The sequence below is a fragment of the Scomber japonicus genome, chromosome 11 (assembly GCF_027409825.1).
Source record: "Scomber japonicus isolate fScoJap1 chromosome 11, fScoJap1.pri, whole genome shotgun sequence".
Taxonomy (NCBI): domain Eukaryota; kingdom Metazoa; phylum Chordata; class Actinopteri; order Scombriformes; family Scombridae; genus Scomber; species Scomber japonicus.
The window spans coordinates 5529693-5590640 of record NC_070588.1 but is presented as its reverse complement, the minus strand read 5'-3'; the positions used below and the strand labels follow the sequence as shown (position 1 = coordinate 5590640).

General features: G+C 39.0%; 1 protein-coding gene across 1 annotated transcript; it reads right to left on the bottom strand.

Annotated features, from left to right (window-relative positions):
• Positions 1-4445: 4445 nt before the first annotated feature.
• Positions 4446-44762, bottom strand: mlphb (melanophilin b). Its single transcript, XM_053329104.1, has 15 exons — positions 44638-44762; positions 33546-33767; positions 30509-30648; positions 25323-25381; positions 23024-23110; positions 20869-20962; positions 20779-20811; positions 20155-20396; positions 15811-15894; positions 12354-12628; positions 11212-11332; positions 11030-11098; positions 8789-8837; positions 7684-7778; positions 4446-4472 (listed from the first exon to the last, which is right to left on the bottom strand). Exons 1-15 carry the CDS (start codon positions 44760-44762, stop codon positions 4446-4448), a joined length of 1722 nt encoding a protein of 573 aa, XP_053185079.1.
• Positions 44763-60948: the final 16186 nt, after the last annotated feature.

Genomic DNA, 60948 nt, shown 5'->3' with positions numbered 1-60948 from the left:
GATGAACCCTGTCTTTTCCCTGAGACATGACACAGAGAAGGGTAACAGATTTTGGAAGAGATGGAGATGGTACTTGGATCTGAGATGATTGGATTACAGTATGTTTGCTTTGGTTGGAGAATTTTATCTTTTATTTTGTATTTTTCCAAACTGGACTGGGAGTTTTAAAGTAGGGACACTCCCTCCGATTGAGGGTCTCTCAAAGGACAGATGTGGACGAATCCAATCTATTCCCCATCTACATCATCCATTTCTTTCCCATTTTCTTCATGCATGGTATCTACTCTATTTCACACTGCAGTAGACGGCCATGACCCTGCCTGTTGGTTTCGGTGAAAAATTATTGCCAGAACCATAAAAACCAAAGTTGGAAAAAGAAACATTAAAAGTGGATCAAGGAGCTGATTTCACATTTTGAGGGTGCGGTCAGATCCTATGACAAAATAAATCCTTAAGTAGGTCATCCGAAAGATGCTAATTATTAAGCTAACATCTCTATATTAACCTTCCTGTCGTCCTCCCGGGTCAAGTCGACCCCGTCTGTTTTAACCGATCCTTCTTTCCTTCCTTCCTTCCTCTTTTCCTTTGTCCTTCCCCCCTTCCCTCCCTCCATCCCCTTTTCTTCCTTCCTTCTGTCCTTCTCTCCTCCCTCCTTCTTTCCTTCCCTCCTTTCTCCCTTCCTTATTTCCTGTCCTTCCTCCCTCCCTCCTTCTCTTTTTTTCCTCCCTCCCTCCCATTTTCTTCCTTCCTCCTGTCCTTCTCTCCTCTCTTCCTCCCTACTTTCCTTCCTTCTTTCCTCCCTCCCTCCTTCCTTCTTTCCTCTGTCCTTCCTCCCTTCTTTCCTCTGTTCTTCATCCCTTCTTTCCTCTGTCCTTCCCCCCTTCTTTCCTCTGTCCCTCCTCCTTTCCTCCCTTCCTTCCTCCCTCCTTTCCTTCCTCCCTTGACTCGAGGACAACAGGAGGGTTAAAAGCAACAATATTTAAGACAAAAAAAATGTTTAAATGTGGAAATAATTGGTATTTCTACTTTAATATTAGTCTTAATTTGGAATAACCTCTCTGTAATATCCATTTGCCAGAACATTTAAAGTTTAACGATCTTGACAGCAGCTTGCGAGAGCACACTGATGCAATCTTTCCTGCCGATTTAAGAAACCAACAGGGTGAACGTCCAGCTCTGTCACCATGACAGGCAAATATGAATATCTGTTTGAAGCCGCTGACACTGTAACGACAATAAATACATGATTTGCTGAGGTTACGCTGACTTAATGTGATTCTGCCACAGACACAGGCAACAAAAGCGATTACGTTGGATAAAATTATATTTATAAAGGTCACAAACTACATTAATAAAAAAAAGATAAAACAACAGCATCAGTTTAGTTTGTAAATAATTTAATAAGACTAATGAGACAAAGTATGTTATTACATGACTAAAATAACGCTAATAATTTAACCCAGGCTTGAAGTAATGTGTTTAGTGACGACACACACACACACACACACACACACACACACATACACACACACACATACACACTGATATGGTTCATTTCTCTCAGTGGCTCCAATTGTGAAACTGAAGATTTGACATCATACAAACAATAAAATGGAAAAATAACCTTTAAGAAATCTACAGATGACGTACAAATTCAAGGACGGCAGAGGCCACGAGATGAGATTCATATCCTCGTCATTCATATCAAACCACTTAGTGACTCTTTGTGCTTTGAGTGGAAGCATCTGCAGTCTTACATTTAGTATTATCCTTTAGATCAGGGGAGTCAAACTCATCTTCATTCAAGGGCCACATACAGCCTAATTTGATCTTATGTGGGCTGGAAGGAAGGAAGGAAGGAAGGAAGGAAAGATGGTAGGAGGAAAGGGAGGATTGAAGGAAGGGAGGAAGGAAGGAAAGACGGAAGGAAGGAAGGGAGGAAGGAAGGAAGGACAGATGGACGTAACAAAGGAAGGAAAGACAGATGGAAGGAAGGAAGAGAAAACAGGATGAAAAGATGGAAGGAAGAAAGGGAAGATGGAAGGAAAGATGGAAGGAAAGATTGAAGGAAGCAAGGGAGGAAGGACAGATGGAAGGAAAGAAGGGAGGAAGGACAGATGGAAGGATGGAAGGAAGAGGAGAGAAGACAGTAAGGAAAGATGAAAGGAAGGAAGGAAGGAAAGATTGAAGGAAGAAAGGGAGGAAGGACAGATGGAAAGAAGAGAAGACAGGAAGGAAAGTGGGTCGGATTAGATACCTCGGCGGGCCGGTTCTGGCCCACGGGCCGCATGTTTGACACCCCTGCTTTAGATCATATCCACCTGTATGTGCATATAATAAATTAAAATCAGGAAATCAGTTTTTCATATTGCTTTATCAACCAATGTACCCAAATATGTATGATGTCCTTCACTGAATTTAAAATAATTGTTAAAATCTGCATTTATTTTATTGCATAATCTTCCACCCCCTAAATAAATAAAAATAAAAGAGACATTTACGTCAATTAAAAAGAACCAAGTCCCAATTTGGGTAACATTTTTAGCTGCTATTTGAACATACCATTATTCTCTATTATAATATGCAAAAAGTCAATATAAAACTATTGATTATGAATAAGCAGTAAAATTAATATTTCGTTAAAGCAAATTAAATCTGCAACATAACAGCGAGATGTACAAGATTTACAAATCTAATATAAATATGTTTTAGATATTATGCAATAATATTAGTTTATACTGTAGATGTGTATATTCTGTGTTCGCACTACATTTACACCTTCAAGTGTTTTCTATTGATTATTAAAATCATTAACAAATACATTAACCCTCCTGTTGTCCAAGGAAGGAAGGAAGGAAGAAGGACGGAAAGGAGGAAGGACGGAAAGGAGGAAGGAAGGAAGAAGGAAGGAAAGGAGGGAGGAAGGAAGGAAAGAAAGGGGGAAGGAAGGAAGGAAGGAAGGGAGGAAGAAGGAAGGAAAGGAGGAGGGAATGAAGGAATGAATGAAGGAAGGAAGGAAGGAAGGAAGGAAGGAAGGAAAGGAGGGAGGGAGGAAGGAAAGGAAGAAGGAAGGAAAGAAGGAAGCAAAGGAGGAAGAAGGAAGGCAAGAAGGGGGGAAGGAAGGAAAGAAGGAGTGAGGGGGACGGAAGGACAGAAGGAAGGAAGAAAGGGTCAATTTGACCCAGGAGGACGCTACGAGGGTTAAACATCAAAAAGCATAAAAATATAAAAAATGTGAAACTATTTGAAGTTGATTGGTAGTTGGATTGTGGATCTGTAATGATCAATAAATTAATCAATTAGTCGATTGACTTTGATAATCGTTTTGAGTTAAGAAACGTTTTTTGTTTTTTTTCGCTTCCAGCTTCAAAAGTGACTATTTTCTAGATTTATTAGTATAGATAGAATATATTTTGGTTGTGGACTGTTGATGAAAACAAAACATTTGAGGACACCTAGACTTTTAGGAGACAGTTATGGCGCTTTTCCACTACACAGTTCCAGCACGACTCGACTCGCCTCGCCTTGACTCTGGTTTTTTTGTGTTTCCACTAGGGATAGTACCTGGTACCTGCTACTTTTTTAGTACCTGCTCTGCTGAGGTTCCAAGCGAGGCGAGCCGAGCCGATACTAAATGTGACGTCGACAGACTGCCGGCCACTGATTGGTCAGAAGAGTTGTCACAGGAAGAGTCATGAGTCGTCCCACACAAGAATCAAACCCGCCATTTTTAAATACCGGCAACAGCGTTACAACCATACGGCTCAATGTTGTTGCTTTGTGTGTGACAGAAAGCCACATACAGCAGCAAGTACACCACTGCCTCCATGTCCTCCATTGTTTATGTGTTTGTGTCGCGTATAAAACTAAGTCACGGCAGTTTCGCGGAGCCGTTGCTATGACGACCCCGCCCACGTTGAGTAGGCACCTTTATGTAATGGAAAAGGTCGTTCCTGGAACCGAGTCGAGGCGAGTAGAGTAGTGCTAGAACAGTGTAGTGGAAAAGCGCCATTAATCAACATATTTGTCCTTTTACTGACATTTTATAAACCAAGCGACTAATTGATTAATTGAGAAAATCTTTAACTGATTAATTGATAGTGAACATAACCGTTAGTTGCAGCTCTAACATTGTTTTTGGACAGTATGATTATCATTTGTACTGTGTGAATATTGAAATAACTAACTGTATATTTCAGATTAACTTAAGTTAGTGCATATAATGTGTAACTCAAACACACATAGTATAAATACAATGTGGATCTATCCCAGTAAAAATAACACAATATCACAACGACACAGTTTTAAATATCAACTCAAGCTGATGAAAGTCTTTGAAATGTAAAATGTGAAACTCTTTAAAGAAGACTTAAATCCATTCCAGCTGAATTCCAGTTCATCACAAACTGTAACGAACTTCCTCGGTCACAATATGCTCAGCCGCCTCATGAACCCTGCGTCATTACTGGCTTCTGCAAAAAGAGAGACACACAAGAAAGACAATGATTGGCCGCTAAATCAATAACTGGGGTGATGAATCATTCCATGCGTCGATTGGATTTATGAAAGCTGTGAAATCATTGAGAACAACGGAGAGAAAAGAAATCAACAAAATTAATAGAACTGTCGGCGAGATTGAGATTTAAGGGTTTTGAAAGCATCACGATTAATCACATATTCAAAGCATATTAAAGGGAAATCAACATATTTTTAATTTCAGCAGAAAATATCTCTAATATACTTAGACTGCCGGGGGACTCCTATGATGCACTGAGCTCCTCTCTCTCTCTCTCTCTCTCTGTCTCTTTCTATTTAAAACTTTTACTTCTCTCTGCAGCTTTTCTTGTTCTCTCCTCTCTCTCTCTCTCTCTCTCTCTCTCTCTCTCTCTCTCTCTCTCTCTCCTCTCTCTCTCTCTCTCTCTCCTCTCTCTCTCTCCTCTCTCTCTCTCTCTCTCTCTCTCTCTCTCTCTCTCTCTCTCTCTCTCTCTCTCTCTCTCTCTCTCTCTCTCTCTCTCTCCATTAACATTCATAGTACTATTAATGCATTCAATAAGCTAAACTTCTTCCCCGGAGTTGTCTGTGCTTTCTGGTCTCACAGGTAATCTGGGCCTGTAGACGTCCGGATGACAGATTCCAGTCCCGGACCTTCTAGCTTCATTGTTGATTTTCGTTGTGCTTCTCTCTCCTATCCTTCCTTTCTCTCCTCTCCTTCCCTCTCTCCTTTCCTTCCTCTCCTTCCTCTCTCCTTCCTCTCTCTCTCTCTCTCCTCTCCCTTCCTCTCTGCTCCTCTCCTTCCTCCCTCCCCCTCCTTCCTCTCTCACCTCTCCTTCCTCTCTCTCTTCTCCTTCCTCTCTCCTCCTCATCAAACCCCAACCGGTCGAGGCAGATTGTTCTCCCCACTCTGAGTCTGGTTCTGAGGTTACTTCCTGTTAAAAGGGAGTTTTTTTCTTGCCACTGTTGCTCATGTGGGAATGTTGGGTCTCTTTAAAGTTAAAACCTGAAGAGTTCGGTTTAGAACCTGCTCTATGTGTGAAGTGCCTTGAGATAACTCTGTTGTGATTTGGCGCTATAAAAATAAAGATTGATTGATTGATTGATATTCATCCACAAGTTCAGCGGAGGATGGATATGAAGAAGATCACAGCTCTTGTTGTTGGCTCTATGTTTGTACTGCTGGAGTTTGTTGTTTTTATTTTCACTGTAGACTGGATGAAGACCTACTTATTGCATTTGGCTCCCAGTCTCTTAAAATTAAATAACAGCTAAGAAATACTTACTCAGACTCATGGACAGACCTCGGAGGCGTCTCATTCATAGTTTGGTTGTTTTCTTCTTAACAAGGTACACCTGAGAATGATATTACACATGGCTGCCTTTCAAGTCTTTGCCGTTAGCTTAAAGTAGAAAGCTGCTAAACTAGACTTTTATATAATACTGTAAGTAGAACACACATCAGGGTATTTAAGATCAGAGAGTAAACATCCATATATTCATATATCTTGTTATTTTTCCATCTCATTCATTCTGCCTTTAATAGTCCACAGTTTTCTTGGCAGGATTCATGTGCTGGTTTATATAAATTACAACAAAACAGAAGAAATCATCATGTGGATAGTTTTGGTGATTGCATAAAAATGAAAAACTAATTATAATGTAAAAATACCATAAAAGAATTGGTCCTTACCTCTTCCACAAATGAAACCTTTAAAAAGCAAGGCGTGGCACATTTGGCATATGCTCTCACAAATGCAAGATTTGCACAGCATGTGTATATTAATAGAGAAGAAGCTATTTCTAACCACTACAAAGCCTGATTGGAAGCCAACCACCAGTAAGAGAAGCCAAAACCCAGTGTTCCCAGTGAATGAAGAGTTCATTTCCAACAATGGATCCACTTGAAAGGAAAGCATTTTCTTAAAGGAATAGTTTGATATTTTTGGAAATATGCTAATTCACGTTCCTGCTGAGAGTTAGTTGAGAGGATTAATATCATAATATAATGTCAGTATGATAAATATGAAGCTACAGCCAGCAGTGTGGTTAGCTGTGCTTAGTATAAAGAGTGGAAACAGAAGGAAACAACTTTGTTTTGGTTATTACTCATCAGGCTCTACAGGCTTTAGCCCCCGAGTTGATCTCTCAAGTGTTGTGTCCTTAAAGTAACTGAAAGCCTCTCAGATTTATTGCTTCAATGTGCGTACAAATAACACAACATTACACTTTCAAACCTAGTGCACTGTATACAAAGTCCAATTGATACGCCAAACCTTATTGGGGAAGTTGAGTCAATATAAAGCGACTTTGTTTTATTTTATAAGGTGATTTTTGGAGTATTAGTGGGAAGGATGTTAGATGGCTAAATAACTGGTTTTCAAAAGCTGCAGGAGATATGTGTTCAAGACCACATACCAGATATCTTAACCGCATTTTAACCGAAAACCAGCCAAGTGTATTTTGGCCTTAAACTAAACCAACTGTGCTAAATGACAGGGGAAAGGGTTACAAAACTGATCTATGGCGTATTCCCCTCACACAATTCGAAAGCATAAAAAATATGTTATTTGTACGTAGATTGATAGACTACATTGTTCAGAACAGCTGATCAGACTCTATTGGATTTAAGATGAAAAGAGTTAGCTATAGTTGTCCCTAAACTTTTTAGTATAGTTGGTATAATAGTTTATACGTCTCACTTTTTTTAAATACATGCTTGATTTTGTTGTATCTGCTGTTGTCTCCTTTTTATTTTGTAAGAATAAACTTCGTGGTCACTATAATGCTTGTAGGGCGTCATATGAATACTTTTTTACTTACTTACTCATATTTCTCGGCTGAGGGCAGTGACTTCCTGTTGTATTAATTAGTGAACTTTTCCCCTGTTGTTTCCCCCTTGCTAAGCTAAGCTAACTGGCTGCTAGCTGTAGCTTCATAATCTAACAGACAAACATGACAGTGATATTGATCCTCTCATCTAACTCTCGAGCAAGCATATTTCCTAAAATGTCAAACTATTCCTGTAAATTTAACATCCAACATGTTTAAGATAATCAACGCTAAATCAACTTTCCCTCACATGTTTTAATTTTTTTTTGTTGTTGTTGCTTTTCTCTTAATGGTAGCTATAAAATATTGGAAATAAACTCTTCACTACTGCACTCAGCACCACACAGCGGGGGGTCATACCGCACAGGTGGCCGTGGTCTTGGGCTTGGCCACAGGGTTCCTCTGTGTCAGGGAGCCCCTGTAGAGGGAGTTCCTCACAAACCTGTCCACCTGGCCTGCAAAAATACAGCAACTACAATGTACATCCATATTCTACTGTCTCTTTTTAAAAATGTAGTACAATTATGAAGTCAGACTGGGATTCGACTGGGACGTCGTTTTGTTACAAACCTAAAAGCTGGAAGCATATTTGGTGCCAGTGGAGGTTTGGGAATTTTAAAGTCCGTGTAAAGTAAGAATAAATATGTGTTCTGAGTTTGACATACCACAGAAAAGTGTGTTGTTAACCACCCTGCCAAATTTGAATGAATAAAAAAATCGCCAAATCTCGCTGCTCCCAAACGCTGTGGGCGTGCCCATGGAGTTAGCTGAAACTCCGCCCCCTACCAAGTGTCACCTGTCAATCAAAGTCACCACCTCATGGTGATGGAGACATGGATGCTACGTCTGAGAGCTTTCTGCTGCTAGCTTAGCTGCTAGCTTAGCTGCTAGCTTAGCTGCTAGCTCGGCGGCTAACTCAGCTAACTGGCTAACTGTAGACTGTAGTAGTAGTAGTAGTAAGAAACAGTTTAAGGCTCTATCTCCACAATAGCATAGTTATCAGCCTTTTCACATGTTTTTTGTAACCATTTTTCAACATGTATGATATGTTTAGAAGTAAATCAATGAATTGACTTCACACGGACTTTAAATGAGGGTCATTGACAACAGATGTTATTGGAAAAGTAGGCAAGGTATAGTCAGGCTTTTTGATGACTAAGATTCATGGGTTTAAAAATAACTTAAAACCCTGAAAATGTTGTGTAATACCTCTATTCTGACTCAAATTATCCTACTATATATAGTGTAATATACTTATGGGAATTCTGCCTGTAGAGAGTTTAAGTATCTGATATCCTACTGGGAAAATCAAGCTCATACATACAATAGGACACAGTGTTCATCTGACTTAACCCGGTGCACAAAACAGATCATCATGTTCTCTGAGTTTAACAAGGTTAAGATGTTTTGAGTCAGTCGGGAGGCCCTGGGGATCACGCTCAGGGGCAGCAGTGTTGGTGCTTACTTGTGGGAAAGTTGTGGGAAGGCCTTCTCGCTTGGACCGGGATTGCAGACTGGAAGACATACAAAGAAGGAGACAAACAGAAAAACACACAAAATAAAGGATAACAGTGAGAATGTGGGACAATTTATGGCCTATCAGCTTTTTTTTTTTGGCACCTGAAGAAGTAGACAAGTTTATTAGAGACAGGCCTCTCTATCTAATCTAAGAGGGGCCACACAACTGCAAGTCATATATAAGACCTCTAAATATAGCTGCAGAGTGGACTATGGTATGCGAAAGGTATTTTACATAAAGAAAGATCTTTTATCATGATTTGAAACATCTTTGACTTAAGCCAATATGGCACTAGTTACTATATGACCGGTAGCTACTGGACTGAATTAAAACCCAGATTTTGTGCCTCATTTCAGTGCCACATGAATGCTTGAGCTTGATGATGCTCCGAAACAGCGGTTAAAAGCATAATACGATAGATAGATAGATATAGGTAGATAGATAGATAGGTAGATAGATAGGTAGATAGATAGATAGGTAGATAGATAGATAGATAGATAGATAGATAGATAGATAGATAGATAGATAGATAGATAGATAGATAGATAGATAGATAGATAGATAGATAGATAGATAGATAGATAGATAGATAGATAGATAGATAGATAGATAGATAGATAGACAGACAGACAGACAGACAGATGGCTAGATGGCTGGATGGCTAGATACATAGATATATAGATAGATAGATCTTTTTTGTCATTGTACAAAAAGACAATGAAAATAAAAGAAGTGCAATCAATAAGTAGAGAAGCATCTGGTTATAGACTTGAACTGCTTGTGTGAATGAATGCCAATTACATCAGCCAGCAGTGTGAGTGTCCTGGGCCCACACTGGGGAGGGGGAGTAAATGATTGATCCCTTGCAATGTGGAGACCTTTGACATGAGCTTTTCCTCATGCAATGAGTCAGGGGAGGTGCTGTATTTTCATTAATACAGTCACTCATTCATATTTCTTTATTTGTCATGTGAATGTTATGTAATTTTAAACTTGAGTTAATGTATTGTTCAATTTCAAGTTAAAATTTACCTTTGAAATTAAAAAATGCCGTACTTTAACCCTCCTGTTGTCCTCAGGTCAAGGAAGGAAGGGAGGAAGGAGGAAGGAAATGAGTAAGGAGAGAGGGAGGGAGGAAAAGAGGAAGGAAGTAAGGAGAGAAGGAACGGAGGAAGGAAGGGAGGAAGGAGAAGGAATGGAGGAAGGAAAGGAGGACTGAAGGAAGGAAGGAAGGCAGGAAGGAAGGAATGTGGAAGGAAAGGAGTAAGGAGAGAGGGAGGGAGGAAAAGAGGAAGGAAGTAAGGAGAGAAGGATAGGAGGAAGGAAAGGAGGAAGGAGGGAAGGAAGGAAGTGAGGTAAGAAGGAAGGGAGGAAGGAAAGGTGGAAAGAGGGACAGGAGGAAGGAAGGAAGGAAGGAAACAAAGGAGTAAGGAGGGAGGGAGGAAAAGAAGAAGGAAGTAAGGAGAGAAGGATGGGAGGAAGGAAAGGAGGAAGGAAGGAAGGAAGTGAGGAAGGAAGGAAGGAAGGAAGGAAAGGTGGAAGGAGGGACAGAAGGAAGGAAGGAATGACGGAAGGAAAGAAAGGAGTAAGGAGGGATGGAGGAAAAGAAGAAGGAAGTAAGGGGAGAAGGAATGGAGGAAGGAAGGACGGAAGGAAGGAGGAAGGAGCAAAGAAAGAGGGAAGGAGACACTATGAGAGTGCTAAGAGTAAACCGAAACAGTAAAGTTGCTAAAGGAAATTGATAATTCTGTGTAGGTTCATCACTACGAACAACGCCTCTGACACACAGACATTATTGGTTAGATAGATTGTTATCATAAAAACTATTGATTACAGCTGCTTTAAACTAATATTTTTAGATTCCATTTTTAAATAAAACAACTGTGTTAATATTTGACTCAGGGATGACTCATAGGAGGAGATCATTCTTTCTCATCTCACTCAGCATCTTTGCCTCATTTCAACTCTCCCACGCTCCACAGGGGAGGTTTCTGGCACTCTACTTTTTTGGCTTTGTTCTGGTGAATATCCTGTTGTTTCCCCCAATGGTAAAAGACAAGTCTTGAATAATCAGTTAAGCACAGGGAAGCACAGCAAATCTTTAATGCCCCACCTTTCCCTGTAATGTTAATCTCATCTGAATGTGGCTTCAGTTTAAAATAAACATAGAAGTTGAAATGTCTTTACCCTTCTCTTTTTATCCGTTGGCATACCGGCAGCGTTCAGAGCAGCAATCCTATCCTCGATGAAAGAGACCTTTGGATGAAAAGAAAGAAGTAACTCTGCATAGTTGTACCATTTTTGTTTGTATTCATAGAATTAAACTAACATGCCAGCTAATTTTAACTCAGCCTCTGGTTTTGCTTTACCTCACTCTGGGCGTTCTGGACATCAGCAGCTGCTTGGGCTACCTTGTCCTCCAGCTCAACAAGTAAGGCTGTTGAGCCTTTGAAGCCTGATTTCATCCCCTCCTCCCGGGGGGGCCGCCTCCTGTCCAGGCTGTTTGTTGAATAGCATGTCTGCAAAAGAAATGTTGAGGAAATTCTGTGTTTATTGGTTTCTCACATAAAGAAAAACTTTTGTATATTCTGCCAAGTCATAACATTTCAGGTTGTGTTTAGGATGCTTTTACTGCTCTCAAATGTAAATATGTAAAGGCTAATGATTTAAGATGGACATAAACATCTATCTTAGTAGCTGTATAATTAACTTAACATTATTAGTTTAACAAAAAGAGACTTAAGAGAGTCATGCTTCCATAAACTGCATATCCTGAAGTGGCAAGTTGTCCCTCATAGTTTACTTTAGCCAATGAAGCAGAAAGGGTTTGATAATAAGCAGAACAGAAAACACGGGCTTCTGGGAAATCAAAAAGGTCCAAACCAGGGACAAGACTGTCAGACTGCCAACCAGTTTCACAAGTCTGTTCCTTATCAGATTAGAAATCCACAGGAGCGTATGTGTTATAATTTATGTTTTCATGCAACTATGAGTCAGCCTTACTATACGTGCTACTTTAAATTCTTTCAGTTTTGTCTAAAAATTAGGCATGCTGTTTGCAAGTGGTGTAAAAAAAAATATCATTACTCACTAAGGCATTGTAGATTTGGAACTTTAAAAAGGGAAAATGCCAGTAAAAACAAACCAGGCAAACCCGCCACAGCAGCTAAGAAAGAGTAATTTTCCTAATCCAATCCCTGCTTTAGAAAATCTGGGAAAGATGGTTGCAGAGGAAATCTAAACATCAGGGCTCAGTTACTTGATTTATGACTACAGTATGTGCTTGAACTGGTTTCTAGCGGAGATGGTATGGAATTTCATCAACCGGGGTCTTTTAAAAGTACAAAATGTGCAGCAAACCAGATGTGCAGTGAGTAAATTTGTGATAAATGTCCTGGCATAAAATGAAGTGTTAATCCAAGTATGAGTGCTTGTGTGAATACAGATTTGTTCCTCTGCTGATGTGTAACTTATTCATATGTCTACCTTCAGAGAGAGAGTCTGCTCAGGCTGCCTCTCCTCCACTCGGGAGAGCACGATACTTGTTCTGGATGTGGGTCTGGAAGGTATCCTAGAAGGTTTGGCTTCTCTCTCTGGACTCCTCCACGCTTGGATCTCCTGGGATTTTACTGGCCTGTTTACCCTCTCTGATTCTTCCTCATCAGAGAGGCTGTGGTCGCTGATGTTGTCCGTCATCTCGTGCAGCTTCTGTCTCAGCTGCTGCTCCTCCAGGTCCACTTCCTCCCACTGAGGAAGAGGAGAGGAGCTGTCTGGAGTCTGAAAAGACTTGTTGGTCTGTAAGAACAAAGCCAAGAATATGTGGCTGAGAGAAATTAACTATAACTAACCTCATCATTAGTGAGATTTAAAATAGGTTGTTTAGGTAAAAGCAGACCGCATGATGCCTCAGAAATTCATCACTGATTGTTTTTTGTGGTTTTCTTCTGGGTCCACAGCCCAAAGACAAATAAATGATGGGACACTTTTAGCAGCCAAGGAAACTGTCCTTGCAATCACAACATCCCTGATTCTCTCTTATTTCTCTCATATCCTGTCAGGTCTCAACTGTCTGCTATTCAATAAAAAACGTAAAAATGCCCCAAAGAACACTTGGAGATCTGGAGAGTCCAATTTAATGGCCTCACCCTCTTCCAGAAACAATCATAGCAACTGTAACTAGTCACCGCCAGCCTATTAAGCTTGGATTATGCTGAGGTAATGTGCATGGTGCTGTAGTGACAACTACCAGTCAGTGCGGAGGAACCTTAAAGCGCAGTGCCTTCGACTGCTACTAGATGCTGGCCTTCCTCCCTCCTTTTTTCCTTCCTTCCTTTCCTTCCCTTCCTCTTTCTTTCCTCCCCCCTTACCTTCCTCCCTTCCTTCTTTCCTTCCTTATTCCTCCTTTCTTTCCTTCCTTCTTCCTTTCCTTCCTCCCTCCTTTCCTTCCTTCTTCCTCCCTTCTTTCTAACTCCCTCCTCCCTTCCTTCTTCCTTCCTCCCTCCTTTCCTTCCTTCTTCCTTCCTCCTTTCCTTCCTTCTTCCTCCCTTCTTTCTAACTCCCTCCTCCCTTCCTCCCTCCTTTCCTTCCTTCTTCCTCCCTTCCTTCCTTGACTCGAGGACAACAGGAGGGTTAACTCACATTAGAAATACTAAGTCAACAAGTTTTTCCAATGTGTCATTATGGTTTCAAACCCTAAAATCAGGCCCCTTGTGTAGTTGTGTGTTGGTGGTCATTTGGGAATTTATTGCTCCGTTAATGAGCAGTTAATACCTGAAGACTTATCATGGCTTTGCTGTCTGCCATGTGGGCTTTGATTGACAGCTGTGATTGACATTAAGCTCACCTGCTGTCCTCCCAGGCTCCTGAAATTGCACTGAATCAGACTATTCTCACAACATTTCACTAAGTTTAATGTTACTAGATTAGGATACCTGCCCTGTTGGCACAATTTAACTTAAATAAATGACATTGGTGCAGTGCAAGTGCTCAATGCTTCCAGTTGGATTCAAGCTAGCGAGGCATGTTTCCAGAGTGAGAAAGGCAACACCCTGATTTAGAAAGATCCTTGCTCCCAACAGAAAAGAGCCAGAACCTTGCAAAATAAAAGCACTGAACATTAGCAACAACTCTGGGCCTCAATCCTGCTCCAATGCAAACCAACTAGTGATGTAACACCTTGCTACATCCATCTACAGTGTATGGGCTGTAGTGAGAGAGACGATCAGTAAATGAGTCATTTGGATGGTGGTGTCCTTGTTTTGCCTTTCTAAAACCAAAAATACAACAGCAGAATTGTAAAGAAGAGTTTAAAATGGATGTCTTGCTACCTACAGAACAGTAGTATTAGCATCCAAAGCTACCTCCAAAGGCAAGGAGCATATCACTGGCTGACTATATTACATTATTTTAGGATAACAGATTACATTTCTTTTTGAGGACATACACTGTGTTGAAGCCATGATGATACTGTAACTAGTTTTTATCGAGTTTGGAGTAACGTTTGTATGTCAGTTTTGTTCATTGTTTTGTTGAAGAAGGTTTAAAACATAACTGCTTCCCACCCTGGTAGCTGGCTGGCTGCCATTTTTGCTCAGATGTGGAAACAGAGGCGCAAACCTGGGAAATCATGAGAATATTTTTTTCAATCCAGATGGTGAGAAGACCGTTTATTCCAACTGTCAAAATCAATGCTCATCGGCTAACACGAGAAGCCTGCTTTTGCTTATTCTGTTTAATAGTGAAATTGAAGAAGACCCATTGTTTTAAAGACTAGTGAACTTTTCGAGTGGTAAATCTGCTACTGTTAGCCTTGTAAACTGCTGCCCTGCCACTGCTAGCAACCCTAGCAGTAGCAGGGCATAGTGAATAGGCCCGTAGTGACCAACTGTGTTAGACTGTTAAATTGTCCAGCTGTGTTGCTCTACTTTCTGCCCAATGTATGCTGGGTAGACCTCTCTCCCCAGTCCCCACCATGCCACTGAGATCTCTGTGATCTTGAGAGCTAGCATACTCGGAAGAAGAATAGATCATACAGTAGATAGATGCACGAAAGCATGATGAGAATAATGGATATTAACACAGGCCTGTGTTGTGTGCAGACTCAGCTCTGACCATACCAGCAGAACATTCGCTACATGGAAATTGATTTAAGCTGTGGTTCGCCGCAAGAGAGACAAAAAACCATGACTCTATCGAATATTGCTCTCATTTAAAGCCAAATACCCACTAATTATAATAATGCTATTGGTGTGGATTTCAAAGCTCACATCCCCAATTAAAAACAGACATCCCTAACCCACATAAGACATCACCATTGCTAAGGCAGGGATGAGTAGGAGTAACTATGTGCCCCTCCTTATTATCAGAAGGCTTGAACAATGAGTTTCAGATACAATAATTTATTTTTAGGATAGAAAACTCCTAAGTAACTAAACAAATAAATTAAAACAAGCCACATCCTGTTTATCTTTATCAGAAAGTTAGAGGAAGGGCCACGTGCATGCACGAGATTGAACTGTTGACTGTTGTAAAGCTACACTGGGAGGATATAAAGTTCATTTGGCTGACATTTTAACAAACTTGGCCTTTTACATCCAGCTGACGTGGTTTGGAGTTGTGTTTCTGGCTGAATCTAATTATCTACTTTTTATTTTTCTGGTTTTCTGTTGGTTTTATAATTACAATTTGCTCATTTTTTTCTCATATGCTTTAGGCTGAAACTGTTTTACATTTATAAAGTCTTGTTATCAGTATGTAAGTCATCTGTGACACACTTTGAATTGCACTAACCCTGAATGAATGGTCTGTACAAATCAAGTTTGATTGACTAATTGAACAGATGTTTCACACACACGTTATCCGAATTGCATTATGGGTCTAACGGTAGAGGGTTAGGGTTAGTAAAATTCCTTGAGGGGAATTTGTGATATTGACCATTAAAAAAAAGTTATTTTTTTTAATGGTTTTACCTGGTCGTATGTCGGAGTGACCTTCTGTTCTAAGCGGTTCAAGAGGGCCTCAATGGCTGACATGCGTCTGTTTAAGTCAGTGACCTGAAGAAAGACAGACAGACTATTGTAAGACGAGGAGGATGAAATAATAAAAACATGACGTATAGTATAGTCCATAGTTTACATGACACTGGAGGATTCAATCTTTATGTAACAGCATGTCATATGATATAAATTTCACTCATGCTGAACAAATCAAAAGACAAATTGGCACCGAAATAAGACTTTCAAACACAGATGGCCTTCAATTTATTTTGCACTTGATAAAGTTCATGCAGCACTTTCACATGTTCTCATCAGAGTCTGAGCTCGGAGCCAAATCACCTCATCCCCAAATCTGATTTCACTATAATTGAGAGGTTCTTCTCTAAAATGACGTGAATGAAACCACAACAGTACAGAGTCAATCCTGACGGGAAGTTTAAAAAAAAAAAGGAGGAAAGAAATAAAATTACACGATTACTATGCAATTTTTCTTCAGGAAAATGTGAAACGTTCACTTGGAGAACAGCTGTAATGCAATTTTACTTTTCCTAAGATGCCTCTAGGAGCAGAAATAGTCTTATTCTAGTCAGAAGTACAGCAGACAGGCGGATCTTTGATGATTTTTGATTTCAAAGAAACTTTCTTCGCCTCTCAGACAACATTTCCTTCAAGAGTATCTCTAAATCCTACCTTCCTTCCTCGGATTCCCACTGGAAAATTTATTGAAATGAAACCATGTGAGAAGTTTAGAGGGAAAAATCCCTATTTGGTGGAGCTGTTAACAACTCGTAGACATACTGTATGAGTCACTACACACTGCTTTTTGTAAGATGTCAAAAGTCAAGAAGGCTGTAAACCACTGGTGTCATCTCTAACAGTTTGTTGATATTAAAAGCTTGTTATATTATCCATTATGTCAACTGTAAAGTAATTATAATGGAAATACAAGCAGATAAGAGTAGTTTTCACTTTACTTTGCTACACAATGCCATTACAATGTAAATCGGTTTGATTTTGACCATTCACTATGACATTCACAGAGATTTCTTTACCCTTTAATCTGTTCTTTGAGGGAGATTTTGATAATATATCTTTTTCACAATGCAACTCACTCTAACCAAGTTTTTCCCAGTTTTCTTTTTTGAAATTATGATTATATCTGCTTCTATACTGTGATTTTTTTCCAGTGATCTTTCAATAACATTTTATTCCTTAACTTTATTTCTTGATTATATTGGTTATTGATTATTGTGGTAAGGGTTATATTATAAGCAGAGTTTGTCCTCACGTTGTATATTCTTGAGCAGGTTTGCCATCTGATGAAGAGCCAATTCAGATGTGAAACGCTATACTTCTTTACTCCATTACTAATATGTAATAAAAAGTATTTTGTAGGGAACATCCTGCTGTTCAGTTTGACTTTAGGAGTCTTTTGAGGGACAGAAAGTGTTTATTTGTTTTGGACTCAGCACCTTCTAAAGGAAGATCAGATTTGTCTGCTCATGTTGTCAGATTGCTGTTTGTCAAACCTGAATATACCACATCAACTTTGTCCTAGAGTTGCTGAGTTTCTGAATGTAGGCTACACCGTAAAACATAAAGGGCTATGAAAACTCAAAAATTCTAGGTAACTGGCTGCAATAGATTTTTGCGTTTTGAGTCCAACTACATACACTTAAGACAACAAATTATCTTTTGTTGAGATAACTTATAAATTAACTTTGAGATAACTTCAAATTTATAGATAGGTTGATTAGTTTACAACACAACTCAACCTTTTTTGTTTAGTTAGCTGAAAAAGTATGGTTAGGCCAACAACTGAAAATCTTCATTTTTAGAGTGTAGTAGATGTTTCTTTTGCCAAGCATTTAGTTTTTACTATGCTTTGCTATGGTTTATACCAAAATACTTGGATAGAGATAATGTTTTCTTAGTCTTTAAAATTAGTAACAGTTTTATATATTCTGGACTTTGTATATTTGATTTGGCGAGTGCTGTCTTAACACCAAAATTAGCATTCAGATAAGCTCTTGATCCGCATTTACAGTATTTATCTGTTAATTTATTCACATTTTCCTTTAATTTTTCACTTGTGTGTTTATCAAACAAGTAAACATACTACATAGCTTCTCTCTGCACCATTTTGGCTTCATGTGTGTCTTGGCCCTGTCCGCCGTCTGTGCTTGTTTTTGACTCATCCTGACATCACGTTACACAAACGTTATCCAACTGCATGTACGTCACTCGACTATCAAAGCTCACTTGTCAGTTTGAACGTTTTCCAAATGAGAAATGGAGCCAGCATGCAGTGAGCTTGGATGAAGCCGCCAACAAGAAATGTCACGGCTGTTTTTGATGTCTGACAGGCACAAGTCTGAGCTGTTTGTTTTCTTCTTGTATCTTGTTTGTGTTGCCTGGCGTCAAATTTACCATTACGAAATATCAAAGGTGTAAATTAACACAGGGCCAGGCGAGGGCTGATAACACCAGTCCTGTTTTTGTCATGGCTGCCTTCCACCACCGAGCTTAATCATCTTCTTTGTTTTGATATTCCTTATCTTTAAAGACAACAAGGGGAGTTTTTTTATTCAAATAGTTCCCGTTATTACTCAGTAATTAAACATAGAGTTCAAAAGTGTGTCTGAATCAACTCAGAGACATTTGAACTCCAAACTAGAGGATCTATGAGGGTTTCTGAAAGCAGCAAAAGGAAGTACTAAAAGTCGGTCAAACTAATGGTAAACAAAATCTGCTTTTTATTTGCTCCTCGTGAACAGATCAGTAACAGTTGCTGTGATCCTTTCCAGGGACTGAGTTGTATGCTATCACATAAATAGACACTGATGATGTGATGTGTGTTACCTCCCTCAGATCATGCAGCTGTCTCCTCTACATCACTCAACATGTCATCCTGATGAACTTGTGTGTGTGTGTGTGTGTGTGTGTGTGTGTGTTTCACTTCCAGTATTGGCCTCGAATATCAAAATGAAAAATCAGTCTGTTAACGGTCTGCTTTCAAAAATATGACTCCAAACCAAGTAATTTCATCATACAACATTTTGTTATATTAGTTGCAGATCATATCCATTTTTGTGGCAAATCTGAACAGGGCAAGATTAAGTTCATCATTTTAATAGTACTGTATATTGCCTCATATTTTATTCCCTATATTTAAAAATAATAATAAAATGCTTACATTACTCTAAGTTGTGGTGAACCTACCCTGAATGTGTAATTTGGTAAAGCAAAAAACATTTAAAAAAATCTAATGAATAGCCAAGTCTAAACACCCCCCCCCCCCCCCCTTCTCCTTTTTCCACAATGAAAAATACAAAATCTGTAAATATTTATATATTATATTTATTTCAAAGGTTTAACTGCTGGGCACAAGATGTCTGCTACTTCATGAAAAGTCAATTCTCACTTCCACATCATATTTGCTAAAGCCACAATATGCAAGTTCTGTAAATCGAGCCAGTGTACTGATTTTTCCTCAGGGAATGGAAATAATGGAGCTCTTCAACTGCAGATCTTTGGGAGCTTGTTATAAACTGTGATTAAACTGTAGCGACATCTTCCAACCTCTAATGCTAGCTTGGAGATTTGGTAAGAGAGGAGCAGCAGGCCAGAGGTATGTTCATGTTCTAGTTTGAGGGCTCACTAAAAAACCTGAGAAGTGAATATCTAGTTGTGATGTCACATGCTTGTATGTATGTACATGCCTTAATCTCTAATTTAAGGTGAGCACAGGAACGTTTTCCCGCCTTCAGCAGATGAATGGGAGAACTGATTCTGCACATTCATAATTCTGCACAGTGCAGCTCAAACATCCAAATGAAGCAACGAAAAGCAAAAACACATTCTTGAGTAGATGTGGACTTCAAAACGTTCAAGATCAATCGTGCTATTGTGATATAGTAATATTTCAAAATGTCTCATAATCATTACATGTTTAGTTCTTTTGTTCCCTTGTTTCCTTGATTTCAGTGTCTCTTAGTTTTGACTTTTAAACTGTGCCAAGGGAAAATAATCCTGAACAGTAAACTTTTATAAACCACCATTAAAAACCATATGGGTTGTATGCACTTCAATAAAACTGATTGATATCAGACATAATATTTTTGCAGTGGTGGGAATCGATTATGTGAGAAGCCAGAACTTTTTTTCACTGTAACCATTCCCATTTTATAAGTTTCAATGTCAAATTCAATCAAAAAGAAAACATCAAAACTGGATTTATGACTGTCCCAAAGCATCTGCCAAATGAATGTAATATAATGAGGATTTCATGTAATGACTGAGAGATATTAACAAGACCTGTGGTGGAGGGTTCGCTGAGTTCAGGCTCTCCTGGGATGTGTGGCTGTAAGGACCAGGATGAGATTGGTAGAAGGGGTAGAGCTGGCTGTGGGCGTCCTCTTCCTCTGAGTAATCAGGGCCGGGCAGATAGATGCTGCTTCCTCTGGGGCCTCCAGCACTTCCGCTGCCACATGAGGAGTAGCTGAGTCGAGAGATGGAGCGAGATGGGATCGTCCGGTTGTCCGGGTAGACAAGATCATCTAGAAAGAATTGTACAATAATGTGTTTGATTAATAAACTGAATAAAAAATATCCTCATGGCTGCACAAAAAACCCAAAGATATATCATAGGCAAAAATAAAAATAATAAAACCACATTTGAGTCAGGCCAATCCAATATTAACAGAATATTGGATTGTGTTTCCTCCAGACATTTTGGCTACAACTCTCCGGCCAGGCATGGTTCTGTGGTCCGCAACGGCCAAGCAGGCTTATAATGTGGAATTGACAGTACCATGGGAAGATGGTGTTGGACGTTTATGAGAGGAAAAAGACCACATTCTCTGAACCAGCAATTGAAAACTGGCTGGAAGATCAAGATTTTCCTTGTAGAAGTGGGATTTTGTCCTTTTTGTTTTTTACCTTGTTGCGGAGCCAATCTAAGGTCCATCCTCCGGCTGAGGTCAAGTCCAACATCCGTATTGAACTCCAGACTTTTGGATTGATCGTCCAAAATCTGTTGGAAAACAAAGGCCATGTCAGCCTCACCAAGCAGCGACTCCCTCACAGCTACATCCGTGACCGTGATGTCGTGAGAGCCTGGGACCTAAGAGTGAGATGGAGAGAGGTTAGTGCTACAGAGAGCTGAAGACCAGCGGGACAGTCTGTGCTCTGATCCAGAAGTGAAAAAACCTCATCGAAAATCCCATTGAAATTAGCGATAATACAAATAACTAAAAATCCAGCTTGGGAAAATGGCCTAACTCAACAGCCTATTGTATTATTCTCTCCATGTCTTTATTGGAGGACAAAGACGATAAAGAAGCATTTCCCATGAGCTCTACATCATCATGAGTTAAACATCATGACTCGTCCATCAGCGAGTGTTGCCGTGGAGCCAATTTTTCTGAATGTTTTCAATATTTTCACAAAAAGGCAGATGTTGAAAGAAATTGATGAACGAGTTACAGAAGCAAGTGGAACAGAGGCTAGACAGGAAATGACATCATGACCTCAGCTCTCTAATAAAACCGCTCACTCTTAGGTTTGCTAGAAACTTGACATACAGGGAAAATATATAACACCATTTCCAAAGAAAATTTCTTCTAAACTTACCGTTACTTATCATTTATTCTAAGCTACCACTTTTAAAGTACAAGAGAAACTGGTTATGTGTTTACACGATTAGCTAAGTAAAGGATGTTATCAATCAAATCATTAATGGTGGAATATATTCTCTACATACAAATTAAATTATTCTTGATTATTTCTGATAGCACTAATGTGATTAAACAAAGATAATAAAGCACTATGGGCTTCAATACAATACACAGTCGAGCTGCTTCCACTGGTGGCACAGCAGCAAATGATAATGTCCAGTTTTAATATTATGACCACATTTATTTTGGCTCATAAAATTCAAACCAAGAACCTCTTTATTTGGTTTTTATAATGGCATTCATTTTGTATTAACAATTATTTTCATTATTGATTAAATGACCTATTTATTTTTTATTAATTGATGATTTGCTTGGTCTATAAATGTCAAAAAATAGAAAAATATGCCCCATGGTATTTCTTAGAGTTCATGGTGACATCTGAAAATGTTTTTTTGGGTTTGATAAACAGTTCAAAATCCAAAGATTCAGTTTACCATCATGTGACACAGAAAAGCTTCAACTCCTTTGTTTGAAAAGCCGCAACCAGCAAATAGCTATGTGGCATTTTTTCGCTTAAAACAAATAAAGATTATATGTTTATCTAAATAGTTGCTGATTCATTTTTTAGTCAGTCGATTAATTGGCCAATTGTTGCAGCTGCAATCAAATTTGCTTTGATAATATAACTCACAATATAAAACATATTTAACCTTTGTGTCGTCCTCCCAGGTCAAATTGACCTCATCTGTTTTGACTATCCTTTCCTTTCTCCCTCATTCCTTCCTTCCTTCCTTCTTTCCTCCCTCCCTCTTACCTTCCTTCCATCTTTCGTTGTCCTTCCTTGCTTTCCTTCCTCCCTTCCTGCTTTCCTTTCCTTCCTTCCTTCTTTCCTCCTTCCCTCATACCTTCCTTCCCTCTTTCGTCCATCTTTCCTTCCTTCTTCCTCCCTCCCACCCTTCCTTTCTCCCTCCTTTCCTTCCTTCCTTCCTTCCTTCCTTCCTCCTTTCCTTCCTTCTTCCTCCCTCCCTCCTTTCCTTCCTTCTTCCTCCCTTCCATCCTTCCCTTCCTTCCTCCCTCCTTTCCTTCCTTCTTCCTCTATTCCTTCCTTGACTCGAGGACCACAGGAGGGTTAAAAATGTATTGCCCATGTGACACATCCATTGTGACTTGGTTTCCTGCCACTCTAGTCTCTTTGAATTTGACAAAATATTGTCTGATCGTTGTGTTAATGTGCTGAAGGATGCCTTAGTGTCTGCGCATGCAAGCATCGACATCTGGATGTACACAATGACTCTACTGTGACCATATTGAAGAAGAATGAATGAGTGATGTGATAATGTCTGTGCTCAACACTAATACAATATTGTCTTGCCAAAGCTGTTTAGCAAAGAATGAAAACAGAGACAAGCTGAAGACGAGGCAGACAGACAGACAGCTCCTTTCATGACTGCATGCAGATTAGTTTGATTCTGGGAAAAGCTGGTTCTGTGTGGTTGTCCAGCTTCTACCTGATGGGATGGTCTTCTTGAGTCGATGGCGTAGTCCAGATCCAAATCAAAGGGGTCGACAGTTAGCCGCCTTTTGGTCTTTTTCATCTTTGAAGGGCAGAAAAGGAAACACCATCACCAACAGAATAGAGGCAGTAAAGAAAGAGAAAGAAAGAGGATTCAGATGAGGTAAATACTAAGTTGACTTGAAGAGAGGAGATGTATTGAGCCCTGAAGAAGTTCTTGTATGTATGTTAAGTTATGAACTAATTAAACAACAAATTGGTCTAACTCTAACTTCTTTTCTTACAATTATCATGAATGTTTAAGAAGAATACTGTTGACACTGCCTCTGTCTCTGAACATGGCCAATGGTGCAGCTGCCAATATGTATTGATCATTAACTTGTTCAGCACCCAATGCCTACTTATCCATCCAGCTTGCATTGGAACAGGATTACAGACTGGAAACGTTATTTATAGTAAAACAAAAACTCATCATTTATCGTATACTGGGTCCAGTTCAGCACCTGTCTGAAACAGGCCGTTTTACCTCCTGTCTCTTTAAAGCCCTCCTCCTATTCTGATTGGTCAACACCTGGAAGCTACTTTTACATGTGTTCACCTCATGTTTTGGAACTTTGACCATATTTAACGTAAACATCTGACATTATAACAGTATAAAAATAACAGAAAATCACAAAAAAGCATGATATAGGCCTCTGTGGCCACTGGTACACAGTCAGAAACATCAGATCACACCACCCTTTATGCTAGTATCACATCAGCTGTTCTGAGTTTACCTCACCCAGCCCCTCCCTTATTATGTCCCTGCTTGTAATATTTTGTCTTGTAAGTAAACCAGGGGCGATTGTAGGATCAGAAGTAAACAAACTCTGAATAGAAAAAAGGACAAGAAAGGAAATTCTTAACACTGCAAATTACCTGGAATAAAAAACACAGTTTCCTTCTTAGAATTACAAGAGGAAAACTAATCAGAATATCACCAAGTATCAGGTCATTTAGCAATTAATTATCGTATTTATGTATTAAGTCATTTCTGCTCCACTGAATGGAAAAAAAGGCTTTAAGATTCGTGCTCAGTCTCTGTGTCATCAGGGCATGCACCTGACTCAAGAATCCTTGCGTAAGACCCTGAATCCCAGCAGCTCCATTTTATTGTCTCTGAGTGGGCAAAAATGTCAGGAAAGTTTCCCAACATAAATCAGCGAGGCGTTTCATAGGGCACTACTCTATGTGGAACAGTAGGGGGCACTCTGTCTAAATGTAAAACAAACAGGGGGTGCAGGAAGCACCACTTGGCCCTCGAGTAGTCTGTCTTTCTGTAACATCCATCAAAGGTCTCAGTCTTAGCAGATGTAAATAAAACCTTAATCAGGTCACACTGGAAACGGAGAGAAAGTCTTCAGAGACCCAGCAGAGCCCAGGAGTGCAGACAGCATTTTTTCCCCTCAATAGTTGCTGCAGTGATTGAAAATAAACAAAACTTAGCTCCTAAATTACACAGAGACTGTGGTATAAACAATAGTAGCCTCGGTTTTATGACAAATTCCAGTGTGCCTCGTTTACAACCTCAGGATTTGAACCAAAGGCTCTTTCAACTTTGCTCTGACATTTTTTATGTGCACAATTATGTATGACAGCCTGGTATTTACCCACAATACACAGCGAGAGAGTGCTGGGTCGACCGTACCTAACCTTAGACGTCACCAGCTGTCAAAGGAATTCCAGCTGTTCATGAAGGCTGGTCGAGATCATGTAGATAAGGCCTCTGCTTTTCAACAGAGGAAGGACCCATCAATATGACAAAGATCAGTGCTGAGCACAGCAGAGCCTTTCAAACACTGGCTTGTTTCAGAAAACATCCATGCACAAACGCTGAATTTAATTTGAATGGAAGTGTCTGTCCTGCAGATGAGCTTTGATTTCCCTCACCAAAACATCTCTTAATCAAGGAACAGGAAACATGTCAGGTGTGGGCAACAAATCAACAGAACTGAAGTGAATCACGTCTTGTTTGAGGGTTCCCACGTGTCCGGGTCTCAACACGAATTAGCAGTGAAAAAAAACAGAGCCTTTTTATGTTCTGCTGTCTGAGTAATAAATATGATATCTGCTTCTTATTTCATGATACCTATCAGATGAATGCTCTCAGCTGGCTGCAAACACAAACAAACATTTTTGCACCTAAAAATAGCTGCAAGATGAGATAGATAAGGTATGATAGGAAAAGATAAGCATGGGAAAGAAACACATATACTACTTTCTGTAAATGAAAATGATAAAAAAAAATTCCATACCCCTTGGTAGTGTTGTAGTGACTCTGTGGCATCAATACTGTGCTCCTGATATCCATCTGCTGATAAAGGAGGCAGACATGTTAGTGTTATACTACAGCTTTTCATTGAATGAGAACATACTGTACTACAAATAAAGAATAATTTCAGACAGTCATGTGACATCTCCCCATAGCGCGCTGTACATCTTGCAGCAATCACATTTATTTCCACCTGGCAGAGCAAGTACAGGACAGGAAGGCAACAGCAGGAACATTGTGTGTTTTTCACTTTTTAAGAGAGTGTTTATGAGTGAGTTGCGTTTCTTCGTAATAGAGAGAGAGAGAGAGAGAGGAGAGAGAGAGAGAGAGAGAGAGAGAGAGAGAGAGAGAGAGAGAGAGAGAGAGAGAGAGAGAGAGAGAGAGAGAGAGAGAGAGAGAGAGAGAGAGAGAGAGAGAGAGAGAGAGAGAGAGAGAGAGAGAGAGACTGGGAACAAGAAAAGCTGCAGAGAGATGTAAAAGTTCAAGTATGAGCTTCTCAGATCAACAGATAAAGTGATGAAGTTTGAAGCTAATGCAGAACAACAACACAACAGATTAAGGTCATAAACAGTTACAGAAACACTTCCAACATTAATTCAACTTTATGAAACAGGAATAATCTCCAGAGAGAACAAAACACTCAATGACTATTATCAATACTACTATAAGAATACTACGAACTCTTATGATAGTAATACTGTAGTAATAATTTAAAGAAATTAAAGTGGGATCTTGGAGACTCTCTCTGACTAAAACTTCCCTGGCTCTCCAGTTAAACCAGAACTTTTTTTTCCCAAACCACTGCAACCACAGAGACATCCAAAGCTACAGAGTGTAAAGGGTTCATTTTAATCATGTAATTTAATATAATGTGGTTTATTAATGATTATATGAAATGCCCTGGTTTAATTTCAAATGATGCTGATTTATCATGACACTCACCACCTGCATTAAGAATAAGCTAAAGAACATTGATTGTAAAATAATGCTGAGGACGACCACACACATGGCTGGATTAACTTTCTTATGGGCAGCAGAGCAGATTAATTAAACTGGGGCCACCACTGACCTTTGTTTGTAGTAATCTGGTTAAAAACTAATTAAGTCAGGGGTATACATCTGGTTCATTTGTGACAGCCTTATTAAGATTAATTAAACTAAATAGGTGACAAAGTAGGACCAGGTCTTCATCCTTTCAGCTTATTAAGTGGTGCATATCCTCAAGCAACTTTGCATTTAATCAAACAACAAACCAACTAATATAAATGTATCTGGGAGCTTTCAGGGCCCCAAAGCTTTGCCTGGTTGGTAATCCAGCCTAGACCACACAGACTCACAGAAAAGGGCTCCAACTTTCTGAAAGTTATTGCACAAATGGTTTGTGTGCAGGATGATGAGAGTGGAAGCATACTTTAGGACTGTGGATAACAGAAAATGATTATTTTAGTATTGTCTATAATAGATAATGATAAACTTGGATAAAACTCTAATTGCCTTTTAAGGATTGACCGGGCAGTGACTTGGAACTTGAGCTACTTTACTACAAAAGCTTTTTGTCTTCACTAAAGATTAAAAAAAAAACCTTGCAATTATGAACTCCAAATATTACAATTACAAGAAAATGAAAATGTAATAAGACCAGGCTCTGTGATTTAAAGTGGTAGTGCTCCACAGACAGAACTATGAAGCCACAGCTTTTGTCTCCATTTTCACATAATGTTATATTTCCTAATTTAGAGATATATTTTGTGTGATTATGCAACCTTTTCTCATAATTATTAGATAGTAAGACATAAGAACAAGATACGTCCTCCATTTGCCTTTTTCTGTAGGTTATGATTTGCTAAAGAAACTTTCCCGATGATAATTAAAATCAGTCTACTTACTGTGGACCTCAGGGTTGCTCTGTGTGTCATATTCCTGGCCCTCTGGAAAACAAGAAAAATGGGGGAAAGAGATGAGTTTCATTTTTTGTGTTTCATTACAACATCATGTGAATTATATCCAGAAATGAACTTGATTGTTTTAATAACCCTCTCACTGTCATTGTCTTACACAATGATAGAAATGGTCAGCTTTGCAATTGTGCCATGCATTAACGACAATAAATAGCTCAGCAAATTGAGATAATTCAGGTCAATCTTAGTTTCCACATAAAATATTAATCAAAAGCAGAAGCAGTCGTAGCAGCTTAAAGTTGAGGAGCAGAGCTAGAGTCAGCCAACTAAACTCTGATGTGAACAAAAACCCAGTTGTAAGCATCAGTGTTACATCTCCCAGTTCGCACATATGATGACACCCTCCGAGCTTTGGGGGCCCGACGGACCACAGCAGCATACATACAGTAAAACGACAGCAAAAGAATGTGTGTGTGTTTCAGAGTGTGTGTGTGTGTGTGTGAATGTGTGCACATTCAGTCATGCATGTTGAATTTAATCCAGGTGGTCACATGAATGCCTACATGTGATGAGTTGTTGATCAGTTCAAACATAATGCATCTGTTAACATACATATTTATAGCCATGTTTCATAACTACAACTTGCATCTGTGCGCACTCTGCGAGCTGGATTCCACATGCACACACGTCAAACAAAGGTTTTGTTCTCCCTCCCTCCCCCCTTTCTGTCTCTTTCTCTCCCCCTGTCTCTGCAGCTCTGGATCCTTCAATTCCAGGCACAGAATGGGAGACATGTGACTGGATGATCACAAGGCCCGCTGGGCTAAGCCAGCAAACCAACTCACTCTGTATCCTTTCCCAAAATCCTTGAGGGTGACTCAACGTAAGCAGTACCAGGAGTCCTCATAATTCATTAATCGCCTGATGCTATGATCTCACTTGGAGACCTGCTGTGTATAATAATGCTCAAAGCTAATATACAGTGTGCCTCAAGGATCCTTGTTTTATATGCTCTGGGTGTGGCCAGGGCATGATGGCAATGATGTGGGAAGTTCATGAACAACTTCAAAAAGAGAAGAAACAGTTCTGGGAAGGTTTTGATGAAGCTTCATATCGTCACTGCATCAGACTTTAAACACGGGCAGCAAACATAAACAACAGCAGTCATCACATTAGTATCTCTGTTCTGGGTGATTATGTTTCCTGAGATGCAGAGTTTCTACATGACAAAAAAAACCTTGATATTGGAAGACCTGGCCCAAGCTGTATCCAAGGCCTGAGATAAGTAGTCTGTGACAACAGCTGTGAAGAGCCAAAGCCGGAAAAACAGGAAAGATGGAAGAGATTAAATCCCCCTGACAGATCTGGCAGCCCGCTGATGACGGCTTACTATATGAAAAAGAGATAGGAAACTTCATTCCTGTGATTTAGTGTCACAAAAATGTGGGGTCTCACAGACAGATGGAGGCAAGTTAAAGGAAAACACCAACATAAATTTTATGCTCACCATGAACATCTCATTATATTATCATTGCTACTATTACATCACTATTACATCTTATATTATGTCACTCTTATAATATGCTATTGAACTGTTTTATTCCATTATCTCATCTCTGTCTCTGATGTCTATAGAAGTGGAGACGCTGTGTACATCTGGGGCTTGGCATGGGCTTTTAATTCAAACTTATATTATGTATAACATTCATGCTATATTACATAGTTGAATGTTTTAATGTATATGTGGATGAATCATATAACAGACCAATAAAGTAAGAATGTTTAGTTATCACTGGCGAAGAATGCAAATAAGAGATATTACTAAATAATTTGCATTGTCATATCAATAAGTTAAGATAAGGGCTCCAGAAACTTGTCACCATAGAAACAGCTACAGCAACACAAACTAAGCAGCATAATCAGGGATCGTCTTTTTCATCTGATGTCCGTGATGGATGTGGTTGTGTCAGGCTGTATGACCTCCTCAAATGTGAAGACATGTGTTTCCAACTTTAAGAAATGTATTGCAGGCTGTGTGACCTGATAAGGATGACTATTGTTTAATTTCTATTTACTATAACTAGCAACAGCAACGAGAAAATGGATGGGTCAATATACTATACTAATCAATGCACACATGCTAATCAGTAAAACAGGCTTTACTAATATTCATTCCAAACATATTGTATGTGCTACCACCTACTATGCCACTTTGATCTGTATTTTACATAACTGCAGTATTGGTTTCACACATATTTCTACCTGCCAACTCGGGTGATGTATCAATAAAGTTCAATCTGATCTTAAAGTGTTTGAGTGTTTTTGTTCCACCGTTAGTTGCCAGAACAGCTTCAGTGATTCTTGTTAAAGAGTCTTTAAGTCTGTGAACGCTACTGGAGATGTGAACATCATTCTTACAAATGTTATCTGAGTAGTAAGTCGCTCCAAATTCTCCCATAGGTGTTGAGATCTTGACATAGCATTGGAAATGTCCTAAACGCAGTGCATGGCCTTAAAGGGCCTGCATTCTTTTGTTCATTAGATTTTGTGGGCTGTCTTCACTTACTTTGAAAAAAAGCAGGAGACTCTTGAACTTGAAATTGAAAACTGACCCAAATCACACATGCGATGCACTTGTCATGGAGATTTTTTGCCCACTAGAAGAAGCCATAGTGTGATTCAAAAGGCTGAAACATATTCTCCATGCAGTTACAGTATAGCATGCAGCTGTAGAAGCTCCTTGAAGCCTTTCATTTATTGGGGATTTCTTATGGTAAGCCCAAGCAGACTTCTAGCAATGCTCTGCAACTCTGGCAGACTCCACATCTGACCTGCAGCACCTCCAGAGGGCTCGTGGAGAAATGAGTGGAGCAGATGGAAATTTGTGAGGGTTCAAAGTAACTTTGACTTGGGAGCTGACATTCTAGCACGTTCACAACCTTTGATTTGCTTCACATCCATCAAGACATTCCCGCTTGGCAGCTGCCCAGAATAACCATTTTTTGACTGTAGGCTGCTGAGTTTCAATCAGTGAGGTTTCATCTCATTGTTGAAAGGCCATCATGACAGTATTTGAGTAATCCCTATATATATTATCACAGAAGGATCTTGGATTGAAACATTCCAGACACAAGCTGTTTCACAGGCTGCTATCTAAAAAAAAAAAAAAAAAACTCACAAATCTTTCAAAAAAGGAATTCAACACACCTTTACATTTATTTTCTAAACCGTAAACTGCCCACAAAGGCATCTTTATAAGAAAAACATTCACCTCCAAGGTCATCCAGAGAGCAGTCGTGATCTCCACTCAGCCTTTTGAAGAGCGACCGCATCACCTTGGCGCTGCCGAAGCGCTTGAAACGGGCACGGACGTTTTGATGGAACCACTCCAAAGTGCCGATCTTGAGGACCCTGTTGGAGGAAATGGAGGGGACAAAAAAAGAGACTGATGAATTCATACACATACCAGATGTAATGTAGAAAATACATGTGGGAATAGAGATATTTCAACAACAAGAACTTCATATACCTTGTTTTTCCACGTAGCAAGGGCAAGAAATTAATAAAACAGTATGGAATATTTTTGCACAGCGTGATATTTTCTGGACCTTGGCTGAACTCAGGGAAAAGGCCTTTTTCAGCACTCAGCCTCATCTGAGAAAACAACAGTGCAATGGTTGCCTATGGAGCTGGAATGTGATGGATGCATTGAATTATATTCATATTCAGATCTTGAAGTATAAAGGAGGAGATCACATTTGCCAAAACGTCCATCAAATACTGTTTGTGCAAGACCCTGAACGTCCTACTGGTGATAAATTATAAGTTGGTTTGGACAAGATGATTAGCTAATGCATAAAATATAAACACTTTCATGTACGCAGGGACCAGAAAAGCACTTTGCTTGAAGAACTCAGTGTTAGTTATCTATAGCTTGTATTTGTGATTCATTCTATCCAGGCTGAGCATGTTTAGGCTGCTTCAGAAACACATGACTCTGCACTCTAAATACATATATAGTTTTCAGTTGACATAATGTCAAAGTATTTGTTCACAATCTGCTGAAAGCTTACAAATGCACGGAGGAAGTCTGCTCACATTAAGATACACATCAGCTGTTTGCTTTCTTGAGTTTGTTCCTAACATCAGACCTTTACGGTGCAATGGACGTGGATGCACTATAAAACAGCATGATTTTATATTTATTACATTTTATTACATTATTACAGAAAAAGGGAGAAAGGTTTTGCAGTAAAAACCACAGAGGAGCTTTGACCCAGGTCATTTCAGCCAAGCTGTATAGCTCAACAGTGCTCGAAAACAGTCCCGATAGATCAGTGAGGCCCCAAAATATTCCTATCAGCCCCTAAAGTATAATTTTAAGTTCATTCACAGCCAGGAAACATTCACGAGTTATATTGCGTTTTTTGTTTTTTTATTTTTTAGAAAGGTTAAAAGCAGTGTAGCGGATATTTACTGTAAAAGCCACAGCCAAGACCGCATCACAACTTCAGTATAAAAGGCCATGGATTAATGTCGTCCTTTCTCAGCAAATATCTTCTCACAAAGCTGCATTATGTTGACCCTTAAGCTTCATGGAAGATGCCAAGCTGGTAAAACATTTGACTGAGTGACTCATTCAACTGTTATGTGAACTCTGTGGTTTTGCAAACCAGCCGCATCTAGCAGCTGGTTGAACTTTCATGTAAACAAGCGCTGCAAGGATTTAAAGTTCAGAGCACCAGTGGATTGACCAAAGGTGTCACGACACACTTTAAAACTCATGGTTGCATGCTCTTAGATGTTGTGAAGGTGGATTTAGCGCTTTAGTACTGGTACAGGCTGTGTGTGGCAGATGAAATGAGATTAAACCCCTGACAAAGGCAGAACTGTGACATGCAAACACAACATCTACTTTAAAGTCCACCTCTACTCAAAAATGTGTTTCTCCTTGTTTAAATCTGAGTTGGAAGATTTGATACATCACAAGTTTAGAGCAAACTGTGGCTCAATATTAAACTTACACAAATGTGATGTGGAAACTTAAAGCCTCAAATGCACATTCTCCGAGAATTGACTTTTCTGTGAGGAAGTAGACATCTTGAATCCAGCAGTTAAACTTTAAACTTTTAAACTTTGCATATTCATAGTTTCTAAGTCTTTTAATGAGGGAGAAGGTATTTACTTTAACAGAAATTCTAAATTTTATGTGGAAAACCCATATAAGACACACATATTTTTTATGTCTTAAAACATATGGGGACCTTAGCTGCATAGAGGTAAAACCCCTGTTTGTTATTAATGAACGATTGCATAGGAAAGAAATGTGTTTCCAAGCCAAAAAGGGGAGGGAACCTTAGATTTATGGGTGATATTTTTAGTGTACATCCTACAGCGCTGTGCACCATGGCTTGGAAGATGTATGCAACTTCAAAGAATGTCTCAGATTGAAAATGGTGCATTAACCTTCGTGTCGTCCTCCCGGGTTAAATTGACTGTTCCTTCTTTTTTCCCTCCCTCCTTCTCTCTTTCCTTCCTCCCTTCCTTCTTTTTCTCTGTCCTTCCTTCCTTCCTTCCTTCCTTCCTCTCTTCTTTTCTCCCTCCTGTCCTTCCTTCCTTCCCTCCTTCCTCCTTCCTTTCTTCACTTCCTTCCTTCCTTCCTCCTTTCCTCCTTCTTCCTCCGTCCCTCCCTTCCATCCTTCTTTCCTTCCTTTCCTTCTTCTTTTCCTTTCTCTCTCTCTCCCTCCTTCATTCCTTCCTTCCCTCCTTCCTTCGTTCCCTTCTTTCCTTCCTGCCCTCCTTCCTCCCTCCCTCCTTTCCATCCTTCCTCCCTTCCTTCTTCCTCCCTTCCTTGACTCAAGGACAACAGGAGGGTTAATGCAACCAATCACAAAAAAGCTACTGGCAAACTTAAAGCAACTACTCTGATTTACTTGTCTCTTTCTGTTCAAAACCAACATCTTATGTCATGTGGGAAAAAAAACATTGCCTTTTTGTTGTGAGAGAGAAGTTTTTGAACTGATCTCTACCAGAACTACAGATTTTTTGAAGAGATTTTTTTTGGCGTGTTGCCTTTATTTTACAGTCCATTAGTTGTGAGAGACAGGAAACACAGGGAGAGAGAGAGAAAGGGGATTGACACACAACAAGGATCCCACAGTCAGGAGTTGAATCATGCACATTGCAGTTATTTGGTACGTGCCATGACCATTAGATGACCCGAGCGCCCTGAGAACCACAGATATTTTGGCGAGACTTTGCTGGCCTTTCTTTGAATCACTTCATCTTTCATAACTTTAATTTCCTACCTGGCCATGCGACAGGGATCACACACCCAGCCCAGCTCCTTCTTGTTGTAGCGACTGCAGGACTTGCAGATGTACAGCTGGCAGTCCAGACACTGACGCTTGCTGTTGACCAGGAACTTAAAGGGCTCGAGACATCGAATACAGTGAGACTCAGTCAGGCTGGTCTGGTTGCCCAATAACTCTCTTTTGGTGTCTTCCTTCTCAATCTTGGTCTTCAGCTCCCTATGGAAGAGAAAGAGCAAGATCATGGTTCAACAACTGCACAAAATTATTCTTTTTAGCAAATGATTGAGTAAGTTACAAGACATAAATGATACATACATTAGAAATACTGCAATAAATCAGTGCAAAGGTAGAGAAACTATAAAGTAGTTAAAGAAGGCAAGAGAACAAAAACACTCTTGGCACAACTTTCCCTAACATCTGCTGTCATATAAACAGCAAAGGCAACACAAATGGATCCTATCATTGAGCTCTATCTCTCCAGAGGGAGTTAATAAAATAGCCTAGGGCCAAAATCATGCCATGTCATGTTTTTGCGCATTTTATGAAGAGACAGACCATTTATTATAAAGCACGAAACAACATCAGAGCTGCAGAAATGAGATTAAATGTGTTGTCTTGTAGTTTATCTGCTGATATCGGCAAGAAAAAGGAGAATACATTTCACTTCAGGAATCCATACAGCGCCGCAGAAGAGTGTCCTACATTGTCTTTTGAACAGGATTTCTGGCACGGACACTGAATATTTGCATATATGGCCTTTGACCGATGTCTATATTTGACACTGAAGCATGGCTGATTAATGGAAATCTACTCCACGCTCATATATTTTGTGTAGTAATGCAGAAGATAGGGCTGTGGTTCCCAGATGGATCCACACTAACAATTCTGTTCTGTTATAATAAATCATGTTTGTGAATGCACATCTACAGGCAAAAGCTTGTTTTCTATTAGAAACTGGCTCAGGAGTTTGCCATAAAAATATGAAACACAGAGGATAATTTACACTGTTGAAATCTGACAGATGATGGAGCAGATGGATAGTTATGAAATAGCTCCAACATGAAACTAACCCTGAAATTTGAGTTATAACATTTCTGTCTATGCACAAATAAAATAAACAAATGATACAGCTTTAAAGTTATAGTTGGGTAAATGTTTCCTCCTGACTCCAGTCTTTATGCTAAGCTAAGCTAAAGATGTCCAGCTCTATACTTTACTCTCATTGAGAGACATGAGATTGATCAAATTTTCCCAGAGCTGTCATGGAAAACATTTGAAAGTGAATTTCTAACTTATTATTCAATTTATTGTTTTACAGCCTTTATGCCATTTCACTGAACAGAGATTTTTATGAGCTGGCTGACAAGAATGAGTGAAGGAATGGTTGTCGGCATACGGATGGCAACACATGGCTTGATTTTGGCAACTTTATGTAAATATTATGTCAGCCTTGTTACATGGAAAAATCAGCAAAGACAGAAAATGATGATGTGCTTGTCCAGGAACCCATTTTGTTATAGTTAATTGTGCTTTGTCTCCTGACTTTTGACTAAGTATTAAAATGCCAAATCGGCTTTTTATCTGCTCAAAAAGAGTTACACACTAATGCGTGTTTATACTCAGTAGACTGGACTATTGTAATGTTTTCCTACCTAGTCTGCCCAAATTATTCATCAGTTGCAGTTACAAACTCTGTTGCTCAATTTCACCCAGGGGCCCTTGGGCACTGACACTAATGTCTCCCAAACAACTTTGATTTTATTCTGATTGGATAACCCTGCTGTCGGGTAGAAACCTTATAACTCATATTTTAACTCACATATTTTGTTTTGGACAGACTAGGTTTCTGAAAGTGACCATAATAACTATCATCATCAAGAAAATGGGTCAATGTCGTATTTCTGTAAAGTCCTACAAAGAAAACAAAAAGCAAAATAAAAAAGGGCACATATTTTTCTTCTTCCATCATCGAAGGCCCTTTCTGCTCAAGTGCCCCTGAGCGCTCGCCCAGATTGACCGTATTATAGATCTGGCCATGCTTACACTGGTTTCCTGTCAATTTCCGTATTGATTTTAAAATGATTTTACTAGTTTTTAAAACACTTCCTGGTCTTGCTCCAACCTATTTGTCTGATATCCTTGCAATATGTCTACCAGGACTCTGAGGTCTTTTAGTTGTTCCAAAGTGCAAGACAAAAACTTTGGGTGAGCATCTGAAAGTGTTTTTCTCTTTAAACTTCCTTTGGTTGTTTTATCAGTATTATTTGTGCTACATAATCATCAGTTTTTATTGTATTCATGTTTTATTTGTCAATGTGTTTTATTCGCTTTATGTAGTTCTTATTTTATTTTATTTTAAATCAATTTTATTGTTGTTTTTTTGTTTTGTTTTGCTTTGTTTTTACAAAAAAACCCATTTTCATGTCTCTTGTGTGCGTTAGTTTCAAATAGTGTTATATTTAACTATTTATGTTTGTTCTAAAATTTATTTGACAAGTTAATTTCTCTATTGAAATGTTCCAGAAGATTAATTTTAGAGAATCTGTTTTTGGAATGAGAGAAACGGCTCTGGGTGCTGAAATTGCACATTGCAATGAATGCAGCAATAACCTGAGTAAAACTGTACTCAAAGGCTTCAAGAAGTAAAGCCAAATCCTTTTCAAACAAACACATCGTTCCTCTCCTCTGTATGACTTGGCAGATGCACACACGTGTGTGTTATGAATAACTTTGCTTCAAGTCAAACCATTTCATACAGCAAAGAAAACTTGTGCCGAATGTTGGAAAAGTAACAGCCTCACTCAGTACCCGGAGATGCTGACAGTAGGAGAGAGGAAAAATTCAGATAACAAGTCCCAAATGTCACACAGTGTGGGTGGAGTCTGGCAAGACACCCACTAAGGGATGAGAGGATGCTTATTGTTTATTAAAGCTTTTTTAGGCCATGCTTTTTAAATTATGGCCCAGTATAAGTGGGATACTTTGTAAATATCCCATAACCTTTTGCAGATACAGCTGCTGGCCGTTAGCAATGCGATTTAAAAGTAATATCTGTTAAATCTGCCCTCCTCTGAAACACCAAATCCCACCGATCTGGTATACAAGATGCTCCTCTATGATTCAAGTAAGATGTGTGCTGTAGGCAGCTCCCAGGCCTTCCAAGCACTCAGACATGGCTTACAAAGTTGAATATCAAAGACAAGTGCAATTGCTAACCAAGAAGTGGCCTCGAGTGGCACCTTTATTGATGTGATGATGTCTGCTGTGACATAACAGATAGTTTGACATGTCAAAGCAGGAAAAGCACAGGTGTAAATAACAACATTAACAATGGCTCCAATGCCTCAGTAAGCCATGTCAGTGAGAGAGCATGCTCAATGCCAAAGCCCTGGAACTGGCTCATCTAAATGCAGTGCAGCCATCATTAATGTTATCAATTCCACATGTGCTTTTCCTGCTTTGGCAAGTCAAAATGTCTGCTGTGAAAATGATCTATTAATGTCATAAGCTACAGAGGTTTTTCTTTATTGTTTTCTATCCTGTGATGAAGGCCATAAGATGTGGCTCTGGAATGTTTCTAGTGTACAATACATAATACATATACACAATTTACAACAACCATCCATCCATTTTCCACCACTTATCTGGGACCGCTTATCCTTCATTGTGGCAAAGCCTTCCAGCTCCTCGTGGGGGATCCCAAGGGGTTTCCAGGCCAGAAGAGATATGTAGACCTTCCAGTCTGCTCTGGCTCTGCCCCAGAGTCTCCTACCAGTTGAATGTGCCTGGAACACCTCCAGAAGGAGGCATCCAGGAAACATCCTGACCAGGACCCCAAACCACCACAGCTGGCTCCCTCTGATGCTAATCAGCAGTGGTACGACTCCATGCTCCCCCAGATGTCAGAGCTTCTCACCCTACCTCTAAGTCCTCCACTTGGGGCAGCAACTCAGTCCGAACCCAGAGGGAGCAGTCCACCTTTTTCCAGAAAAACACAATGGACTTGGATTTGGAGGTGTTGACTCTCTTCCCGGCCACTTCATATTCAGCTGCAGACCCTCCCAGTGCCTGCTGGAGGTCACGGTGTGGTGAAGTCAACAGGATCACATCATCAAAAAGCAGAGAAGCACTACTGAGGTCCCAAATCTGGGCATTCTCCTCCCACCGGCTGAATCTTGAGACTTCTCCATGGCTTCCCTGAACTCCTCTCACACCCAGGTTTTTCTTCAGCAACCACCTGAGCTGCAACCCTTTTGGCCCTTCGGTAACTGTCTGCTGCTTCAGGAGACCCGTGGGCCTGCCAAATCTGAAAGGCCTCCTTCTTCAGCTTGATGCCCTCCTTCGTTCTTGAATAATAACAATAAGTCTGGACCTCATCAGGCACCAATGACCTTCCAGCCACAACTTGGAGCAAAATATCTCCAGAGGTGATAGTTGAAGACCTCACAGAAAGAGACAGAGATTCCTAGTCCACTCTCACTACTCGTTCCTGACAGGCAGTCTCCCTCGCCACCTGAGCCAACTCACAACCAGGTAGTGATCAGTTAATGGCTCTGCTCTTCACTTTACCCAACTGTCCAAGACATGCAGTCGCAGATCCAATGACACAATGAAAAACGTAATCACTGATCTTTGCCCTAAAGCGTTCTGGCAACAAAATTCTTGATCAGTACTGGCAAATAAATGAAAAGGTTGAACTACTTTCAATAAAATAGGAAATCAAATGTTGTCAACATTTTCTGATCGACTCCAGAGAAGTGTTTTTCACATAGTCAGGACAGATGCTGCTGAGCCTGTTTCTCAATAACAATAATAATAATAAAATGTCTGGACTTGATTTCAACACGTAAATCACGTACGACTGTTGAAAGTTGTGTGTTTTAGTGAGATTACAATTTCTTTAGTTTTGGACATATTTAAATATTTTGCTTCTAAATACTTCACTGTGTTCATCAACCAGTTTCAACCTTTGTCCCTGTGATGTTTTGTGCTGTGGGCAGGTAGTGTACAGTGGATCTTTTATTGTGTTTTCTCTGAGAACAGCTGCCTGCTGCTGCTGGAAACAAAATTGATTGGAGCACTGAGAGTGAACCAAAACAATAAAGTTGCAGACCGTAAAAGCAAAAAAAAAAAAAAAAAAAAAAAAAAAAGCTAGGTACTGAAACACTGCATAAAGCTGATAATAACTGCAAAGTTAGATTATAATTGCTACAAGCAACACCTCTCACATCACTGATAGTTATGTGACCACTGGGAATATAAAATACAGGTAAGTGCAGCTTTAACTGCTGCCTCTTATAATTTTTTTGCCTTGCCAGATTTTTCCAAACAAGCTGTATCAGTAAATATACAAGCTCTTCTTGTGCAGCAGAGAACTTTATTGGCAAGGTGAGAACATACATTTATTGACATATAAGAATTATAGACTCTAGAAACGGCACAACAGCGCTGTGCATGAGACTTCAAAGAGAGCAAATGGGACTGCATGTTCCAATTAATCTAATATAGGAATATGCAATGACTAGCAAGTGTTTAATGAGGCTTGTTTAAGCAGCCTGGTGTCCTGACACTTAACATATAACAGGTTTTCACTTTACTTTAATTTCCTTTGTTCAGAAAGAAAGAAAAAAAAAGTGTTCTGGACTGTATAATCAAATAGCACAGTTTAACATATCCTCGCTTTCTTTGGTATTTGATTAAAACCAGGTACCAGTGAGGTTTTGCTTAACTAGCAAAGCTCAGGAATCCAACTGTGGCAGCCAGACAATTACTTCTTCACAGACAGCTGCTGGGACCTAAGAGTGTTTCCATACATGGTGATTCTCAATGTCCATTCACACAAATCAAACGCTCCCTACTGAAGCTTCTTTCCATTTCAGACTTACCCCAGTTGGAGATGGCATAGGAGGCTTTTATCCTACAGTAACGTCATTATGTTTCTTTGCTCATCTTTGCTCATTACCTTAAAGCTAATGGCAAGGTATCATGTAGAATGAGAGATAGGTAAAAAGAGAGTCTGACACAAACTCTGGCACAAATAGAAAAATGATAAGGTCTAACATGTTATAGTTTCCAGATTAAAACCCTGTAGCTGCAAATTAAGGCAGATAGCTTAATTGAGGTTTCTGTGTCAAAATTTAAGACCTTCTATTAAAGATTATTTCAATTTCTCTGCCAAGAACGTGTAAGAATATGTTGTTCAATAGATTAAGATGTTTGAATATACAGTATTATTAAGAAAGCCTTGTTATGTATTATGGTGAATTTTAAAATGCATTTTTTTAACTGATGAATAAAAGAAAGAGCACACGATTAGGTTTCAGCTGTGTTTGTACGAGTAATTAAATGTATCTTTAAAGCTGCTTAAATTGGCAGCAGAACAACCTGTAAACATAACCCTAACATATTTTGATGGCTGCTGGGTTAGCAGAGCTCTTAGTGAGTCATGTTACCCCCTTTTACATTAGACATAGTCATTTGATCCAAAACCAGTGTGAAAACCAGTCCTGGCAAACACAAAGCTGTGACTCAGATAAATAAAATGTCTCATGGCGGTTACATTCTAAAGCACAAATAAACATGCCCACATCTCCACATAGCCCTGCAGGAAGGTGCTGCATTGACTTTGTGTGAATGCAGAGCTTCATCCTGTCTTTCTGCTTTGCGTGTGTAGCTCAGCCCCGCCCTTGGTCAAGCAGACACACAGACCTGCAGCTCTTTATACAACAGACACAGAGAGCAGAGCAGAGCAGAGCAGAGGAGAGAGAAAGCTATGCAACCTGTCCCGACCTCACACCTGTGTGCTGTTATTGGTTCTGGGCTACACACCCACTGTCCAAAAGTGAACACAGCAAAATAATAAGAAAATACCTGAGGGGGCAGACTCTGTAGATATATACACTGCCACATACTTCTGGTAGGTCATTGTGATGATTGAGAGGGGTTACTTTTGTATGAGTCAATGTATTGATTTTTAGGAAAGTCCTGCATAGCATACCTTTAAGCATGAAACAAAAAATATGTAAAAACGACCTTACATGAATTAACATCTCTGGTAGAGGAAGTTTTTGACAAATCACACAAAACTGTCCTTTTTACTATACTATGGCAAACCAAAGCCTACATTATTGCCAAGACAAGTTATTTCACTTTATGAGTCAATATGTGGTTTCACAGGATTTAGGCGTGACAGTTTTGTATGTAAACCACATGAAAATCCGTACCTATTTATAGATTGCAGAGGCCTTGGTTGAAAACAACAGTTGCCTGAGCAGCAAACAACTTCTCATTTAAATGGAAAACAAATAGCTGGAGAGGAACCTTGGCAGGGGCTTAGACCTAAGTGGTGGAAATTGAAGGACAGTGCTCTCCTTTGTGGAGGAAGCTCACAAAGAGACGAAAACTATCAGCATGGCTCCATATAGGAAGAACAACTCCTCAGCCAGCTCTTGGGGGGAATATTATATTATAATATAATAAATGTAAGTTGCTTTTGGCTTAATTTAATGCACGATATGCTCTGTTGACTGCACAGAAGATGATATACTTCTTTGGAAAATATAAACCAGAAACAAGCAGGTTCCAGTGATAATGTAATTAAATCTGGATAAAATTACCCTTTCATCATGCAGACAGGCAAAAGCAGAATTTGTGGAATTCAAAAACTAATTTTAAAATGATTCAAATGAGAAATATGATCTTGAAAAAAATGGAGAAATCTATTGAGATCATAACAGTGTACGAATAAGCAGGAAATCAATTTGTCTCAGTCAGAGATCTTAGAAAAATACTCCCAAAGCAAGTTGTCAGAGATTCATCACATCAACATAGACCCTTGATGTTAGCTTTACCCTATAAGTCCCCAAAATTAAACAATGTGTAATGTCAGAGGTGTCACTCGCAGCGATGAACCCACAGAGAATCTGCAGCTCCCCAAGGCTTTATGGAGGTTTATAGAGAGTTTCAGCTCCTTGTTTATCTTTCCAGCAACTTCAACTTTACTGCTTTTGGTTTACTCTCAATGCTCTCATAATGATGCTTTCAGCTACCACAGGCAGATGTTTTCAGAGAAGAAGTTCTAAAAACTCACTATATATTACCTGCTCACCACCAAATGGCAAACAGACACAGTTGGAAGCTAGCTGGTAAACATAGTGGAGCATTTAGCTGCTAAAGAGGCAAATGGCTCCCTCAGGAGTTGGTGGAGATCAAAAACAGAGCTAAAAGAGAGCAAACATTTGACTTATATTCATTAAGTCGACATAAACATAAATTAATAATAATGTTGTTGTGCAACTGCTGGATACGTAACTAAGCTGCTAAGAAGTTTAAATGTGATGATAGGTCCTGTTGTGCTCACTACTTGCTTCCGCTGCCCCAAATGGCAAAAACCAGGTAATGTAATTTAGGGTTAGGGGATTTGTTGTTGGAAATGGAAAACAGTCATCTCCTGTGTTAAAGTCTGATGATTTGTTGACTCATTCATCCGCTCTCACCTCCTCACTATGTAGACTTTGTTATTGTATAATATCCTGTTTTCTAACTAATTTTATATGAGAAAGTGTAATGGTTAACGTTATAGTTGGCTTGCATATGTAACCAAAGTATGATAGACAAGAGATGCACGTCGTAGGTGTAGATCTTGCTTCAGTAGTGTATCACTGAATGTTTTATACATATTGTAGACCATCCTTAATATCCTAAAGGGACAACTAATGCTTCAGCTGTGTCATCTACAGCCAAGGACAAGGGGAAATCCCATCTAAACCTTGCTTCCTCCCTCCAGCCTGATATCTAAATCATTCATCTGTCACTTTTGCCAGGGAGACATGTGAGCAGTAGCTCAGTGAGTTAGGAGCAATTGAATGAATCATCTGTTGATGACGTGGAGAAAATTAGTCCAGCCTTCAGGAATAGAGTGCAGTATGTAATTTCTGCTCAGTGGTACTAAATTTAAATCCAACAAATTTGATCAAGCTTTTTTTTTTCAATATAAAACCCAGCAGATAACCAATTACCTGGCATTAGAGGCTTTGAAGACAGGACGTAATTACTGGCTGACTGTAAAATGTAAGGGTGCTGTTGTGTGTGTCTAGGCTGACGTGATAACATGATGATATAAAGTGCAGAGATTCACCATGTGACACAAATACTGGACTGTAATTCCATTCAAGTGGGATTTTTTGTCCAGTATGACTGAGACTGTAACTTTTAAAAGAAGAAACTTATTTTTCCTCTCTTGTACAAATGAAAGGTTGTATTCATAAGTAATAACACACACCACTTCTCAGTACAATAGACTCAAGAATTTATACTTTACAGCTACAGCCTGTTGTAACCACAAGCTTATTACTAATGATAGCTAATTTGAGAAAACCTATTTAATTAATTATAGGTAGATATTGTTCTGCACCATAAGACATAGTGAGATAGATGTATCGAGGTGTGATGTCACCCATTAGTTTGCACTGTAGCCAGTTTGAAGCCCACAGTTGCAGCCTATAGTTGGCACCATCTTTTCCGTTTGGAGCCAGGACCTTCCAAATAAGGAGTGCGGGGTATAAACATGCCACGCTGACTGAAGCGAATGCTAGCTTACTGGAAACAACAAGTGGTGCACAATGTTGGGCCAGTGTTAGCTCCTTTAGTTAAATTGTGCTACCAGGGCAGGTATTATAATCAAGGAACATTACATTTACAGAAATATTGCGACAATAGTTCCTGGTGAGTGAACTGTCAGAAGCTGTCAACTATCGTCCACAGAGCAGACATCCAAGCTACTGTAAGTCTTCAAAGCTTATTACCAGAGCAACAAATGACCACCAGCACACTTATTAGGGGGCCTGAATTTTGTATTTAGCAAGAGTTAAGGTAGTTAAATCAAAGTGGATAAAAAACGTAATTCAGAACCAAAGTGTTCTTGTTGGACTGAATGAGTGCCATATGTTAATATCGATTGCCTATTGAGAGAAATAAGTCATTGACATACACCATTGGAGGTTATATGGACCATGCAACTATGTGAGGCTCGATAGACAAAAAGTCAGTGAATCACAAGAATTAATCTCCTAGAAACAATGAATGACTTTACAGGTTTTTATGGCAATCCTTACTGTCAATAGCTGTTGAGATATTTCATTCTTGAAAAAAGTGCTCGGCCGACTGGCACTAGAGTCACACTAAAGACTCCACAACTTTGTTTACACTGTTGAATAAAACACCTAAATGTTCTGATATTTACTACCGGAGGGAAAATAAAAATTTCCTATAAATGTATTAAAGATCTTTTTAAAGCAACCATTATCTCCATGTTTCATCCAGCAACAGGAACTTTTGGCATTTAGTATATTAACTTCTCTTTGTAATCATTCTCTGAAGACCCAATTCATTGTAATTCAGTTGTGTGTATGTAATGGCACTTTTCACATAGAGCCGGTCTAGACCATATTCTTTAAATTACAGAAACCCAACATTCCCCCATGAGCAAGCACTTAGTGCAAGGAAAAAATCCCCATTAACGGGAAGAAACCTCAAGCAGAACTGCTCTCCAGGTGGGCGGCCATCTGCCTTTAGCAGTCAGTTTAAGAGAGAATGAGGGAGGGGCAACAATAATAGCAATACAACAACAATAATAATAGAAATATGACCAACAAAACAGCATTGCTCCTGCATACATTTCTGACTGTAGAGAAAAAAAGTATAATCTTACAATAATGTTAGATTTATAATCCTGAATTCACAGAAAGGGTGATTAAAGGAGCAGAATTACCACAGCTGGTAGAGATTTAACACTTAAACTAAGAATAGCTTTCCACAATATATTAAACTAGATTAACAGTGAAAGAGAAAGCTGAAATATATGATATAAATGTATGGTTTTCATTACAATATAAAGTGGAATTTAACAGAGTACAATCAATTCACTGTTACTATTTTATAAATGTCATCCTAACTTGAAAACAAAAACCCCAAGAGAGAGCAGGGAATTCACTGTGAGCATTAAGGGGGCGGCTATCTGTCAGACAGCTGACAGGCTCAACCATACCAAATCGAAATCAAACAGAAATTTGCAATCTTATTAACTTACCCAAGCCTGTCTTCCTCTTTCTTCCTCAGGTCAAAATCCCGCTGGACGACTTTCCACACATGTTTGGCCTCGTCATCTGTGAGCTTGGACAGGTCCAGCTTTTGGCCTGTAGTGGCGCCAGGCATTATTGTGAGTTTGAGGCCTGCGAGCTGGTAGTCTGCCGGGTGCTGGGCTACAGTTTGGAAACATAAAATACAATTGTGGTGTAAGTAACAGGAATGATTTTAAATGAAAATAAATATTTAAACCGTCCCCTCAGAGGTGTTTCAAAACCTATAAATATGCTTTTTTTCTTTGAAAATCAATTAGTTGTTTCCATAAAAAAACTTGAATTATCTGGTTATAAAATTCTTATAATGAAATCTTCTCCTTGTCCCTCATTGAAAACTTCCAGAATCTATAAATGTATAAGTAAATACTGTTCATCACGTTCAACTGTTGGACACAAGATGTCTCCTACTTCATGAAAAAGTCCATTCTCACTTTATATGCACTGGAGCTTTTAAGTTGTCACATCACACTAAGTTGCATACTGGACCATGATTGGCTCCAAACTAGTTGTGATGTGACAAATCATGCTTGTAGGTACACGTCTTAAACCTTCCCACTTTTAGCAGATGAATGTGAAAGCAGCCTTCTGGGGTCACATACATTATTCTTTACAGTGAAACTCTTAACACTATGGTTTCTACAAATGGTAGAAAAAAGTCACTCACAATCACATCACTTGCATTCTTTTTCCAAATAATTGATCAGTTTTGCACCGCCAACAATTTTAAGCAACATGAGGTGCAAAAGTTCACAACATGACATGATCTGGGATAGTCATGTCATTGTCATGGTGCAAATTCACCTGCCGTTAGAAAGGCTGGAAATAGATTTCTAGGTGGGGAATTCATTTGAAACACAAGCTGAAATGTAAAGGACTTTGAATTTCTCACAAAGACAATTTATCAACAGCTAAAAGAGGCCCTGTGGTACATGTACTGCTCACTCAATTTCTTTAAAAATAACACTGTGAAATAAGGAACCTGTTTTACGTCTATATTTTAAGTAATATTCACGACACACTGAAAGAGGTTTTAGTCCCATTACTAATTTCCCCTCTCCAGTCTGAAAGCAAAGAAATCCCTTCCTAGTGTAACTCCACTATGTACTATATACAAACAGCATTGGCATATTTTCAACTTATGGCAAACTTGTTAGCAAACAGTTGGCTTTTTTATACCCAGCAGATACAGGGCAACTTCAGGTCTTGTTTGTCCATATAGTTACTTCCTTTTTAGTGCTGTTTGAGTCCACACCAACACCTGAGGGAAATATTTTGCTCTTTAGCTCCTAAATGTTCGACTTTGTTCATCAGCTACTCGTGAACTGTGTCTGTCTGCGGTTTGGGGCTGGGCAGGTAGTGAACAGGGGATTTTTAGAGCTTTTTTTATTTGCTAGAAACAGATGCCTACTGTTGCTGGAAACTATGACGACGAGAGCAGTCAGACTGAACCAGAATAGTTTTGTACAGTAAAACAAGCTCAAATATGCAAAAAAGCTCCACAGAGAAAATTATCAATTGACCCTGCTGCTCCCCTGGGCTTTAAAGAGCTTTAGAGTGAGTTTCAGCTCATTGTTTAGCTATCTGGCTGTAACTTAACTGTTTTGGCTCTGTCTCACTGCTTTCATATTGTTTGTGGCCGCAGCTGTTTTCAGAGCAAAAGATGTAAAAAGCCACTGTATACTACTTACTCAGCACCAAATGGCAAACAGACACAGTTAGCTGTAGACTAGCTGGTGAACATTTAGCAGCTAAAGAGCCAGATATTTCCCTCAGGAGTTGGTACAGAGCTTACATTCAGCAGGTGGACAGAAACACGACTTCAAATGAATGATAATGTTGATCTGTAACTGCTAGATATGGAAATACTGTAAGCAACTGTTTGCTAATAAGTTCAACATATCAACTTAAAAGGTGGCTATGCTTTAACATTATATGTATTTTGTGTTCACTGCTTGTTTCTGCTGCCTCCAAGTGTCCAAAAAATAATTACTGCAGGTTTAAGGGCTTGGAACACATTGTTTTATGGCTTAAAGAAACCGATATTGATCAACCATCCACCCTGTTATTTATTTTATCATTGGGGGACTTGGGATATCTTTAGCAAATATCATGGCAATCCATTCAATAGTTGTCGAAATATTTCAGTCTGGACCAAAGTGGTGCACCAACAGACCAATGTTGCCACTAGTTGCTGTCGGTGTGGCAAACAGTCCACCATGTTCACCACAATGTTTCAACATATCAACTTAAAAGGTGACGATGCTTTAATATTGTATGTATTTTGTGTTCACTGCTTGTTTCTGCTGCCTCCAAGTGGCCAAAAATGAATTACTGCAGGTTTAAGGGTTTGGAACACATTGTTTTATGGCTAAAAGAAACCGACATTGATCAACCATCCACCCTGTTGACCTCCTTGTGTAATTGTAAGTGGTCATTTGTCAAAAAAAACAAAAATTCAAGTTAGTATTTCAACAAACAGCAAATGCTGCTGTTTATCATTGAGGACATGTCTGCTGGCACAGTTCAAGCATCACATTGCTGCAGGATTTTAATCAGGTCTCTGTTAAATGGAGCCAGCCCAAATGTTTCACATGGTCAAATTTCATAATGTGTTGGTTTCAGAGGATGAGGTAACGCTGTGCAAGCTGACCGAGCGATGTGGACATGCGCACACAACTCCACACACAGACGGCCAATACAAAATTGCACATAGACGCTCAGGAGTCTCACAAAATTGAGGAGGAGTAGAAGAGTGTTCAGGAACATTACTTAATTGTCTTGTTTTTCACAGGCCAAGTCAAAAATCTCTAATGAATGGGTAGCCTAATCTAATTTCTATTTCTGCAAGCGCGCACTAATGTTAAAAACAAGCAAGCAAGTTTGACAAAGAAACAACAAGTCCCATTTAAATGTTAGGACTGCACTTTTCCAGCTCTATAAAACATTGAGGACAACTTTCTCACAGTCAAACGCACACACTAGAACAGCATTATATCTGTATTTGTTTAGCGGGTGTTAGCACCTTGGTGTTTTGTTCTGTTGTAATAAGGCACCAATGAGAAAACAAGCATTTTAAAATGATATTCTAATATTCCTTACAGTGTTTTAGTCTTTATTCCTTAGCCAATAAAGTCTGTTTTTTATAGCAAGTGGTCTATTTTCTGTCTCAGATCTGCTCTTGATACACAGAATTCAACAGGTGCACAATGGGAGGACTCCTTGTGTTTGCACAAGGAAGGTACGGCTTGTAACACAAAAATCTGAAATAGTTACACTTAAAAATAAAATTATAAAATACATTTCTACTTTATTCCAATTCAATCGATATCACACCGCCCTATATGGGAATTTAGACATGGCAACCTTGACTTCCTATCAGTAGGTTTAAGAAAAGTTTAAGAAAAAACAAGATACTGTATGTTTGCTTCAAAGACTAATAGGTTTTAACACTATCAGACTCATATTTGGTCCAATGAAATGAGCCAAACCACTGTCGCCCATTGACATTTTAACCAGCACAAATATCATAAAAGAAGCAGCAACAGAATTAAAATACAGTACAGTAGGGATATAAACATATGTAGGTATTAACATCACATTTTCATCTCTTGGCATCCTGAGGAGATCAATGACAGATGTATTGCATGTACCTTACCTTGTTGACTGAGCAGCCTGCAGGCAGTATTCCTCTGAAAGCACTCCAGGCTGACTGCAGGGCAAACTAAGTAGCAGACAGCAATGCTAATCACATGTCTAGTTAACCAGGAGGAAGAAAAGGGCTTGGAGACAAGCCTCCTCTCCGCCTTCCTTGACTTTACTTCAAAGTGTCAGGCTGTGTGCTCCCCCCCTCCCTCCACCACCCCCCCCGCCACACACAGGCCTCATTCAAGTGTTATTACTGACATTGTAACTGCTATTAGTTTGCATGCATGATAAATAATGAATTGTAAATCAATTGGTTTGGAAGCAATAATTTTGGACATTTCATCGCTTGGACAGTTTCCAATGTGCAGTGATCATGAGGTTATGTTGAGGTCAGTCGGGCTTAACTCCCGAGTCACATGTCATGGCCTACAGTATGCTACAGGAGGAGGTGATGCATGACCTCAGAGCTACTCAAACACAACTGACACCTCTTTATTAGATATACTGCATTCATGTCTTTTAGGGGGAAAAATGGGAGTTCTTCTCAGCAGAATAAGACTATAAAACCTTTTTTTCCATCTCTCATGCCAGTTAATAATTGATGTTCTGCTGGTTTTAAAAGGTAGTGAGTAGCACAGTATAGTTGTAAGACTGTTGTTTGCACAGTGGGTGAGCCAGCTTTCTTTGTTGGACAGGAGTCAGGCTCCTCTAACGAGATATTTACACTTGGACTCACAACTTGGAAGACAAAGATTCAAGCGTTTTAATGTGTCAAAATCATTACAACTAATCTAATTGAAGAGTTGGAAGGAATAAAGATGGCCATCACAAAGAAAATCGATTTTGACAGAAATGGAGACTCAAAAACTGAAAGTTGAAAACTGAGTTCAATTGAATATGAAAACAAAAACTGAGTAAACCACTCGCCTTTAATTTATTTATCTTATTCACTCTCATAAGCATAAGGATTTGCCCCCATTTCCTCCCTCAGTGGTTTATGTTATCAAAGAGGTCAATTTGAACCATGTGACCTGTCCAGCAATCCAATTTTCTTGTTTGCTCAACCACCAGGCCTTGTTATCTTTTTTGTGGAGTAAATAAACACCAATACAGTGTCTGGAGTAGCTTAGTAACTAAGATTTTTTTTACACTTTAATTATTTTTGTTAGTGTATTACATTCTGGTGAAAAAATCTGGACATAGTATTCAGGGTGTTTTTTCTTATTCGCACACATGGACTGGTATTGGAGTTTGTAATGTGTGCAAAGGATACATTTTGAGATCTGACAGGTAATTCTTGGGTCCTTATTGTTGTATATTTGCAGCTTAATTATTGAGTTACTACACATAACACTAAGGCCAGAATGTTTCTTACTAAAATATGGCTATAAGACTAAGGATAATGAATGCTTATGTCAGCATGCTAACATTATATATATATTTACCATGATAAAGATTCAGGGGAACAGCAACATCATTGGATTTATATTTTCTAGGAAACATGAACATTCATTTAAAATCTGTTGCAATCATAGACTATATAAAAGAAATTGACGTAACATCCGTGACGTCACCCATTGGTTTGTGGGCTGCTGCTCGGAAGCCAATAGTTTCGAATCTGGGCAGCGCCATCTTGAAAATTTCAGGTGCGTGCTGGGAAAAATAAAAACACGGATTCTACTTATATGGGCATGAGGCAGGGCCATGGGCGGAGTGGGGGACGTTGCGATAGGTTGCGAGGGCTGGATCTCGAGGACATTGGTCAACCAACCTGTCAATCAGGACGTAGCCACGCCCTAATGCATACCCTGCTTTATCATCAAATATAAAATCAGGGAGGCCAAAATGTCACAAATGAACATCATACTGCATTGAAGAAGGCTTTAAACTAGCGATTGAGACCATAAACACATTTTGAAAACGTTTACTGAGGTTAGAAATCAAGTCAGAAGTTGGTGAATTCTCCATTGACTTGTATAGAGACGGAAGTCCTTTTGACACCAAAACGGTCGCCCCCTGGTGGCCTTTTGATAGAATGCAGTTCTGGTTGCAATTAGTCTGGTTGATGTCAAGATATTTCACTGGATAAGTTACTTTTTTTACTTGTTGGTGGCGCTAGAGGAAAAGTCAGGGGATAACTTGAGTCATTAATTTTATCCTCTGGGGATTTGGGATATCTTTAGCAAATTTCATGGCAATCCATTCAATAGTTGTTGAGATATTTCAGTCTGGACCAAAGTGGTGCACCAACAGACCGATGTTGCCACTAGTTGCTGTCAGTGTGGCAAACAGTCCTCCATGTTTACCACAATGTTTTCTTCACAACATCACACATTACACTTCTGTCAAAGGGGAATAACAACTTACTCATTTCAGAGGTGTTTGTCTTGTTTTTTGTTTGTCTTTATGTTTTTCTTACAATATTAAATGACATCATGTGGACTTTCTGCAGTCTTTTATGTGTGGGTTCCAGTTTTGTTTGTTGGAAGGGTGCATGTGCACTGCTCATGGGTGGCTTGATGCACAGCCCTGACATTGGTTTTACACTAGTTCAGAAGAAAGACATGCAACAATGCTCCAGCAAAGACAAAGAAAAAGACTGCAATATAGTAAACATGGATATAAAATTGCCTCCAGACAACTTTTAAGACATATAAAATACTCTGCTTGGAATAATAATTTGTATCTCATGTGGTTTATCCACAAAAAGTTTAGTTAACTAGTAAAAAATATTCATAAAAAGACAGCTACTCCTTCATCCAAAATTTATAAATATGCATAAAGATTTTTTATTTTGAAGGTTTTGAACTACTTAAACATAAGATGTCTCCAGTTTCACTGTACAACCCATTCTCAGTGTTTGCAGACTGGAGGCTTCAAGTGTCCAGAGCACACTTGTTAAAGTTGCATACTGGACCATGACTGACTCCAAATTAGTTGTGATGTCACAAATCATACTCATTAAACTCAGATTTCCCCATTTAGCAGATGAATGTGAAAACACACACTGCACATACATCATTCTGCACAGAGAAGTTCAAAAGTCCAGCTAAGGCAAAACTCATTTATCAGCTCTGTATATACTATCTTATGGGGAAGGAAATGCATTTAACACTTTTATTAGACCTAAAATATACATACAATGCATTTTTAATACTGACTGTATTCATAACTTTTGTTTATTTCAGGAAAACTCCACAGGGCCGCTTTAAATCACTTGCATGCGTCAAACGTGTTGAACTGTTGAGAGAATAAGTAGAAATTATATTATGACTTTACCTAATAATATAATTAATGATGTTTGAGCTACAAAATCTTAAATAAAGTGATAAACCTGTCCTGTATTCGCGTGTGCACTTTTCTCTTTTTGCTCAATATATCATATGTCAAACTGTGTAGAATATGTTTATGACACATATTTAAACTCAGCCATTATTATACCGCAAAGTAGAGATCATTATATTATTCATATAATTTTACTGTCATGAATTGAGGAGCAGGTGGACCCAAATGCAGAGACTGCAGGCTGATACAGGCTGAAAAAAGTACTTTATTTTGTGCTGAAAAGGCAAAACAAAAAGTGGCAGAGAAGTACAAAAGGTAGCAGGACAAGACTCAAACAAACCAGGGTAAACTGAACCAAAATAGGATGAGAATAACCAGATGCAAACCAACACAGAGGATCGAACCAAAACCTATACACAAGGGGTGATTACAAAATGGACACAGGCAGGAAAACACAGGAAGTGAAAAACAAACCACAAACAAGGAGAAATAACAATAGAAAATAATAATTTATCAGACTTTCAAAATAAGACAGGAACTAAGACACAACACAAACTACAGACAGGAAGTGATAGTTACAACACTTGGTATGACTCATATTAAACACCAACTGACCTCCTATTTGGGCCTTGCATGTAAACATGGCTTTACATTGATGATAACCTTCATGTCACATTTTATTTACTTACAAAATGAAGAGAAGAAAATACAAACAAACAAACAGCAAATATTTTATATCTGTTTTTTGAAGATGTTTTAAAATGATCAAAGAAGAAAGCTGGCTATGAATTCAATCCCCAAGTGGGTGTAACTTCCCCCAAAACAACAAGAACCGTGGAGTCTTTTAATCCCAGAAGAAAGAGAGAAAAAAAAATACAACAAAGTTTTGGCTTCAGCACAGTCAATTCCTGCAGTTATCTTCCCATGTACCGTATGTTAACATTAAATCCCTCCCATTTTATCTTGGATAACACCCAGTGCAAACAAACTGGTGTGTATCACAATCCTGAACAGCACACGGTCAACCGGTTTCAATGTTTGATCTTCACTTTCTTGGTTCTGGCCTGAGTTTACATTCTTTACCAGAGCAGATTGTGGCAAATTGAGGTGGTATTATATGCAAAAAGCATGGCTCCAAAAAATATTCACCAGCAATTCAAATAGCAATTACCTGAAATTCTATTTAGTGTTTGATTTTCTCTCATTTTGGTAAAATACATGTGAAATTTCTCAAAGGTGGATACTTAATTTTGGAATTGAAAGAGTAAATAAAATGACATTGTATGGGTATCATTATTGATCACATGTTGTCATGGAAACCACACATAAATATTGTGAAATCTAAACTATTAACATCAATTTTTGTTCCACATGTCACTTATTGACTAAAGGTTTCTGGAAAAGTAAAACTCATCAACTAATCAAATTGTTTTTTTTTCCGTAAGAATTATCAACTGATGTTCTTATCAAGACCCCTCAAAACCTCTGTTTATTAAATTACAGATATTGAAATCTGATAATATTGTAGACTATAAAATTGCAGAGATATTGTAACAAGCTGACATTGAGTTACTACAAAAAATGTACAAGAGAGAGCCAATAGATTTAAGACAACCAGATGTGTTTCTGTTTTTCTGCTTAATTTATGGAACAAACTTGAGGATTGAATAAAAATGTCTAAAACAATCATTATGTTTAAGAAAATGTTCAAAAATATTGTATTGAATCAGTACTAAAATATGATTTTTAGGTTTTTGGATATTACACTGCTCAGTGAAATGGTATTACCATCTGTTTACAGTTATGATTGATTATGTATTGATTAATTATCTTTGGTGTCTTGGTGAATATAGTGGGATATGTTTAATAAGCTTTTGTGTCAGTCTACATTTTCTGATCATAATTAAGAGGATTTGTTGTTTTTGTTAAATGTACTTTTTGGTATGTGCTGTGTATGTGCTGCAGACTGACATAAAACTTGATGATAATGGAATAAAAACTGTGCTGAATTGATATTGAATTCTGATTGTTCATTATGTGCATGTTTGTCATCACATCCTGTTTGCTCCATTCACTTTAGTAGTCAAACGTGAGAACACAGAACAATATCACCTTTTGCTACAATTTGTGGTGTACTTAAACACGGATAAGCAAAGATAACATGGCGAACAATAACAATTGATTAAAAAGGCACCACTCATACATCCACTTAACTCTTCTAACACCTAACATTTGATGAATAGTTTGTTACACACTATGATGTAGTTCATGGACCGCAGAACACATCTGAACAAGGAGGGGCCATAATTTCAACCCTAACCCTTTTTTTTCCAGGTTATATTTCACATCTGTCACAATCAGACTCCCCTCCTTTTCCCTCTCTGTTACCACTAGTTACAAATAACTTTACACATATGTAGCTGAGGTCAAAGTATGCCAGCAGAGTGAAAATTGTTGGTGTTACATCTTGCATATTTAATATAAGAGGGGAGTCAGATTGTGACAGATGTGAAATATAACCTGAAAAAAATCAGACTCTCCTCCTTTTTCCCTGTCTGTTACCACTAGTTACAAATAACTTTACACATATGTAGCTGAGGTCACAATATGCCAGAAAAGTGAAATGGTTGGTGTTACATCTTGCATTTTTAATATAAGAGGGGAGTCAGCCACAACACCGACACCACACAGTCACATCTACAGTACACGCATGATGAACACGCACACATGCTTGCTCAGATTAACCCTCTGATCCCACTCTAACATTCACACACAACAAGTAAAGCCTATTTACACATAAACACACAGATGAAACTATAGAAAACAACCAGGTACATCCAGCCCAGTCCACAACCACAACCAAAACTCATCCTGCTGCCTTGAATCTGAATCAACATCATAGTCATTATCATCACAAGTCAACACTCATATCAGACTGATGTGCAGAGCCGCGCGCACGCGCACACACACACACACACACACACACACACACACACACACACACAAACAACAAAACAAACGCAGCTACGCAGTTAAATGAAAAGCAACACAACAGGCCTACGCCTACTCCAGCCATACCACAGAAAATGACATGTAGGTTATATTAAAAAAAAAAAACTGACTTACGTCCTTGAACTTCCCGAAGACCAGTCTGGCTTGAAGCCGGAGGAGAGCAGCTAGCAACGGCTTGGCAGGTCGTCGAAGTCCGTGGTGGAGATGGACGCTCCGGGTCTGTTGTTGATGCCACAGTGGAAGCTGGAGTAGTTTGCTCATTTTATTTTGCCTGTGTATTTGTAAAAAAATAAAATAAAAAATCGGATATTGACTTGTGTCTCTTCATTTTCACAGGTAATGTAGCCAGCGGTTTGGCAGGTGCCCGCCGTTAGCTCGCGTCGCACACATATGACGTAGTTGATAAACAACGTACACTAATTTCAAATCAAAATGCAGCAGTCAGTGGGAGTTTTTTTTAATCAGCAGCAGTTGGTGAGAGTGAGTAAAGGTGTGTGGTAAAACAACACGGATACAACTTAGGCTTTTATTCATATAAAATAGTATAAAAATAGTATAAAAGTTACCCCGCCGTGCCCCCCCCCCTTCCGCGGACTATGATAGGCCTGTAGTTGTAAGCAGATATAAGTGTTTATAGCTGTATATTCCAACAGTTATGACAGTGAACAGAAAACGAATGACTAACAATACAAAGTTACACTACACAGTTCTAAATATTTATTATACGTATGATACTAGTATTTATTTATTCATTTGTATTCATTTTTCACTCTCTATCACAAGCTAACTCAATCCACTGCCATGGTTCTGTCCCAGTCTGGCTTTGTGCCCCTCCACCAGATGCTCTCTGACTGAGTGGCAGTAGGTGCTTGTGGGTGAAATTGAAGTTTGCTTTCACACAAGTCATACTAATGTGACTGAGGAGTTTGACACACCCATAGTTAAACAGCAATTATGCAGCAATTAATACACCAGGTAGTTCATTTTACACGTCTTCTGTGTTTACATTTAGGGCATTTAGCAGATGTTGTTATCCAGAGACTGACAGGTGTTTGCTCAATGACTGGAATTAACCCATTATCAATATGTCATGAAAAAACAAGTTTGTTAACATTTATTTGTATAGATTTTAATAATTTGCATTTAAAGCCCCAGTGTGGCATGTAAGAAGAACTACATCATTATACTGTTGTTTTTTGGCTTTAATCTGTTTGTTTTGAGAAGTATAGAAGAATGTGATTGCTTATACTTACGGTAACTACTCTGACTGTGCGAACAGTCTTGCTCACTGCAAGCACAATTATCTGCATCATTATGTTTTCTGAGTGTAAAGTTTCCTGTTTGCTCTGGGTCTTTCCTCCTGTACCCCCTGCCTGATATTCCCTCCACACCTGACCTGCCTCAGTCTCGTTAGTCCTGCCCTGATTTCTTTGTCTTCCTTATTCAGTTTTGTCCTGTACTGCTGTGCTCAGTTCTGTCTGTCTGCATTCTGCGTTGCCTGCATTATTGTGACTAAAGAGTTATTCTTCAGTTCCTGCTGCTCCTGAGTCCTGCATGTGATTCTATCTCTGGCTGCTTCCTGGCAGTCAAAAGATGCAGTTTAAGGCTCCAGGAAAGATTTATTAAGTGGATGTTGAGTAAATGTCAGGGTCAAGAATGAACCTTCAAGGTCCACGAGTCTTCATGAATTAAAACATTTTTTTTTCATATATTCTGGGTCACTGTAGGACAAATCTTAAAATTGTAGTGTAAAATTAGCCACATTTGCCCTGAATAGTATGATAGGGTTAAAGTGTTACCCATCCACATGCTATGACATTACAGAAGAAAGTGTTGGACAAAATGTTTGTATTGTATATCAGTTTATACAATGATCTGTAATAACAGCAGATTGGCAGAAAACAACAAAAAAGCTGACAGAGAGCCATGAATTCAGGAAACTATTGGCTCTCTGGTTTAAAACTCCCCCTATTGGTGTACACACTGCATTGACCTAAACACACTAAATTGCTGACCCCAAGAGGAAGCAGCAATTTCAGCAAATGGCTAAAATAATTTAACCCAACCACAAATTTTATCAACATTATTTCTCTCGACTAGTTATTGTGTGGTTTTGGCGTCATCTTCTCATGCCTGACATTTTTTTCTCCTTTTTGTGAGATTAGGACCCTCTATTATAAGCATTCATTGATATGGACTTGCTGATTGGCTCTTCCTGGGTTATCACTGGCAGTTTCTCCCTCCTGTCCAGTAATCATTGAGAAACAGGAAGAGGGCCTGCTTTTAGTACAAAGCCATGATGAAGCCATAACAGCAGGAAATGGTCACATTCCCCTTTGACTAAAAAAACCAGCACACAGAGCCAAACCATCACGCAAGATGTTTCAGTTTGCAGTTAAAGCACCATCCCTGTATACTTGGTTTTGTCATAAATCTGTTTCAAGGATCTAGCATTTAATGATAGGTGGATACCAGTTTTTTTTTTTTATTAATTGGCAGTGTTGTGGCAAAATTCTTCAGAATTTCATTTTCCTGTTTCCAGTAAGCAGTATTACCCACATATTCTTCACAGGAACATAAAACAAAAGAAACTAAATGCACTCATAAAAGAGAGGGTTTTTTTAGATGCTAATCTTACAGTATCATGTACTTTTACAGACATATTTTTCATATAAGTAGCAGTTGTCTACTGTTGCTAAATATACTGGATCTTGGAGTCCAACAAGCTATGACATTGACATTTTTGAATCCCTGCACTGTACTTGAACCATTCTTCAAACACTGAGTGAAGAATGTGGATTGAAACAGAGATATCAACTTGATATTCAAAGGTTTTTAGTGTGTTTTGTAACGTGGATTATAGAGCCAGCAGTTTTATGGGAATCCCCCATTTTAAAACTTTGGTAGCTTTATGCAGAAAGTTTCCTTTCACACGTCCAGCTGGGCACTGCTGGCCGTCAAATGCATTTTTTTCTTATGTGAAACAGTTTGGACTCAGCGACAAAGGCTTATTATAGAGACAGCTTCAGTGCTGCAGCTCACACATGGGTCTTTTACAGTGTCACATGTTCCTACAATAGAGGAAAAACTAAAACTGTAGCTCTCTTTCCTTTCTTGTGTGGAAGGTTTTCTGTGCTTTTCATTCTGTGTATGAAAAAGATACAAATACTGAGAAATGAAAGTCTGTTATACATTTTAAACATTTTTTTAAAAAGTTTCATATACGAGAAAGCCCTCTAGTGGCCTTTGTAATTATGACTCTTAATTGTCAGGAACAAGGGAGGCGGTAGTGTGACAGAGTATTATAGAGCCTGTAAAGTCTGTAGAGGGAGGAGAGCAAGGTGGTTGGATGGTTCAGTAAGATGTTGGCCTACGGTTCATTTCCCATTTCCACTTGATGGTCATTGTTGGTTTCTGTGAATCATGACCACAATCCTTTCTTAGCCCTGACCAAGTTGGGTTAGAAAACATCTAAAGCTCGAATTATGTTAACATCTGTTTGAACCTTAGCAGAGAAGAGTGTTAATGTCCTGTTAAATCAACAAAAAATGCACAATAGTAGGTTTGTAAAGGCTTGCTGAGGTGGTAACCCACACCTTCCAAATCTCAATAACACGTATGGATTTGCTCTTTGAGCAAGTTGATTCAATTACTCTTGGGAGTCAGGTCCAAAATGGAGATGAAAACAGAGGTAAACGTACTTAATTCACATATAAAAGAAATGGCTGGAATGCAGCCTGGAGAAGCAGAATTGCTGAATTGACAATGAGGTGATTGCATCAGCAAGAGCAAGCAAAATATGAGATGGAAAAAGTTCAGTGCTTGCGTACCTATGCTGAATAATGTTTTTGAACTGCTAATGAATTGTCCTTAAATACTTAAAAGAATAGTTTGACATTTTGGGAGATATTGCTGATTAGTTTTCTTGCCAAAAGTTAGACAAGAAGATCAATATCACTGTCATGTGTGTATAGCTACAGCTAGCTTAGTATAAAGACTGGAAACAGCTAGCTTTGCATGGATTAAACAAACAAGACATTACATGTGAATTAGTGAATTTAAGGTAGGAAGATTTAGTTAACTTTGGACAGAACCAAGCTGTTTCCTCCTGCTTCCAGACTTTATGTTAACCACTTAACACACGCCCCTGTTTTTTATGCTGTTAGCCTAAACGAAGTTGTGAGCAGCACAGATCCCACATAGTTTGAGACTCAGAGATGTGTCTGACCGTATGTGGTTTGTTATTTGTGTTATTACGTTACGTGTTGGACTAAATACATGGACATATTGAGGAAAGTATTTCGGTTTTATGGAAACGGATTTCATATTTCACAAGAATGGATATTTGGCGAGCTGTACAGAAAGTCCTGAGTCATAAGATGATCGCTGTGGATAAAGGGAAGACTTTGAAGGTATGTAGGCATTATAGCTTTTCTTACTTAGCTCAGGGGCTAGCCGAGCTAATCGCTAATACTATTACGGCTGTGAGCAACCATATAAGTCGTGAGTGGTCTTGAATGAATCAGGACAATCTAAGCTTTCCAACGATGTACGGCATGAATATATATGGTTAAGGGTTGGTGTTTAAAACATCCAGAAGAACTTGTGGCTACCTCCTAACATCCGTCCCGTTCCGCAGACGGAACAGCGTGCGTTAAGTGGTTAAGCTAAGCTAATTGTCTCCTGGCTGTAGCCATATATTTACCTCACAGTCTGGAGATATAAAATTAAATCTATCTTCTCATTAACTCTCAGCAGAAGCTAACAGACATATTTCCCAAAATGTCAAACTATTACTTCAAATACACATTCTCCAACCACTGAACATGTAATGCAACTACAGCAAGCATGCCAGTGAAAACTGGAGAAATTGATTAATGGGTGATTCCTAATACATATTTAGACTTTACAAAAATAATTGATTAAATCCTTTGCGCCAACTGTAGGCAGCAGCACAAATATTTCTGAGACATCTCCAGAACTTGAAGTGGACAGCCACAGCAGGGCACCAACATGTGCAGGGTTTCTGAGGTTACCTTGAACCAGCTGCTGTGAGGGAGCTGCAGAAACATCTGTGCACATCAGACTAGTCAGATATCAATATTATGCCAGCTTTTGTTTTGAAAATGATAGCATGCACTGCTGCTATGGCAACACATCCGAACTGGAACAATCTTTAAAGAATTAAAAGTTCCCTCTACCCTCTGCATCACTAAAAGTCCTCAGGGTCCATCGTTCCCATCAATGCTCTCTCCAAAAATATTGGGTTATGGAGGGCAACAGCTGCGCATCACTGTGTTGCTTCCAAGTTGTCTGGCAAACGGGCCCAGCCAGATCTCTTGCAGTGCTAGCAAGCTGTGTGTGTTCTTAAAATCAATTCTAAAATTGGTGAGCAAACAGTGAAGTTTCACAAGAATTAGAGTAGTAATATGATCTAGTCTCAGAGAGGGTGCGAACAGGTTGGCAGCAGCATCTTGCACTTGCTGCAGGATTGAGACATTTCTTTTGCTGAGTCAGGAATACTGGGAGATAGAAATGCAAGCATGAATAAATAAATCACCTAATCTTGCTGATATGTAGTTTAATGTAACTTGGATCTTATTTTAATTGATTTGACGATAACACTGTACTCAAGTTACAGAGGTCTGCAAATACCACAACTTTCTAAGAATATGTTAGATGGACAAGAAACAGCAGACTGGTGGCCAGAAGACTGTAAACAAAGGCCCAGGATAGCTCAAGTCATTTGAAAGAGAAAACAAAAGTAAATACCTAAACTGTTTCTTGCAAATATCCCTTACAGTTTATAGACCAACTTCTGGTTCAACTTCAACCAACTGGACTTGCTTGAGTGTTCACTTTCGATTTTTTTTTTTTACCTTTTTACCAATTAGTTTAGATAATCTTGATAAACTGTGAGAACCTGCTGGAATGTGTTGTTGTGGTGTTGCAGTGGTTTCAGACCTCAGGAATTTCTTTGGTGAGTACAATGTTATATTACTGGAAACTTGCAGGCTAAACAAAATGAGTTCCAAGTTGTTACAAGCCACAGTTAGGCTTATGCTTTAATATTGGCCAGAGGGCAGTCTTTTTGGAGTCTTACTGTCAAAAAAGATACTCTAGCCTAAAATTACTTGGTTTGGTGCACCATCAGAAAAATATCTTGGTCTTACTTTCAACAAACCAAAACAATGAGCTGACATTGGCTGTAAATGGTGTAAAGCTGTAAAATGGGATGTTGATTGTCAGCATGATCAAACCTAGTGGTTACTCACGGGGGAATATTTGGTCCCTAAATTAAAGTATGGTTTTGACGG

What these genes read in the sequence shown, in the direction of transcription:
- mlphb (XM_053329104.1), bottom strand. Translation starts at nt 44,762, where the DNA reads ATGCCTGGCGCCACTACAGGCCAAAAGCTGGACCTGTCCAAGCTCACA. An exon ending in CAAGAAGACCATCCCATCAG is followed by an intron (nt 20,963 to 23,023) that starts GTAGAAGCTGGA and finishes TCTCACTCTTAG; the next exon opens with GTCCCAGGCTCTCACGACAT. An exon ending in CAACGGATAAAAAGAGAAGG is followed by an intron (nt 8,838 to 11,029) that starts GTAAAGACATTT and finishes TATGTCTTCCAG; the next exon opens with TCTGCAATCCCGGTCCAAGC.